General features: G+C 52.3%; 2 protein-coding genes and 1 pseudogene across 2 annotated transcripts; all 3 read right to left on the reverse strand.

Annotated features, from left to right (window-relative positions):
- Positions 1–5098: 5098 nt before the first annotated feature.
- KIF23 (kinesin family member 23) lies at positions 5099–43827 on the reverse strand. Its single transcript, XM_075714118.1, has 31 exons — positions 43817–43827; positions 43626–43695; positions 43361–43489; positions 41370–41475; positions 39959–40095; positions 39164–39273; positions 38399–38569; positions 37458–37499; positions 36916–37028; positions 36644–36765; positions 35971–36073; positions 35564–35643; positions 35355–35474; positions 34662–34821; positions 33941–34108; positions 33541–33698; positions 32985–33158; positions 32095–32274; positions 31414–31719; positions 29215–29445; positions 28068–28150; positions 27709–27790; positions 27520–27590; positions 27200–27220; positions 15585–15718; positions 13945–14001; positions 13590–13619; positions 12498–12556; positions 11091–11177; positions 5983–6039; positions 5099–5179 (listed from the first exon to the last, which is right to left on the reverse strand). Exons 1-31 carry the CDS (start codon positions 43825–43827, stop codon positions 5099–5101), a joined length of 3453 nt encoding a protein of 1150 aa, XP_075570233.1.
- Positions 20692–20865, reverse strand: LOC142594021 (U2 spliceosomal RNA; annotated as a pseudogene).
- Positions 43828–47747: 3920 nt separating the features above from the next.
- Positions 47748–55589, reverse strand: PAQR5 (progestin and adipoQ receptor family member 5). The gene is made up of 7 exons (XM_075714122.1): positions 55539–55589; positions 55139–55266; positions 54803–55008; positions 53978–54104; positions 49320–49416; positions 48653–48794; positions 47748–47995 (listed from the first exon to the last, which is right to left on the reverse strand). The coding sequence occupies exons 1-7, from the start codon at positions 55587–55589 to the stop codon at positions 47748–47750; spliced, it is 999 nt and encodes a 332-aa protein (XP_075570237.1).
- Positions 55590–69985: the final 14396 nt, after the last annotated feature.

Genomic DNA, 69985 nt, shown 5'->3' on the forward strand with positions numbered 1-69985 from the left:
TTTCTTGCTTATTGTTTCAAACGCACAGAAGGGAGGTGAGAGCATTCGAGCCCAGATTTTTGGGGGTGTGAAAGAAGCCCAATGGAGTCAGTAGGATGAAAGTGCCGAACGTGCAGAGGCAGGAGGAGAGACCTGGGCTGCTGGGCACATCTCGCGCCCATTTTAACACCGGAGGTGAGCGATCGTCCCTTCGTGGCACTGGATCAGCGTGGCAATTCACCTCTCCGCCAATGAAAAAATTAATGCTGTGAGCTGTAAATGAGCTGAAACTTGGTGGCGGTCCAGAAGATGGCTTTCCATCGTTTGCCTGTGATGGATTACTCCCACAACTAACAAACAAGCATCTAAACTCCTGTGCCACACTGACATCTTATGGAAAAACCATTTGTTACAATTGCGGCGCTGCAGGAGCTGGGGAGGCATTTAAAGGATGGGTTTTCAATATGAAGGCCCAAATTCTGTCGCCGACCTTGTCCTAACAAAACTGTTTCTGTCCGCTGTGGCATAAGCTGTACAAAAATCAATGGAATTTCTCTGTGATTAAAGCAATGTAAGTGGGACTGTGAGTCCCCTCGCTGCTTGGCACAACCTGAAGGAGGTCTTGTAGCTGCAAATCTAACACTTAACCTCCAGCCTCACTTGTTTCCAGTGATTTTATATAAAAAAAAAAAAAAAAAGTCTTTTGGTACACTGACCTCTACAGCAAGATACAAAACGAATCTGCTAGAAATTAATGAAGGAAGGAAGAGGGAATCTTGAGTTACCAGGCACAAGATAACAACGTGCGCATGGACGTTCAGCACACTCAAGCCCCGCTGGCAAACGGCTACTTTGTCCTTCACTCTGCAAAAAGAAGAATATGTGCAAGCAGCATCGCCAGCACAGGGGAGAGCTGAACACCACCGGGCTGCCAGTGCACCCGTCACATTTTATAGCCAGGAGATTTTTGCAGGGGAGCAGAAATAATCTCACCACAAGTCATTGGAAAGCTTCTCTGAACCTCTTGGATTGCTTTCGAGATCACCACTCGTGAGTAAACAGGAATAATTCACAGTATTTAGCAAAATTGCTTAAAATAAGCATCACAGAGAGCAGCCATCCTGTTCACAGATAAAACGAGGATGCATCACCCTCAGGGGAACCCTGCCATAGCCACTTAGCCAGCCCTCATTACTGCCAGACCCAAGTGCTCACAAGCTTTAATGCCTTTTACCTCCGAGCTCCGTACCAGCAGCCGGGCACGGAGGTCCCACGGGAGCAGGGACGAGCCTCCCACACACAGGCAGCAAACCCCAGAGGGCAGCGGCAGAGATGAAGGTGCCTGGGGGCGGTGATGGAGATGGGAACTGGAGGGGTCCCGAAATTATTTTTTTCCCTTCCTTCAAAAGGCTGAGGTTGCAGGCATCGTTTCTTTTTGCACAGGACAAGCAGACAGCTCTGGCTTTTCCCCCAAACCCCCCCCAGCTGCACAGCCGCTGGTGGGACTCCAGTGCCCTTGCACCCCGGCTCAGCACTGCCCGCACCCCCTTCACCATCACTGGCTGTTTCGGAGCGGGTGTCTGCAATCCTCCTCCCGGAGCAAGCCCGGCCTCTGCAGCCAACCCCAGATTCACAGGAATCATAGAATCATAGAATTGTTTAGGTTGGAAAAGACCTTTAAGACCATCCAGTCCAACCAGGAGATGGGTCCTGGGGTCTCCAGCACCCCCAGGCTGCCGCCCACCAGGCACCTGGGAGCCCTCCCTCGACAAACCCTCCTCCCAACAAAAGCTGACAATAAAAGCTTTGCTAAAATCATCAGCCGGCTCCAACACCACCTTTTTCTTTTTTTTTTTTTTTTTTTTTTTTGCAAATGACTGCTGGGAATTAATCCTCCCTGTTACCTGCTGTAGCCATGAACAACGCCATCACAAGTGGCCTTTAGACAAGGTTGCCGCCACTTAATTAGCTAATATTTGCGCAGCGGCAGGCAGAGGTAGACAGTTTCCTCTGCGCTAAGCATCGCTATTAGGCGGGAGGTGATCCGTCCCTGCACGGGCGGCGGCACTAGAGGAACCGTAGGCTGTCTGCTGGCAGCGGTATCGCCCAGGAAGGGTGCAGACCCAGCGGGCTTTCCCAGCGGAAAGTCACCTATGGAAATTATATACGTCCTCTCCAGTGGCTCTGCTCAGCTGCTTCCAGCCCCGGGGCAGCGGGGGCTCTTCTTTCAAAGAATAAAAGGGGCAAGACAGATGAAACACTTTGCTTACCGAGCCACCGAGCTTACCGAGCCACTTCCATCCGCTCAGCACCGCTGCTCAGGTACCTCTGCATTTCCAGAACACCTTTGGGCTCTGCCTTAGAGAAACAGAAGGTGCTGAGGAGGAGGATGCAGCTCAAAGGCAGGAGGATGCGGAGGGGGTTCATGTCTCATCAGCCCACCCCACCAGCGGGATGCCACATCCCGATGCTCACCAGCGCCGGCAGCGGGATGCCACATCCCGATGCTCTGTGGATGCAGGATCTCCTCGGGCGAGGAGAGCTGCGAACCCACCGCGCCTCCCGGCCCCATCGGCCACAGCAGCGCGTTCCCGGCGCAACGACGCTGGGTGCGGGGCAGCCACCGTCCCGGCACCTACGGCACAAATCCCACCAGCAGCACCGACCGGCGCCGGTACGCCGGTTAGTGCTTCATTTAGGGGCTGATCCTGCAAACGTGAGGAAGAAAGGAGCAGAGGGTGGGCAGCACCAGCCCTCTTGCGCACATGGACACACTCTCCTCCCACGGCACCGGCTCCCCACCAGCTTCCAGCGTCCATGGACTTAGTCCCCAAGGCACCTCTTGCCTTTCACTATTGCCATGATAACGTTGCAAGCCAAAACTTGAGGAGACTCTAAACACTTTGGAGAAAAGCTGCTTACGGTGAGGCGGTTATTAAAGATATCCATTGCATTACCCAAATTGCAGGGAGAGCAACAGAAAAAGAGACAAACGTGCAGAAACCCTGAGAACCAGCAGTGACACGACCAGAGCATGAAGCAGAGAAATCCGGGCTTTCCCCCTGTTTTGGCCCAAAAGGGAATATCTGGGACAAACTAACCGACTCTCAGTTTCCCACCTGTGTAAAGCTTTATTTTCCAGGGAGTCCCATTCGCAAAGGCTGCTCCCACCTCCCCCGGGGCTCATGCGAGCCACGGCTCAGGTCAGAGCGGAGCACCGAAGGAGCACAGAAACGCTGGTGCAAGAGCGTAATAAGGCGATAGTGTTTTTAATAAGAAATTTAAAGAGTTTTCTCATGGCTATGTGGGGTGGAAAGAGCTGTGCCAAACTCCACACCGTGGGTTTCTGCTGGGTCTCACCCTCGGTTCAGTAGGATCTTGTTCTCGCCGGGAATTTCAGTGCTGCGCAAACGGGTCTGGTTTTGGTTTTACGTAGCAGAGAGCCCTGGCACGGGGCTGCCTCCAGCAGATGCGAGCGCCGGGTTAGCGAAGCCTCGCTGTAATTTATGTGCTGCTTTGGGAACCCGCAGCCCTCGAGGGAGCATGTCAGATCCACATCATCTGCCAGCGTGCCAGATCTCGCTGCTGGATCCCTGCCGGGATCGCGCTCACTCGTTTTCCCCCTGCATCCTCCTGCCCAGCAGCTAACCCACCTCCTGGGCTACGATGGGGTGGTTTGAGGCCAATTCCTGACCATCGCTGGGGAATTTCCAGGTCCTGCATGAAACACATCGTAGGCTTTTCTTCTTTTGGGATGTCCTTTAAACGCAGTCAGCCCTTTACACGCCACTTTGCACCAGCGGCTGGAAAGAAGAGAGGTTCCGCATGTCCAGCTCGCCGGCTGGGAAGTGATGGAGCTCCCCAAAAAAACTCCCAGGGACCAGGGCAGCTCTCCTGCTGCCCTCCAGCCATGCGCGGCCAGCAGGACATCAGCTTGGCGCAGAATGCTGAGTTTTGGGGAGAAGCACCTCGTTCCTTGGGCTGTCATGCAAATGAGCTGCTGCTGTAACACCCAGAGCCCTGCAGCCCCTCCAGCAGTGACTCGATTCCCTTTCCCAAGTCACTGAGAGGGGAAATCCATGTTCATCCACACCTGGCAAGCCTCCTCGGGTCTCTGCTCCAGCCCTGGCAATGCGGGATGCAGTCACTCATCCATGCCGAAAGGTGGGAGAAAATAAAACACATCCAGGTTTCCACCCTGCCAGCGCGGATCCCTTTACAGTGACACTTTGCTGCCTCTGCGCCTCTTGGCAGATCCAGATGGGCTCAGTGTTGACACATCTGGATCCCTTTGAAGCACCTAGACAGGGATCCAAGGATAACAACAATAATTCCACATGGCATGGAGACGGGCGCTGGCAAACCCACCTTTACAGCTGCTCACGGCGGGGAAACAGGTCCGCAAGGAAGGTCCCACTGCCACGCTGCCGCGGGAGGAATGTCAACACCCCGATTAAACAGCAGCATCTCACACCTCAGCTGCATTGAAGGAGCGCTGGAAAATGCGCCCTTATTTACGAGCACCTCTCCAGCATCCCTCCCTTGCCAGAGTGCCCGGGTCCCTCCCGGGACAGGAGACACAAAGCGCGAGCGTCGGTGTTAATGTGCGGGCTGGGAGCGTGGTTCAGCAGGTGACAGGACGAGCAGTCCCTTCTCCCTGTTTGCTTTTTGCAGGTTTTGCTTGTGCAAGGCGCTGGATGAACAACGCCATGCTCTGCTCCCCCGAGGCCGGCGAGCATCAGTGACAAAGCGCTTACAGCCGCCGCGGTGCAGCCGTGCCGAGCCCGAGGGGCTGGGAGGCCAGGGCAGCTGCCCAAATCCTGCCTTGCCAGCCAGCACCTCCCAGCTGCCGACACCTGGCTGCGGGGGATTAGCAGAAACCGGCAGCCTTATTTCATGCATTTTAGCAAGACGCTGATGACTTGAGGTCACAACCCCTCGCTAACGAGAAGCTTTGTGTGCCTGATCGATGCCCCGAAGCAATTAGTCCCTCACAATGCTTATTATTTCTATATGAAATGGATGCTGCATGAGTTTTCTTACTTTTGGCAGAATTTCCTCCCTGTGAAGTAAATAAGCGTGCCAGTATTTATCAAAAGCGTTCCTGAGCGCTGTGTCCTCAGCGGGGCTGTGGCAGCGCCTTGACGGAGAGCCAGCACCGCTCCGTCATGGATGAGCCGGGACTCCCTGCCTCTCTTCCCTGAAAACCCCGGGAGAGGTTTTTAGGTCAAACCCCATGACCGTGAGCAGCGCTGGTATGGTCCGTTCAGCCACGGAGCCTGCAACCTCTCTGCCAGGGATCATAGAATCATCAAATCGTGGAATCGTTTAGGTTGGAAAAGACCTTTAAGGTCATCCAGTCCAACCATTAACCTACACTGCCAAGTCTACTCTAAACCAATCAAGGGTAGACCAGACTGAACCATGTCCCCAAGTGCCACCTCTGCCCATTTTTTGAATGCCTGGGGGAGAGTTATAACCCCAATGGCAACACAGACCCAAAGATTGATTGGTTATCTCCTTAGGTAGGCTGTGCTTTGCCAGCAGTTCTGACCGTCTCTAACCTTCCGCTAAACACTGCAATATCTATTTATAAGACCCAGGGACTGTAGAAACCTAAATTGAAGCCCTGGAGCAGCTCAGCCAAGCCAACCACCGAATGCATTAGCACCTCCCTCGCAGCCAGACCACACAACCCCAGGCCGGCAGCATCTCCCTGGCCCGTAACGTGCCAACTGCACGCACCGCCCAAAAGCCCACGCTGGCTGCCGGGCGCCCATCGCTGCCCTGTGCTGGAGAGGCAGCACCGTGAACCCAGGAGCAGCCCGAGGAGCCCCGCGCCCTCCGTAAGGGACCCGCCACCGAGGGCAGCTGCAGCCACGCGCCGCTCGACGGATGCAAACCAGCCCACGCAGCGAGGACACGGCCGCTGCTCCCATGCAGAGGTGTCCCTCCAAAGCACAGCTCCCTGCGGTATATTTTTTAGCACGGGGGCATACTTACCGGCTTGCAGTTAATATGAGAGCGTGCTCCTTCAATGTCCTTTAAAGCGTTCGCCTTCTGGTTCAGAAGGGAGACTTGAAATAAAAATTAAAAGGCAAACAAAACCAGTGTCTCCACTTAAAAGCCCTTTAAAGGCTTGGAAATGATTAATGTGTTTAAACTATAAACTGTAGCTGTTTTAAGAGGAGATAAATATGAGATCAAGACTTCTGACTACACAAACAGTGCGAAAGCATAAGTAAACAGCTGTGACAAGTTTAGCGCTCTCGTGGAGACGGAGTTCTGCAGAGGACGCGTGCGCTGCATGCCACGGCTGCAGGATTTGAAGAGGAAGCGTCAGGCTGACACCGAAAGGAGCGACGCGCAATTAAGTTCTTCCTCAGCCGGCTGCACCATGCAGGGTCAGAGCACCGTGCTGAAGGTGGTTTCTAGCAAGAGGCGAGCCAAGCAGCAACACCCCCTCGTTCGAAAGGCTGAGGAGCTATCGGCAGAGCAGGGCTGGCACGCAGCTTCCCCGTTCGCCTGACGGTCGGCGGACGAGGTGCGCTGCACCCGTGCACCTCGCTCAAGGCAGAACAGGTTCCTCTCCCAGCTCCCCAGGGAAAATGTTGCAACGCCAGGACTAGAGGAACTCCTGCCCAAAGAGTCATTGATGTCGACTGCCAGCTTCTCCTCGCAGATTCACCCAGGCGAACACCCTGCTCCAGATCCTGCTCAGCCGGGGATACAACCCGGAGCAGGGAGACAGAGGGGAGCCATCTCTGTCCTGTGCCACGGGCTGCGCCGAGCCTGGCACGGGGCTGGAGGGCAGGAGGCAACGCAGGTGGCCGGCAGCACGTCCCCTCTTGCGTGGGGGCACGATGGCAGAGCTGCAGCGTGCAGATGCATCGGCACATTTTGCAGAGCAGCTGCCGAGGCTGCTCATCGCCGTCGCGATCCAACAATGGCATGGCGAGGCAGGCAGGTCCGATGGAGGACGGATGGATGGGAGGAGATGCGGTGGGAGGGACGGGCAGAAGCCGCTGACCTGTGCCAGGAGCACAACCTCACGTCCCCAAGAACAAAACGCGTTCTCAGTGGCACTGGTCGGCCTGTTTTGTGTTAAACAAACAGGAACCTGAGGCAGAAAAACGTGCGCGTCTCCCACACGGTCCTGGTGGGATCCCACCGCTCACCTCCCCAGCCTGGCGAGCAAGAAATCTTCCCTCCAGCTTTGGCAGATGGCGAAATACTCTATAAGAGGAAGAAGGAAAAAAAGCCATAACAAAGCCATTTCTGCCACAGATGAGTAAAGATCCTTGAACTCCCTCCAGAAAGAGGCATTGCGTCCTCCAGGGCAGCTTGCAACGCTCCGCCTGGCAGCTGAACTCCGAGCCCGCTCCCAAATCATCCAAATCGCATTAGCACCAGCTCCCGTGCTGCCCGTCTCGTTTCGTAATCGAGAGCTGTGCCCTGGAAACTCTGGGATTTACGTTCCTGCCTCGCTCAGTATCCCGGCGCAGAGATGCCGCTTTGGCCCCGGAGCCACCGTGCTGAGCTGCTCGCCCTGCCGGGAGCACAGGGGCAGTCCTCGGGACCCTTCCCACCACCAGATTTCCCTTTAAGCCTTGAAATCAAGTTGTCCCTTCAACCTCTGAGGAACTCCTCACCCTCTTTTTCCCCCAGGAGAAGCACTAGAGCTGCCGCTTTTCGCACAACCTGGTCCCCATGCCCACCACCCAAGCCTCACCATCGGAGGTCCCGGTGTGCCGGGTTCACCACGAGCCGTATCCCGGTTCTCCGGTGTCGTGGTTTAGCCCCAGCTGAAACCAGGACATCCGGTTTGTTGTATTTTTCTTGGGGACCCAAGACAGAGCTGCAGGGAAGGCACAAAACATAAAGACCATCAGATCTGAGCACGGAGAAACTCCTTTATCAGCTTTATCCCAAAGAGCAGGATGCAAAAGGTGAAGGGAGAGCCCGCACTGGAAACCCCAGTATGCAACCCATAGCGACATCCCGAAACGAGCCCCGCGGGAATGTTTTTGGGAAGCAGTGAACGTGCGCGGATGCATGGATGCAGGGAAGGGGCTGACACTGCTGCCCCTTGCTGTGCAGCGGGAATAATTGCATGAGCGTGGTGGGAAGGAGGCGGCAGTTCCTTGGTGCGTGGAAGGAAAGGAAAGAAAAGCAAGCAAACATCAGAGAGCGCGGGAAGCAAAGTCGTGCATCGGACTTTCTGCTGAAAGATTCGTGTTGAGTTCAATGGGCCATTTAGCAGGTAACTGTCACTTCAAACAACACGGATTATTCAGACAACAGGAGACCAAGCCAGGGTAATGCTGCTCATAAGCCTGTGTATGTTCAAACACTTTGACGGCTAGATAAATAGACTATTTAATTAAACCAACAAGTCATCATTTATTTTCACATCACAATAGGTTAAATGACTTTTTATTCCCATTTTCCATATCAACAGAGCAGACTTTTTGGTAATAAAAGCTAAACTCTAATTAACAGCTGGTGTGGTTGTACTTGGCAGCATTGTGAGTAATTCAGTACAAAGCAAACACATTTACTATAAATGGCTTTTGATTGCAGAGACCAAGGTAATGGATGTTTTGCGAGCGGGTGCCAGCTACCGCCTGGTTATTGTTTCAGAGGCGTTGCGACAGGACCGAGGACGAGATGAGAGCAGGCGTCATCCTGGCCAGGACGATGGAAGTGGGAAAACATCTAAATGATTTATAAACACCCTGGGATGGGGGCAGCACCCACGGGCGCTGCTCAAATGCGTCTCGGGGAAGGCAGCCGGAGCCCCCTCCGACCGCAGCGGGGTTTCGGGAGGAGCCCCACGGCAGGAGGGTGCTGGTAAGACATGAAAACACCAGGGTGAACGATTGTCCCAACCTGCCCACGGACGCCCGGTGCTGTCTTACGCCAGCCCCACGCCCCGGGGCTGGGCCGGTGCTCGCCCGGCGGGCGATGCTCCCCATCGCCTCGCTGCAGCCGAGGAACAGCCACGCCTGCTGCTGCTGCCGCAAATCAACAAATGCCACTGAGGGATGCGATATAAAATCTGCCCGGCTCATCATTTCCTATCAAAACCTCTTTTTTTTTTTTTTTTTTTTCCTCCCCTTCCTTTTAAATCAGCGCTGCTTTAATAAGTGCCTTGCTGCTGGTAGTGCCAGCGAGGAAGGGGGCTGATGCTGTCAGCACAGGAAAATAAATGGCGCGTCAGCGGCTTCACCTGCCAGCAGCGTGATTTGCAGCGCTTCCCACACCTTGCAACCCCGCCAGCCCCGAGGTTTAGCTAGGCATGCTGTCGGTCACGTCTACCCCCTTTTAAGGTTTTTCATTATTTATGCAGAAATATCGACAACAGCTTGAAGTCCCTGGCCATAAAAATTATTTAAAATCAATCTCTCATGCTTCACTTACTGATTTCCCATTTAAACGGTCTCTCCGGTGATTTAAATACTGCGTCCTCATCCAGGCCTCCGTATTGATCCGCTGCTGGGATGGAGTGGTCCCCGCGCCAGGCAGAGCGTGCCCCGGCACACGCCGGGGAGGGAGAGGGACTGGGACCCCCCAATTTGTGCCCCCTCAGACTTTCCTATAAGATGTAAGCAGATTTTCTCAAATTAAAACAGAGGGAAAGTTTATTTGGAGATGTTGTAGCAGGGCTTTGACCTCCGAACCGAGGTGCCGGTGCGGAGGAGAGCTGGGTGCTCCCCAGGGAGCCACGCGTGCTCTGCGAAATGGGGCTTGGGTCACCTCCGGAGGAGCTGCTATGGATTTTGGGCTGGGAAAAAGGTTTGGGGGTGGCTTTACTACAGTGCTGGGGGGTCAGCGCCGGTGTTTTACCGTCCCTCTTACCCGAAAGCCCTTTCTCCGGTGCCGCCAGCGCACTTGGTCTGCTCCAGCTGGAAACTGGGAGCTGAGAAAACCAACACCAGCGACTGTGTGTGGCTGGATGTAAATTTATGACCCAATGGAAAGAACCAGCCTCTGCTTCCGACACCAGCACGAAAGCCGAGCGGCTGCTGGCCCCCCTCACTCGGGAGAGGGGGCACAGGGATGGGAAACCCCTCCAGAACAAGGCAGCAACCCCATGGGAATCTGCTCCCTGAGGGGATAAGATGGATGGGGAACCCAGGCGCAGCCCGGGAGCGCTTGCTCCCTGCCTCGAGCAACATTTAAGCATCGCCCGAGGAGCAGGAGGGCTCAGCCGGGAGCAGGGTCCCCTCCAGGCTCTGTGCCCGGGGCCGATCCCCGTCGCACAAAAGCACCGCGCTCGTGCCGCCGGCAGCAGCAGCCCGGCGCTTTCGACCGCAGCAGCGCCTGGACCCCCGCCACGTGCCCCGCAGCATCGCACCAGGACCCCCGGCGTTACAAGAGTGCCGCCGGGCCGCGATGCCTGGAAAGCACCCAGCGCGCAGGGACTCTGCTTATTAACCAAGGACTTCAGTTAGCGATAGGATGAGAGGAAATGGGCTCAAGCTGCGCCAGGGGAGGTTTAGGTTGGAAATTAGGAAAAATTTCTTTACGGAAAGGGTGGTCAAGCATTGGAACAGGCTGCCCAGAGAGGTGGGGGAGTCCCCATCCCTGGAGGGGTTCAAAAAACGGGCAGAGGTGGCACTTGGGGGCATGGTTCAGTCTGGTCTACCCTTGATTGGTTTAGTGTGGGCTTGGTAGTGTAGGTTAATGGTTGGACTGGATGATCTTAAAGGGCTTTTCCAACCTCAACGATTCGATGATTCTATGATTCTAACTTCTCAGGAGAATCCTCCAATCTTCAATGGCTGGTTGGTAAGTCGACAGTAAGAATTTTTGTTTGGTTGGTTTTTGCCAACCATTATCCCTTCCCTCCTTGGCAGTGTTAGGTTACTGGTTGGACTGGATGATCTTAAAGGTCTTTCCAACCTAAATGATTCGATGATTCTATGATTCTATGACTTCAGCGCGAGCAAATCCTTTCTTTGAAAGCAGGACAAACACGCCGTGTTTTCCCTTGTTTTTAGAGGGAATGCGCAATCTGATTATTTTGAGGCTGGTCACAGGAAGCACGTAGAGCAAAACCTACAGCCTCTAAACCCAAAAACGCTCACTCCTGCCGTTCTGCCTACCTGAGCCAAGCCAGGAGCCAGCAGCCCAGACGAACCCCCCTTTCCTACGCTGAGAGCCTCCAGCAGTTTTGACCAGCTCTGGTTTTCCTAGAGGAAACCGGAAAGCTGAGAAGACCTGCAGCAGCTGAAGGGCCGCATTCAGCTGGGACGCCACGGCGGAACCCGATGGAAACCCAGAGCCCGTTCCTGGCGGCAGCGGTGGGAACGCTTTCCGGCCCCGGCCGCTCCCTCCCGCTTTGCCGAGGGCTGGAGGAGCAACCAGGCAGGAGGGGAGCGACAAACCTCGCACTCCGGGAGCGCCACCGCGGACCCAGGCGTTGCCAGGGCTCGTTTGAGACCTCTCGTCTCTGCTCTCGAGTGCTTTCCCTCTGCTGCTGGTGCGTTAGGGACGTGTCCCACCTGCAGCCTTCACCGTGGGCATCTCCCACCCGCAGCTGGGTTGGCACGGCCACGGGGCCACCGCGCGTGCCACCCCGGGCTGGCCAGGGAGCCAAGCTGCTGGGCTTGCCAAGCTTGCTGACCAAGACGCAGGGCTTGGGCTTTAGGGCACCCAGCCTTGCAGAAATCCCTCCCGGAACGGGAGGCACCGAGGGCAGCTCCGGCTCCCAAGCGCTGCCCTCCCCGAGGCACTTGCTCCGCTCTCCCATCACCAACGCAATCCTCCCGGGAGGCCGCCGCGGCCAGACAGCCCTCGCCGGGGCTCGCCCAGGAGACACCTCCTCCCTGCAAACCACCGAAAAGTCACCTTGACATTAAATGGAAGCCCCGGGGGACCGCGGCACGGGGAAGCTGCTGCCTTGCATGCACGCAGAGCGCGCTGTCGGCACGGGAGCAGGTAACCTTCACATGGAAAAGGACAGAGGCGGCAAAACAAGCAAGTTTGGGAAGCCGGCGTTACTGGCCCATCCTCCACAGACAGCACAGAAATTGTGGCAGCCTCAGCTCAGTCTTCCTGGTCCGTTCGGATAAACCTATGCAGCTTCGTCTGGGTTATTTTAATTTCTAGCGTATATTTGAGGGGAGAATGGGGGACAGCTCCCCCGCCCGCACGATAATTAGGGATTTTTTTGAAGTCCCGGTACGGACTCGTTTTGCTTGTGCCACACGGGAGGCTGTTGCGGGGAGCATCCCTCGCCCAGCCGCCCGCTCCCCATCCTGGCAGAAGTGACTCTGGATGCCGTACTTCAACCCTTCGTGAACTTCTGCACACCTCCGATAGGCAAGGCGCTTTGGAACGGAGCATCTTCCTCCCCGTCCCCACCCCAGCAATAGGTTGGCTCGGTAAAATAACCATTTATTTTAATTTTGGGCCGTGCACGTGGGTTGGCAAGGCTGGCTCTGCAACGTTGAATAACCGCTGGGCTCCAGCGGGTTTGCAGAGGCACAGCTCTGCACGTGCACCCGTACTGACCGCATCTCCACGTCGGCCAGGCTGCTTTCTTTCGCCATCCCCGCCAAAACACGAGCTACAGGAGCACAGCACGATTCGGGACAATGAGGCACGGATTTTTGCAAAGCCCCGCGAGCTGCAAAATCAGACAAAACATTATTTGATCATAAAGCTCCAGTTTCCAGCGCTAATGTGGAAGCAGCTGGGTGCAGCGCTCACGGCACGGCTCGCTGGGTCGTACAGGATGGAGCTACTCCAGGGCGAGCGGATTCGAGGAGCCTCATTAGGGTATAATAGCAGCTTTGTGGGGAAATGGCTGGAAGGGCGTTCGGAGAGCCAGCCCCCACAGCCAAGCCGCTCGGGCTGCGCGCTTGCCAGAGGTAAGCGAGCCAAGAATGCAATGGGCTGCATTAGACTTGTCATCGGGGCTGGTGCTGGGGAGCAACGCGCTGTAAAGAGCTGTCGCTTTTGGAAACGCTCGCTCCAGGCAGCTCTTGGGGGAAGCGCTACCGGTCCTCTGCTCCGGCCCCGCTCCCGGTGCTTTCCCATGCGCGGGCATCCGCCTCCGCCGCCCTCCCGGACCCCGCGGTACCCGGCGTGCAGGGCACGGGGGATGTACAGCATCCCACCCCAGGATGCTTTTCCAGGGATGCAGCTATAATGGAGGCGAGTCCTCCAAATGCAGACCAGTCACCCAGAGGAGAAAGAGGCCGTGCTCCCGCTAGGATAACTCACCGGCCGCAGCCATCCTATAGCTGTACCTATATAATACCCGCTGCGCCTTACAGCGGCGGCTTGGGAGGCGCCGGGCTGCAGATGCACGGAGATTGCAGGGAGGCTTTGAGCGATGCAAGAATCCGACAGGCAGCAGCATCATCCCTCAGCTCCCCCGGGAAGAGATGCGGACCCGCAGAGGAGAGCTGCTGCCCTGGCATGGGGCAGGGGCAAACGGCCGCTCGGGTTTTTTTCTGGTTCCCTGTCCGGCCGCTCACAGCCAACTGGTCCAGTTTTTGCTGACCTTGGCGGCTGTGCAAAGGGGGAATCTGATTTCGTGTGGACGGTGTGGATTCCCCTCTGCCTGCTCGACAAGCCCTTATTTCTCTTCTCACCTTTTATTTGCTCCGCTGGGTTTTGAAAACCTGCCAGGAGAGAATAAGGAGCCGCATTCAGGGCAGATTACCCAACCTCAAAAAACAAGGCGATGCTTTTCGAGCCACATCCGCTCCGCTGACGGGGAAAGGCAAACTCAACGGTGAGAGTCAACGCAGGGAAAGGAGAAAAAAAAAAAAAAAAAAACCAACCACCCCACCACCTGCATTTACTTTGCGTGACCTCTAGCTCCGACTATCGCTCGCGTAGAATAAATACAGAGGGGAGAGAAAAACACCGTGTCCTAAAGCAAACAGCAAGGACAAGCTTGATGAGAGTATTTAAGCGGTTATTAGAGAGCGCTTGATTGCAAACCTTGTCGGAGCCCCACGGAGCATGTGATGTTTGTTTTACCAGCACTTAGCAGCTGTCCTGTTAAGGAAGAGAACAAAGTGTAGGTGTTATAAAGTCAATATTGTTACAAGGAGGTGTGTGACAACGGGCCACCGAGCTGCCGCTCAACGAAATCGCTCTCGTGTTGGGCTTACGCAGCTTAGCTCGAGTTTGTGTTCCCCCTGAATTACTTTTCCAGATGTGTACGACATAAAAGATTAAGATCATAGACCCAACGTGATTATTTCCACTGATGAGATTAATGTGTGGATTTGGGTTTTGGTTTGGGTTTTTTTTTTTTTTTTTATCTTCACTAGAAGATGGATTTTTGGATTGAATTAAAAGCGTATTTTCAAATGGTTTCACATCCCGCAGAGCAGCAGCCCCGCTTCAGGCAGGGAGCTGCCCTCCTCCTCCCATCCCATTTTTTCCCAATCCTAAGAAATTATCCTTTAAATTGAAATTTATCCTGTTTATTTTTGCCAAGAAGTGCATTGAAAAGAAAGGCCACAAATCCCACTGGCATCTCCCTGAATGGCTGGACTCTAAATAGCAACCTTCAGAAAAATTAAAAAAAAAAACCCAAAAAAAAACCCCCACCAAACTTTTTTTTGCACCTGGGTCATTAGAGCATTAAAGCTTCTAATTGCCCATATATCCATCCCTGGGGAAGAGCCCTCTGAGCTGCTAGCCTACAGAGAGTTTTATTTGAACACTTGCTTTTCGATTGCCAAATTTTTGGTGGCTTGTGCCAGAAACGTTGAATTGCAGTAAAAAAAAAAAAAAAAAAAAAAAAAGACATATTCGCTGAAACACCTATGCCAATAAAATGGATATTTTCCATTATGAAAATAATTCCTTCTAAAATTACCACCCAAATCATGTGGAAGAAACCTGCTCCCCCCGGCTCAGATGCGTCCCCCCCGGGCAGGGCTCTGCTCCGAAACCCCCCGTGTCACCTGGAACCATTGCACAACCCCCGAAATAAAAAAGCACGGCCCGTATTTCCTGCTGCCTTCGTGGGAACCGCCGGGGCAGAGCCCTTCGAGTTTGACGCGTTTCGATTCTGCTCCGATGCCGCGGTCCCAGATTTGCGCTTTCAGGAGGAAGGATTAACGTTATCCTCATTGCGGCTATTAACCTCCGCCTGTGAGGACGCTGGAGGTAAATGAGTAACTTCATGTCTTGGGTAACAAGAAAATATACAATACTGTCGCCAGTGGAGACGGAGAAGTGATTTTTTTTCCATATGTGAAAGTAAACACTTTTTTTTTTTTTTAAACACACTGAATTTTTTTTTTTTAAACACACTGATTTTTTTTTTTTTTTTTTTTTCTTAAAGAGTTTCCCAGTTTGCAAATTTTCACGTTTTATTAGGCATGTGCCTCCATCAGGGGCTTGGCCTCCGCTCCAGATCCAGAGCCACGTTTTCGAATCTGTAACTTATTTTTTCTCTTTATAAAACCGGAGGTGTCAAAGCCAGACCTTGAGAGGAAGGTGGAAATCCCGGCTTGAATCCTCATACCGCAGCCTGACCTCTTCGCCTGTATTTTACACCTCTGGAAATACCATCAGCTCAACCCTGCTTTTCCGCTCATGCGCCATTTAAAGGTGAAACTCACGATGAGCTTTGCTTCGAATAACACGGCGGCTTTTGCGATAGCCGTCCTGTCCAGGGGCGGGTGGAAGCGTCCCACCCCGACACCCTTCGGCCGTGCCGCAGCGGGTATCAGGGGCCGGCTTCGAGGTCTCCGGGCTGTCGGAAAGGCAGCGGATGTGTCCTGGTTTCGGCTGGGATAGAGTTAATTTTCTTCCTAGCAGCAGGCACAGTGCTGTGGTTTGGATTTAGGATGAGAAGAATGCTGATAACACGCTGATGGTGTAGTTGTTGCTGAGCAGTGCTTACGCTAAGTCAAGGACTTTTCAGCTTCCCCTGCTCTGCCAGGGGCACAAGGAGCTGGGAGGGGGCACAGCCAGGAGAGTTGATCCCAACTGCCCCAAGGGCCGTTCCATCCCATACGGCGTCATGGGCAGTATGGAAACTGGGGGGGTTGGCCGGGGAGCAGCGATCGCTGCTGGGAACTGGCTGGGCATCGGTCGGCGGGTGGTGAGCAATTGCACTGTGCATCACTTGCTTTGGATATTATTATTACTATTATTATTATACTGTTGTTATTATTATTTTACTTTATTTCCATTATTAAACTGTTCTTATCTCAGCCCAGGAGTGTTTCTCACTCTTACTCCTCCGATTCTCTCCCCCATCCCATCGGGGCAGGGGCAGTGAGCGATGGCTGCGTGGTGCTGAGCGGCTGGATGGGGCTGAACCCCGACAGGATGAGAAACCGCAGCCCAAGGAAAGGATCATTTGCTCTTGTCTGGGCTTTGCCGCGTTTTCCTGCCGAGCCGGTCTCCCCCCGGCTCCGCAAATAGCAGCTCTGCCTTGTTTATAAAGGCGACGTTGACATTTTGTTATAAACAGTAATGTCAATTTGATAAAGTTAATTACTTATTATTTGGAATCTAATTTGCATTGAAGGTTGAATTCATTAAAAAGCAGAACTTGTGTTTAAAGAAGAGGTGTCGGAAGCAGCCGGGGGGGCGCAGGAGGGGGCTGGCCCGGCGCCGGCAATGGGCAGCTCCCCGCTCGTGCCGGCGTCGGCGGGGCGTGCTCCAGCCCCGCTGTCAGAGGGTTTATTAACACAACAGATGAAAGTATTAATGTACCAGAGCTAAGAATTCCCAATGCAATAACGCATTCGGATAGTCCGAGCTCAAGTAAATATTTACTTTGTCTTATTTTTCAGCTGAATTTCTTCAAGCGGCTGAGGAATTGTGCTTTCCAACTCTGCTCCGGTTTCAAGTCCGCAGCAAAGCACCCTTCCTGCTCATACTAATTCTAATATCGCTATTATGTCTAAAATACTTTTATTATTGCAATTTTTTTTTTTTTTTTCGCATTGGTTCATTCCAACGGCATTTCTTCTAAGCCTCGGAAACCCAAACCCACCCTGCCAACTGCGCTCCTCGATTTTCAGCCACCTATCATCACTCCATCCAACAGCCCTGACAATATTCAAACCGGTTGATTTTAGCATATCACACGCAGAACAAGAAAACCCCAGTCCTGCCGGCCCCTAATCCGGAGCCAGAGCCACACACGCTCACCTTCCTCTCTCTCTTTAGAGACAAAAACACATTTCCTATCGAACAACATTTTCTTCCTAGCCCCCCTGTTCTGCTGATACCGTTACCAAAGCCCGCGGCGCATCCACCAAAACACTGCTTAACACCCATCTCTCCTTACATGGCTGGCTGGGAATAATTTGGGGGATTCCAGCTGGAGGATACAACACAAAACCGGAGCAGCAAAGCCCCAAACCCCACACCAAACAGCAGGCGCCTCTCCAAAACTCACCGGGCATCTTGGCAGGACTCAACCAAGCCACCCACGCCCTGCCGCGTCCCAAACGCTCTCATTCTCGTCACCGTGCAGGCTCCGAGTCACTGCTACGCCGCGTTTATTGCCAAAGCGATCGCCGCTGGCATTCAAACCAGCCTATTTTCCCTTTATCTCCTCACCCTTCTGCATGGCAGCTTTTAGTCCGTAACTCCGCGCCAAGATCCTTTCACCTCGTAGCATTTAGCCTGTAGCTCGCTAGAACAAACGCAGCCTGGCAGGTAAGAAGCGGGTGACGGTCATTTTAACGTGATAAATACTGCCCAACGCTACACACGCACAGGGCTTAACAGCCAATTAGTGCAAAACAACCACACCTAATGAGGCGTATTCCGGTCAGCGCGGAGCTTGAGGAAAGGTGCAACTGTACCGGGGAGAAGGTACGAGACGCTGCGCAGCATCACCCCCCTGCCAGAGCCTGGCCAGGGACCAAGAGGAGGAGGAGGAGGATGCTCGTCCGGGGACCCCCGGCTTCCCTCCCAGCTAGAGAGGTTTTCCCTTTTCCTTCTTTCTCTTCATTCTGTCCCCCCACCCCAAGGAACCTCAGACTTGATGGGTGCTGTCACCAAAGGATGTTGCGACTCACTGATGGCACGAGAGGACATGGCCTCAAGTTGCGTCAGGGGAGGTTTAGGTTGGATATTAGGAGAAATTTCTTCATGGAAAGAGTGGTCAAGCATTGGAACAGGCTGCCCAGAGAGGTGGGGGAGTCCCCATCCCTGGAAGTGTTCAAAAAACGGGCAGAGGTGGCACTTGGGGACATGGTTTAGTGGGCATGGGGGTGTTGGGTTGATGGTTGGGCTGATGATCTTAGAGGTCCGTTCCAACCTTAGTGATTCCTAGTTTTACTCTCATTTAAAAAAAAAAAAAAAAAAAAAAAAAAATCCAGCCCCCAAGCCAGGAAACATGAAATGAATTCTTCCTCTCCCCTGAACTGGTTTAGTGGTGGGCTTGGTAGTCCCCTCTGCAGTCCCCGTGCCGGGCAGAGGCTGCCGGCACTCGGATCAGCACGCGGGAAAGGCTCATCCAAGCCCGAGAAGCTAACAAATGGTTTCAAAACGTCTCCAAGCACAGCAGAAGGGCTAGTTCACTTCGAAACGCAGTAGGATACAAGATTTACTAGGCAAAGCTGATGTTACTTACTGCGTGCGTTCTCTGTAAAGGTTAAAGCGCTGCGAGCCCATACGGGTTTAGGGGCTTTGCCATGACCCGCTGCTCCACATGCTCATTTAATTTAATTTCTCTGGCTTTTGTCTGCAGAACACCTTCTACCCCTTTCAACAGTAAAGAGCCAAAAGCCCAAAGCTAATATTTATGCCTTAGATCTCCTTGATGATGCAATCTAGTAACAAATCACTACTTAAATAATCCAGCCATTTAATCATCCAGAAATGTGTAGAAATAAGAGGATTAGCCTTCTATCCTAGGGAATTGTATTTTACAGGCTGTAGGTTTTTTTTCCTAATAAAACAACAAGAGCAGCTCGTGGTATTTTAAAAATAAATCCAAGTATCCAAAGCTCCAGAACAACCGAGCTGTGGGGCAGCAGGAGGCTTCTCCACCACCAGCTAAAACTCCTTGCTCGCTAATTAAAGAGTTCTCATCCGAACCGCAGGTTAAACGATGCATTTAACTCTTGCACGCCCAGTCTCGGGGAGCTAACATGAATTCTTTGCAGGGGTGAGCTGGGAAATCAGCCTGCTGCCTTTCCCCGGGAGCTAACTCGGGGCGATCCAACCGTGCCGACGCTGTCCCTGTCCCCGGATGGTGGCTCTGGTCAAGGCAAAGGACAAACGTCTTTCCGACAGAAAACAACTTGTTGCTCCCCACCCCACCCCGAGCACCCTTTTACTCATCTTTTTACCGGTGCTTCGTCCACAAAGCTGATATAGTCAGAGACAGTATAATTCTAGCATGCGGGTGGGTTATTTTTAACAGCATCCAAACTCAGGAGAAGTGAAGGCAGACACTGGAGACAAATACTATTTCTGGGAAGCAGCTCGTTGGAAAAAATCATTACTTATATCTCATCGAGGCCGCCGGAGGAGGTCCTGCCCGAAGGAGGATGGCCAGGAGCTGTTTATAAGGAGGGATAAAGCCCCGTTTGCAAGGAGGGATAAAGCCCCATCCTCGGGACGCGGGTGCTGCTGAGTTGTCACAGACACCAGCCGTTTTTCCCATCAGCTGCCCTCCCCAGTGAGGTAAACACTTTGCCCTGAAATAGTAAGGTTCAAGGTGCTTCTCGTCACCCCGCGAGCCCTCGGAGGCTGCTCCCAGCGTCGTCCCCACGCAACACCACCCCGCTCTGCCAGCACGGGCCGCGCCGCGCGCCAGCGCTTCGCCTGCCGCCGTGATTTCGGGAGGGCTGCTCGCGCCTGCCAGGATTATTGCTTATAATTATTCACGCTGTGCCACGAACAGCGAGGCTCGCGGGAGCGTAGCAAACCATTTTTGATTACTTCGGGCAACCTAAAGGCTTATTCCTGCCAACGCTTAAAAGTCAGCTCTCGGCCTTCGTACCCAGCCCCTAAGCGCCGCTTGCAGACCATCAGCAGCAGGCTGGGTCCTGGATGGAGCCGGAGACCCCCCCACCACGGACCACCCCAGGCCAGCGAGTGCTGCCCGCACCGCACAGGACAGCACGGGCCCACAGGCGCTCTGCAACGATGGCTTGGACACGGGAGAGGAGACCACAAAAGGCAGCGGAAGATAGAAAATGGTTCACCGCGAGAAAGCGTATTAAAAGCAAAAAGAATCACTAAAAAGTGAGCGTATCGCAAGCATCCGGCAGTAGCCGTGCTCTAATCCCAGCCTCCAGCTGGGGGATGAGTTGTTCGGAGCCCGATGAATTCCCGCATCCCCGTTCGACGCGGAGCAGCAGCGTGATGGAGCTGGGGCAGCACCAGCAGCCCAGGTTCGTACGTCTCAGGTCAGGGCCGGCCCCTGCAGCCCCCTCTGCCTCCCCATCACGCAGCGAGGCCAACGCAGCAGCACCAAGCGCCCGACTGCCCGCGGCCAGCGTGGCTCCCATGCCTTCGGGCAGCAATACGTGGCAGACGCAGCCAAAGCATGGATAGAATCATCGAACTGTTTAGGTTGGAAAAGCCCTTCAAGATCATCCAGTCCAACTATTAACCTACACTACCAAGTCCACACTAAACCAGTCAAGGGTAGACCAGACTGAACCATGTCCCCAGGTGCCACCTCTGCCCGTTTTTTTAACCCCTCCAGGGATGGGGACTCCCCCACCTCTCTGGGCAGCCTGTTCCAATGCTTGACCACCCTTTCCATAAAGAAATTTTTCCTAATTTCCAACCTAAACCTCCCCTGGCGCAGCTTGAGCCCATTTCCTCTCGTCCTATTGCTAACCACATGGGAGAAGAAATAAAAACTGATAAGAACAGATACTACACTTGATCTTAGCCAAAAGGCCGAGAAGCGACGTTCTGCAACAACTCCGAAGCAAAAGCTGACTTGCACCCCGGACAGCCTCTGTTACCCCCTAGCTAGTGGGGTTTTTTGGCCATGCCTTTGATCCCTCTCTGCAAAAGGCTTCCACCAGGCAGCACGGGCGGATCGGGAGACTGCCGGTCCCAGATTGCGAGGCCGGGCTGAGAACAGCTGCGGCCATTGGGGTCAGGGTCGGAGCACGTCAGCGTGCCAGCGCGAAGCACGCGCGGGAGCTGCCAGGTCCAAAAGCAAACAGGCTCCTCCGTATCAGCTTTTTTCCTCCCCTGCTCTCTGGCAGCCTGCCTAGCGCACAGCCTGGGTTCAGCCAGAACGCTTTCACAGCAGCAGAGTGCAGGCACCTTTTTTTTTTTTTTTTTCCAAAGCACTTGGCAAGAAGCAGGCGGGCCAGCGAGGTAGGCAGTAAAACCCCGTTAACTTCACTGGGAAGAGTTCAGCTAATCCTACAGGCTTTGGTACTTATATCCTTAAGAGTGATTCACTGCCACAGACGCAGAGGGGCAGAACGCGACCTGGAAGAAGATCGGCGTCCTGAACTTTTGTGCTTTATCTTGACCCATTTTAGACGGCAGACTTTGGAACAGCCCCAGTTCAACAACAGCTCCACTTGCAGCTCGCTCTGTCTACAGTTTCAGGGTTGAGCCTGCATATTATTCTCCTGCTTTTCATTACTCAGCAGAGGCTGAAGCCAATTAATGCCAAAAACATCCAAGCCACACAGGCAACAGAGTCCAGAGCCCTCGCCTTTTGCCAGTAGGAAACTCTGACGACTCGGAACTGGCAGGAAGATTGGGCAGCGTTAGCTGCAGACTTGGGCCTGTTGTGGTAGGAATTTGTTACCTCAAAAGGTAAACATGACTTCAGTTGAGTATTCCTGACAAGTGCTGGCTTGCTAAGAAACTAAAGGCCAAGCAAACTGACCGAGATTCTTCTCTGACACCAGGCTTGCTCGCCCAGCAGGGCATCCGCTGCTCATCAGCTCTCTTCCAGAGAGAAGCAGCTGACTGGACGTGCTGAAATTCTCCAGGCTCCCAGCTACATGAAGGAGAAAACACAGAACCAAGCCTCAGAACAAAGGCACCGAAGAGCTGTTTTCAGCAGCGGGCTACGAGCCTTTGCAAAACAGCGTGATGCATCACGGCGGAGCGTGGTACGATGCTGCTGGTGAAGGAAGGACTGGCAGAAACAAGAAGGACCTGCCATGAACCCTGGTTTAAATGAAGAAAAGCACCAATCGCATAAATTATCGTGCCTTTGGTTGCTTTGTTTTCATGTATAACTGAGCTCTCCTCACCAACAGGTTCAAGCATCCTTGAGCGGGCAGCTGCCTCTTCCAAGCGCAGAGCAAACAGAGTCCCGGCCCTCCACCCCCTGGGCAAACATTCCTGCTGCCGACAGCGAGACCCCAAGATGCCCCTGGGTTTAGAGCCCCAGCTCTATAAATTGCTCTAGCCCAATAAATTTCTCTATTATTGGGCAATAACAAATTCAGGGCTAACCACCACCCCCCAAAAGCTTGCCCGCTGGAAACTTGAACTTTTTGTTACTCCATAAGGGCTACTTCCTTACCCGCTCTCGGGAAGCGTTAGCTGCAATCAGTGCAAAGCTCAAGGGAAAAATAAAGGCAGGCATACATGCACTGCAAAGGGAAAAAAAAAAAAGCTCAATTTCCAAAGACGAAAATTTTTCCCCAAAGCCCACTTGCTTCAAAAAGGCTTTTCCATCCTCACTGACAGCAGAGCGGTGGGAGCCGGCTCTGGCCAACATCAAGCCGGCGGCCTCCTTCAGCTATTTCACAGAAGAACGTTGGTACAGGCAATCCTCCTACTGCGTGCTGCTGTTTGTTTTAACGCTTCCCACCGAATGTCAGCGGAGACTCAAGAACGACAAGTACACGAAGATACCCACAATAAATGCCAGCCCTTGTTAGCTGAGTAAATTGTGTGCTTAGCTGAGTCTTAGAGGAATCTTTGCAGAGTAAACACCGCCAGTACCATGTGCGAGAGTAAATATGTGAAGAAGACGCAAAGACACGAAGAACGACTTCAGAGGAATGCGATTGCGCGGCACCGAACGCAGCTCTGCGGATGGAAAAGCGTTGCTAGACCTGGGCTAGGACACTGAGCTTGCTGAGCACGCTGAGCTCCTCCTGCCATGGCTGCCGCACGAGTCCCCGTGTCCTCTTCTCCCCCAAGCTAACAGGCTTCAGGAGAGGAGCCCGAGTCCTCGTGCACGTTCCGCGTCTTTCCAAACGTGCACCCGGGGCAGCTTGCAAAGCTCGTTCTCACTCATTAGGTTTCAGTCTTTAAAAGTTATCTACGGTGCCCATCACAGGAGGCAATAATAGCATTTGAGTAATTAAAGATGTAATTAATTAAGATAGGGAGGTGCAGTATGGTTGTGTTGGCCGGAGAGGCGCGATGACTAGTCAAGACTTCAAGCCGGGAAGAGCCGCCCAGCCTTCACCCTACCCTTAAATTCTGCTCCGAGGCGCGAGGCAGCGCGGTTAGCGCAGCGGCAGAGCTCGAGGGCAGCCGAGGCACGCGAAGAGCAAGTCACGGACCCGAGACAAGCTGTTACCACAGTGCCACCTTCCTCACAGCACCCGCAAGGACAGGTATCCTCAGCGAGGCCTCATATTTGTGCTTTTGATTAACCTTTTTAATAGGACAAAGCGGCCGCAGCAACTGTTTTCTTTGCGCTTCACAGCTTTCTCCTTCAAAACAAGACATTTCTGAGCAAAGCTCTTGCAAAACGTTGTGCGTCAAAATACAGACCTTGGCAAGGACCGAGAAATAAACACTTTGGCCACGCATCCTTTGCCGCCAGTGATATAAAAACCAGCGTTTTGAGAGCTAATTCAGAACGCCTCACGTCATTTCTGAAGCAGCCCAAACGAAGCCATATTCCGTAGCTAAATATTTTCCTTCACGAAGTTCTGAACACCAGTTTCTCAGGTCCCCCTCCCAGGTTCCCCCAGTAACACTTTCAACACGACTTACGCTGATGACGGGATGACTGGATTCAAATCAAAGCGATAACACGTTTGACAGCTTGCTCGGCATTAATAGTAGATTAATTATTTTAGTGCATGTGAAGGAGTTCATTCAAATGCCAGAAATTGGAGCCCGGGCCTTATTTAAGTTTCTTGCATCGGTATTTCTGTTGGCTGCCCTTCCTATCCTTATCCTCCCCCAGGGTAGCAGCAAAGGCAGGAAGGTGGGTGGCAGCGGGGAACCCCCGTCGCAGGGTAGGGATATCCCAAGGCTCCGCAGCGGCGAGGAAAGGAGGAATTCCCTGCCCCATGGCCAGGGCAAAGCCAACCTCCGCGCAGGGCAGAGGAATGGGGCTCCAGCCCGGCCCCTGACGGTAATTTCACACCATCTAGCGGCATCTGCTCACCGTGCAGCTGCGGCGCTGCCGCTTCCCTCTACTCCATCAGCAGGCAGCGTGGGCTTTGCCCGTCGAGCTCAAGTTCACAGAAGCCGCTTTTAAACCCACACATTCCTTCAGGCCGGTTTTTCCCCTCGTTGGGTTTTCTTCCCTTTGCCACTTACGAGCTACATTCTAAGACGCCGCGTTTAACTAATCAGTCGGGCGGTAAATAAAAGCAAACCTGTACGTCGGTCAGCATCCTGAACACGCGTTTAACAAACGCACGCCTGCCGCGCGGAGCTTGCAGCTTTTTGAAGTCTTGTTTCCCAGCCCAAGGCGGAAAGCCTCTGAAACCATTAAGCGGCACTGCCTGCTGGAGACAAAAGAATAACAACGCGCGTTCTCGGTGATAACCATCAAGCCTGCTCCTAGCTAGGTGACCGCTAAGACTACCGCAGAGGACGGTGGTAGCGCTAGCCATTGCTGCTGCTCTGCGGCTTTCTGCTCCAGCTGCGGGCCTACGAGACCTGTGGAAAAGATGGTGTTTCTTTAGAAAATAAGCCTTTTCATGCACCACCTGAAAAGAGATTTGTTTATACCAGCTGTGAACAGGCACTCAGATTGGTCACTTTTTTCCCTTAAAAAATATGTTAAAAAATGTTTAAAAAATCCCCTAGGCTTTACGAAAAATGTTTTTTAAACTACTTAGTAAGAAAAACTTTTTCTTATGCTGGAAAAAGCTCAAAGCTTCAGCTTATTTTAACGAGGCAGCCACTCACTCAAGATGGAACCAACTGCCCATGAAAGTAATTTGCAGACATGAAGATAATGCTGCCCAAAACAAATCGTGGGATCCAAGCAGATCCCTTGGTTTAAACTTCACAAGCATCCCAAAAGGCGCATTCGTTCACAGCTCTTCGCACAAGACACGGTCAAGACGCTGCGGCGCTTACCTTGGTTTCTGTAACTTAGCATACCCCTAAGTAACAAGAACACAGTCTGTAAGAGCCACTGAATAAAAGTTTTATTTTAACATGTTTGCAGAGCCACACATACAAAGTTCTCACCATATCTGTGAGCAAATCACCCTTTTACCCCATATCTACAGATGTAAAACATGTAATTACTCGCACTAGAAAATAAAGTAGGTCTGATGTCAAGTCACCATTATTCATATCAATATTCTTGCTTCATCGCTATGAAGGTTTGAATATTGAAATGTTTTCACGGGCTGATTTGCATATTAAATAGTCAAAGGTAATTCTTCAAGAAGAAATCCAGATTACTAAGCTGTTACTAGTTATAATAAAATATGAAATGGCATAGAAACACTCTTAAAGTGCGTTACTGCATCTAAATAAATAGCAGCATTTATGCCTCTTCAAAACAGAGGATCTGACAAGGAAGGGAGAGTGACCAGAAGTATTTTGCACTATAAAAAGAAAAAGCTGAAAAAAAATGCAAGGCAAAAGCCTTGTGTCATTAGTCTATAAAGATACAGCTTAATAACAAGGGCTTCATACATACAAGACAGAAAGTGTTCTTCAAAAGTCCAGAGGACACAATGGCAGAACCCCCCTACATCTACTGAAAATATACACACCTACACACACGCTTCTTTGGGATCGCAAGAATTACCTCCCATTTAACCATTGCCTAGCACAGGCCATTATAAAAATATAGGCCTGTAGTGATAACAAAGCAGTTTTTATCAAGTTTATCATTGGCAGCAGATATATTACATCAGTCTGATAAAATCAAGAGGATTCCAGCACAGCGGTACGTTAAGTTCATGGCTTTCTTCGCCTAAAAAAAAAGGAAAGAAAAAAGCCAAAACAACTTTCAGATTTTACACAGCAGCAGTTCTCCTTAACAGCAGGCAACAGCCTATTTACCTATTCTGCTGTACAGGTGAGTCTCACATCCCTCTTACGCTAAGAAATGCGACAATTAACACAAGGAAACTAAAGAGCTTATTTATCAAGGAACACTTGTATTTTGCTTCCTTTTTTAGGCAGCTGGAAGCATAAAGCAAAGTTTTATTTAAATTATTTAATAAGTCAAAAATAATACAAGCTCCAACTCAATACACAGGCAAAGTAAAGGATTTACTACAACATTACAAGGCTGTAGCAAGTAGCTGTAGCCACCCTGCGCAGGTCCCAGTTTCCAGTAAGAGATGTAATAAAGCATGTGCTAACCCGATGAGAGGCACCTATTTGTCACCTTATCTGACAGAGGGCTTACTGATTTCAGACACTCTCCAAAATACCCTTCCACCGTAGTTCTAAACTTTTGGGATTCCAGTAAGTTTAACCCATCTTGGCTTCATACAAACCTCTTTACCTCTCCCGCCCTCTCTCCTGCCTGTAAACCCGTCTTGCAAAACTGCAAGTTTTCTTCCCCTGAGCTGAAGGGGTGACTCCAGCACCTAGCTGCAAGAGGCCAAGTCTGGATATTGAATTCCGTTCTGCAACACCTCATTTAACAAAACTATCTTATCTGAAGCATTTGTCAGTGAAGTGTTTTAAGACGTGGGGCTCAGATGTCGGGCACTAGCCTTACAAACTGCAGGACCGTTTGGACTTTTTGCTAGAAATTGGGACTTCTGACTTGGTAAGCTTGCATGTATGCGTGCAACTGCCACTGATCCCACCGCGTTAAAGAATGGTAAGACAGGCCTGAAGAATTCAGACTGTTACCTGTGCATTTGGAAAAGAGGAAAGTTTCCTCTAGCACGACTAGAGCCCATGCTTCCTTAGTAGGTGCCTTGACAATTACACAGCAGGTAGCAGCTGGAATATTAGCTATATTCAAGTGTACCATTAGGTAAATCCTACAGTCGCGTCACCTCAGTTCTCCCTACACCATCCTGAAATTGTAACCTTGTTTAATTTAAATTTACCTAAAGATACAAAAATGACAATTCTTTACCACATCAGCATCTGATGAAGGCTAGGGGGACAGAAGGCGGATACAGCTTAGTACTTTGTCACTGCCATCCCTAACCCTATTCCACTCTGGACCTGCCAGGCATCCTACAGTTCCCAGCTTTTTACAGTCAAGACAGTGCAAGATCAAACTTGACATACTGCTCGCTGCACTGCATGCCAGAGTTTTACCCAGAAGACACATGAATAATTCTGCTTAGAGTCTCCTACAGACCTATCCTGTCACCAGTTTCCAAGCCTGCTTACCTTATGGTATGGAGGAGGTATGCACCCCAAACCTGAAGCAGGGAGAGCTGCACTTACTTGGGCTGAGCATGATGCTGATATCCAGGTCCAAGAGCTGATCCTGCCCTCATCTCCACCGCCACGGAACACTGAGAAGACACAGAAAATCGATTTCTATTGCTACCCCCCGCACCCAGCTATCAGCACTACCCCAAACTCTCATCCAGATCAAGCATGAGATGTCCCCCTCTTCTCTTTATAGCTTACTCTGGTTTCTACATCAGTCCATTCCGAGTCCGCAGCATCTGCGGGTGCGTCAGGATTGGCAGGTGATGATCTTCGCTTTCGACTGGAAGAAGAGTACATGGAAAAAAAAGTTACAAGTGTCACGTATTTTGGCAGATTCTCATACACAAGAGAATACATTTTATACTTTCTAAATAAATACTTTGCTCTAGGCAGCAGACCAGCCTTAAAAGCAGCTACAGTGTCTATAAGCCTCTCCAAGTTACTTTTATATGATTTCAAGTTAGATGCAACAACATTTTCTTCAATCTTTTGGACCAGAACCAGCTACTATTGGAGTTGCGTATCACCAACAGTTGTCTAAAATTAAGACAACTCACCCAGTTGGAGATTCTTGCTTCAGAGTCTCTATCTCTGTGAACTGCACAGCCTGTCCGCCACCCCTGGTTTTGAAAACGTCACCCTGGAAACCAAAAGCAGTTAACAAGGTACAGTCACTAGGTCAGTATGATGGCTACGGTGCCAGTTTTCACATGAAAAAACCACATTTCCTTGCAGGTCAGTAGCCAGCAAGGATACGCACACAAATACGCTCTCCTCCATTATATAGTTTTTCTTATTATACAGAGGACACTAAAGAGTGAACGCCATCTACCCTGATGATGATGCAAGATGCCCATAGTGCAGTCACTACCACAACAAAGATTTCTGTATGATAATGATGACCAAGTAACGCTACAGAAATCATGTCATAGGCTTAGTTTCAATAGTTCCATTCCACAGCACGAACAGGTATGTTGTCAGCTATGCAAGACTTTGCTTTTGAAAACATCGCCGGAACCTACAAGGTCACCTTACAGGAGTGAGAGCTTTTATAAAGCTCAAAAAGAAAAAAGACAATATTGGAAGGCCTGTGACGGTAGGAAAAAAAACCGAACCACAAGCTTCTTGCTACAAATTACAAAGAGGTCTCAGTTTGCCTTAGGTAAGTACAGTCAGCGTTTTGGGACACAAACATTGCAAGCGTTCAAAGCCTAGGCTGTCTCACCAATTTGTTTGTCAGTTGACTACTAGAAATTATGTCCTGGAGCACTTGAGCATCCACCACTACAGCAAGCTTACTCATACCGCTAGTGGAAATCCAATAACATCACTCCAACAAGACTGACTCCACAAGATTAGCTGCAGCCACAAGTCTAAGAAACTTTCACTACAAATGGATTATTGCATTTTACTAGAGGAAAAAAAAAAAAAAAAACCCAAACTTAATTACTTCCAAAGAAAACAAGACCGAGATAACCGAGCTTGTAATGGTTCATATGAAGTAATGACAAAGTTCAAGAAAAGTATTTTCAGACTCTAAAAGCTCCCTTGAATCCAACGGCACAAAACTTTCAAATCAAACCTCTTCTCAGATTGAGTCAAACGCGCCCTTTCGCAAGCCAGTAAGCCTGTAGCACAAATGCATTGCCAAAAATAGGTTTCATCGGGGTTATCACAAGTTTACGACGAAGGCGTTTGCTTTACCTTAATTAGTTTCGTTTCAATCTCGCCGTCAGAGGCTAGCTCCTGGTGCGTCAGCATATACTTGTCACACTTAGCTAGTGCCTTTTCACTTGCAGCCGCTACTGTGATGGCATGAGGGACATGCGGCTGCATGACCGTGTCAGTGGGCAGATTAGAAGGTGGCTTATGATCTACCCATCTCTCCCCAGCTGAGCGTGACCGTCTGTGTCTGAGACGAACTGGAGGTGCATTCTGATCAGAGTGGAAGAGAATCAGAAGAAATCAGCATGCGGTAAATCTCTCGGAGGATATCATTAGCAGAAGTGAACTTTGCAGGTCTGGTTAAGATGCGTTTGTATGAAGATCAAAGCTTTGTTCCTAAAGTGCTTTCAGACTGCATCCTGAAAGGCACCATTACCAAGAGCCTTGCATAAAACTATTAATGGATTATTTCTGTGCCAATTCCTATTTTTTTGTAAATTTTAGCTAAGCGTTATCCGATCTGTTGCATTCCATACCTAGTAAAATTTCCTCAGGGAGGACATCTTTATGTTTGGTAATGCTCCTCCTGAGTTTCCAAATCAAAACGGATTGCCATGAACACATTAACCAACCAGAAAAGAGAAACGTATGTTTCCATGGACACATTCATGGATCAAAATGTATTTCTGAGGTAGCAAAGCAAGCAGACCGAGTATGGATTTCCAACATCTCTAAAGGATCAAAGTCCTCATGACACTTCTGAGCAAACAGAGCAGAGGAAGCGTGCCCTGTCCTAGTGCTGTCGCTTCTGGACTCAGCTGTTGGAAACCCATGAGAAGCGATTGAAGTTCATATATTTTTATTTTATGAACATGAACGTTATTGACAGTTGCTCAGGGAAATCAGAAAATATCTAGAAACTTGTTTAAAAAAACCTGGGTGCCTTCAAGATCTTTGAATGGGCTTTTGAAGGAGTATTTACAGACTCTCTCCGTTCCATTCACACAATCATTTTAGAGAACTCTGAATCATGGTGAGGTTACACAACCCAAACCTATGAATGCAAACAGTATCCACTGTATTTTCAGGTGATGAGCATCAGTTAGGATTTCTTTGACTAATAGACACGAGATCGGCTGTACCCCTTACAGATAAACCTCTTACAAGTCTAAAGCAGCTCTTAAAAATTAAAATTATATAGGGAAATGTGGCTTTTGGCAAAAACCTTCCATTAAAATTAAAAAAAGAAAAAAGGAAAGAAAAAAGAGAATTTCAAGACTTCCCCTCCCCTTTTAGTGTGCAAGTACTTATTCCCATTGATGTGGTTTTTTTAAACAATTCTGCCAAGGTGCCTTCGAAGTTATGTTCCAAGGAGAGGGTACACTACTACTGGTCACGTTCTACTGCGGCAGAGACCACATCCCTTACTCTGCTGGCAGTGGTTCGTGTATTAATTGGAATAGCACTTGCTTAAAAGCATGCCCCTGACTTCAAAGAGCCAGCAAGGAACAGAAATTTTGAGAACGCCATCAAAAATGAATCACACCACGCTAAACTTTCCTCCTCTCGAGAAGCTCTCTCAAGAAGCTGGGTTTGTACAATTCTCTTTGATTTACCTGAGCCACTGAGGCAGTGCTATAGCGCAACAGAGACCCCACCGACACAAACATTTGCATGCAGCAGTTTAATGAGGAGGAAAAAAACCCCAAGTCTCCCACCTGTAAGCAAAGCCCCCAGTTTTAATGCAGATGTGCAAATTAGGGAAGACTATTCTAAGAGAGTTGAAGTTAACAGTCACACAAGCGAGATGTTTGTCCGAGCACTATTTCCAGTAGACATTTGCGGATACGTCTTGTAAGACCACCTTTTAAGCTGCCCAAACAGACTATGGTAAATTGCAGGCTGCAAGATAGATTTGAGGAGACAGACACAAGTTAAAACACAAGGACATTCACAGCTAGAGAAAAGGTCTAGCTAGTTAGGAGCTCCTTACAAGAGCTATCTATGCGCTAGCAAGAGATACACAGGCTTTTAAGGAGTTTTTAAACGTCAAGTTAAGAAGTCAAACAGGAGGAGTAGTGAGACTCAACTCGGAAACAGTACTGTTCTACGAGAAACACGTTTAGGGGAAAACTCCAGTCTGTGTTAGGTGTGCTCAGGGTAAGAGAGCGGTTGTAATGAGCTTTTGAGCCAGACTAAGCAACACTACGTTTAGCTTTTGACAGGAGCAGCACTAACCCTGCAGCATTGATCCTCTTCTATTTCTAGCTCATCTCTACGGCTGGGAACCTCAATGACTCCAGTCCAGCACATCCCTCGCCTTCTGCCTGGGGTGTTACAGTCTCTACTTTGTTCTGGTTCTTGTTTTCTACTCCTTGCATTAGAAGTGCCACTGGTATGCTTGTGCGAAGGGGTTTTCTGCTCCCATTCCATAACACAGGATGCCACAGAAATGCTGCTACAAGAATTAGAACGTCTGTGCACCTGCGGGTTGCTCACGAGCCGCTGGCTGTTAGGGACCTGAGCGATACAGTTACTAGAAGGCTAGAGAGAATGGGAAAGAAGTTAGTGAACATACAGAACCGTCAACTTATCAGGCAATAAAACAATCAATACTGACAACGTGCAGCGTGATAAATCAGCTAGTCAAGCTTATGGTTTTGGATAGGTATTGTACTGCAGTGACAGCATTAAGCATCAGGTATTCTTCCAATACCAGCAGCATAAGAAGGTAGGAGCACAAATAAAGAGCGCTGATAAATACAACAGGAGACGAAGAATTCGAAGCAAGTTTAAGTTATCCAAGTTCTGTGCTTGGGAACTGTTTTCTAGCCACTAAAGAGAACTGGCCTGCACTTTAGTTCATTCTTATAAATATGCTTTTCCCCTATATCAAGAAGTGTGTTAAAGGCAACTTACAGGTACTGGTGGAGGAGACACTGATCTCTGAACAGGCTTCTCTCTGTCTCTCTCCCGCGAAGGCCTCTCTGGCTTTTCATTTTTTGGTTCAGTAACAATGGCCTTCAGTTGCTTCAGTTTTTCATCTTTGACCCAAAGTTTGTTCTGCATTTCCAGCTGCTTTGCCGCTACACGGCGCTCCTATGAAGACAAGTGAGGAAAAGCGTGAAATACCTTACACAGAAGCACAAGTAATCGTGCTGAAAGTTTGAAGGGAATTGCATATTCCACATGGAATGAAGCTCTTCCTCACTGAGATACAAGCTATTGGAAATAATGACATATCAAGCTAAAGAAAGGCTTTCCAGATTTTAAAACAGTACCATGTTTACTGCTGTAATAATCTTGCTTCCTAAATTATGACAAATGGGAGCATGTCTAACCATAGTTCTATCAATGGTCCTGAAGTAATAAACAGTCCTCCAGTAGTAAAAATTAATCCCTTGGATTTCCTTTCCTTATTGCTTGTCAAGTGCATATCTGAGCAAAAGTTTACATGAGGAGAAAGGGAAAACCCCGACATTAGGCTTTTACGGACAACCGTCAGGACAAGAAAATCACTCAGAGTGCCACAAACCCAAAAGAACAAATTCTAGGTATTGAAATGAAGTGACACAGTGCTCAAGAGAGCTGCTCTAGCTGCATCAGAAGTCCTCGAGGAATTTATTATATCGTACTACATTTATAAAAGTTAAGTTCCAAATGTCTGTCCAAGTCCATAATTAAAAGCCAAACACATCTCCATTCTTACTGCTACACCGCTATATAAAACACCCCACAAAAACAAGCCGCCCAGCTCCCCCCAGCGTCGCTCTATTACATATTTCTAACAGATACAGTAGTGGACTTACACACTCTTTCTCCCATTTCATGGTTGTTTCTGCCACCATGCCTTGCAGTCGTGCCTCCAACCTACGCTTGTCGGAAGCCTGACGTTGCAATTTCTGGCTCTTGCTCTCTAGTTCTTGCTGAAGATTACGCTTGTCTTCTTCATAAATCGTCGCAGTTTTCTCCAAAATCTCAATCTGGAGGAAGGGAGGAAGGACTTGGCTATGCTTCTTAGAAGGGCAACCGTTTAAGCCCAGAATTGCTAGTTCTATTTGACTGTTAACATATACTAGAATATATTAGCTGTTGTACAAATATAGCCAGGTAAACACTCCACATTCCAAAAAGTTTCAGAGATTTTACAACTTTCTTATAACTTGCCCATCTTAACGTATTGAGAAAAGCCTCACCTCATAAGAAAGCCACAAAGCTAAGAATGTTCAGTAAAGTTCCCCACAAAATACTTTAAATCTTGTTTCTAATATCCATCTTGCAAGCAACTTCTGATGTCAAGAAGCTCGCCAAATGGTACAGAGAAAATGCGTTTTGTGCTTAGCTTTAGAGAATGAAAGAACTGACCTTGTATTCCAAAGTTTTAATTTTCTTCTCCAGGCGTTCTAGCTCCATTTTCTGTCCTGCTATTGTTTTCTCTTTTTCAGACAGTTTTCCTTGAATATAGTTTTCTTTGGATACAACACTGGAGTCAAATTCTTGCAGCATTGTTTTAAATGCAAGCACTGCAAGAGAATCAATACTTTTCATCTTCTCACCATATCACCATAATATCAAAAGCAGTTCCGTTTTTCTCCTACTTATTTAATGCTACCAGCTATTTCCTTACCTCAAAAGAGTTTTTTTTTTTTAAATTATCAGTCTAGACAAAATACTTATTTCCTGTTGGTACAGAAGAGATCCCTTGAGCAGTAATAAGGGCGCCAAAAAAAAAAATCTAACTCCACACTGACGTTCAAATTCTTACCGTTTTTGGCAAACTCCTCTGACAACATTTGTCGTAGTTTTTGGCGGTTTTCCAGGACTTCAATAAGTTTTGGAAGTGTTTGATCATCATTAACGTCCAATAGCTCACATGAAGGCAATGGAGGAAAGTTCTGCAAAAACATTTCTGAAACAGATTGCTCTTCTGTTTCTGTAAGATATAAAGCCAAGACAGTCTGTCAGCAAGCTACAGAACAGAAAAATTCCATTTGACAATGCACAGCCACAGATCATTCATTCCACAGTACGATGAAGCAGACAGAACTTAGAATAATTAATGAGAACTAGAAGTTTTCAGAAGAGATGACAGTGTTGAGAAAACATTAAATGTGACATTCTCGATTCATTGCTTTATAATACCTCCAGGCAACTCTTGATTTCTAAAGTAGGCCCCAAGCATACAAAACCATCGAGAGTCATCCTCAGCACAATTTCCTTTCAGGAGCTGCAATAACGGGACCATGAACTCAACTCCTCGCCAATAACAAAGAATTACTTTGAGACTTACACAGTAACTGGGTTTGTACTACAAGGAGCACTGCAGTGTGAAAAGAGCAGCCCCTTTTGCAGAGAAGGTTCGGAACTAACAGTTAAGTGAAGTTCCTTTTGCACTTTCAAGGCTCAAATAACTTGTTTTAAAATAGCCTTCGACTCCTAACAGAAAAAAACACTGTGCTGGAACCACCTAGCATTCTAGTATTTACCTCCATTTATCGGGCCACCTCGCATCTCCAATTTCCGTGAGAGTTCCTCTCTGAAGGCTTGATTCCTAAAACGCCGTCCTGGCGTTAAGCCACAGAGCGGTCTATCAACAGGTCTCGCAACTTCAACTTCCTGGGTCATTTCTGCAAAGCGCATGACTTGCTACAAAAGAACAAAAGGAAGCTTAACAACAAAACTAACCACCAGCAGTCCAAAGGAAGTTTGAAAGTGATACCTTAGGTCAATAAAAGCATTAGAGGAGACATTATCAAGCTACGATCTCAAGTGCTTGCCAGCTAGATAGCTTGCGATTCTGAAGCGGAGCATCCAGAACCCTTCCTACTAACACCTCCCCGACCTCAGCCCCCACGGAACCATGAAACCAGCTGTGGAGATAGCTGAATTTTTTGCAAGTATTGTCATAGTACAATCAAGCACCTAAATACAGCAGAGTATTTGGACTTCTGTAAATAAGAGAAACTTTTCCTATTTTACGGGCAAGTAGCAGTTGTCGTTTTTAAGAGGAAAAAATAAGACTTGGAGGGCACGTTTGCCTTACAGTATTATATTTGATTACGAGTGCCCAAGCAACAAAATATATCATTCCTGTCACCTACTAAACAAGTACAGTAATTCAGTGATAAACACGAAAAAAAGAGTAGGGGGGAATGAGGCAAGATCTGCAAGGAAGTTACCAAGCTTTCCTCGTAGTCCTCAGCTTTAGGATTAACACACACAATCATGCGCACTTTTCCTTCACCATCAAAATAGTTCTTGAAGAGATGAGTCAGTTTGGAATCTCTGTACGGGACCATCTTAAAGTAAAGTACGAGAAAGATTTAGTAAGCTTTCATTACACCGGATCTTCATCAAATCAAAGATAATTAGATAACGGGTTGCATACCTTATTTGTTCCATACATCTGGTTTTCCCGTAGAACTTCAATACATGTTCTTAATGTCATTAGTGATTGATTAATATTACCTTAAAAAAAAAAAATACAAACAAGCCTCTGTAAGCAGCCATTTGGATCATATTCCCAAATTATTTAGCAGTTTACTTAAGAATAAATTGCCTGGACTTAAGTTATATTTGTTACAGATAACTGCTCTAATTAACTGAAGTATCAGAATATGTGCTACTAAAAATTTCTGGCTTCCAAACTGGAGGATTTCAGGTCATCAAATCAGACAACTGAACATCATAACAGAACACTTCAATTCTTCCTATGATTTCTCTCCTAGGAGACAAGACTAATACGAGCATATATTAGCACATAAAATTACCAGGCTGTCTAAAGGTGATACGTACCTGCTTCTCGCAATCTGTTCCCTTCAGCTTTCGTTCTGTTAGTTCTTTCACTTCCAGCCAGATCAACTAAAGACAGCTGGCTTAAAGTGATCTGTTCTTTCTCCTATTACAGAAAACAAAGTACGTTAGGCTAATGATTAGCTCTATATTCCTTCTGATGGGGTGGGGGCAACACCCCCCCACCCCCAAATCAGCATGCATACTTAAACAATATGCGTTGCACCTTTAAATAAAGTCCGGGGGTGTTTTTATAGCCCTTAATGCAAGAAGCTGTGCACCGCTAGCTTTTTTTGTGAATATGTTTAGCAGATCCCTTCTGTCTTGGGCCACAAGACAGATAAAACAACCGAGCTCATTCAAATCCTCCAAGTTTTAGATTCTGAACAGTTTTTGCTCAAAAGCAGCAGAGGTAAAGAACAAAGGAATAAGCAGCTTCGCACTCCGTTTTAATGCTCTACTTCCATCACAAAAAGCAGACTAACTCTGTCAAAGACTAAAAGTTTAATAATCTTGATTTCCTTCAAAATGAAATTGCTAACGAGCAAGCCGTGCATGCCCGAGACACGGTAACTGTGTCAGCCGGCCACGCTGCAAGGGTCACCACCCTTCCCAACCTACACACGCGCGCGTACGCGTGCACAGTTCTCCTTTAACAGCCTGCCCCGGAACTCACCTGCAGCACATTATCTCCATCTGCATCCAGCGGTGCCTGAGCCAACTTTATTATAAACACACTGTGAGAGCGGCTAGATTCTCGATTCAGCTGCGTGTTTGCAATACGCCTCTTCTTTTGACCTGTTTAGAAGAAGAACAAAACCAATCCCTCCGAAAACGTGTTTTATTTAACAGACTTGCCACCTGGCAAAGCCAATTCCGTCTTCAGCACCATAGTGAAAAGGATTACACATCTGTACTGAATTTAAGAAGCGATATTCTAAGATTTACCTCTCCAAAACACTTCAAAAGCTTCTTCTGTAGATTTCACCTCTACTTCTGTGCATCCTGTGACATACATGTTGTGGTTCTGGTCCTCACGAAGGATTTTGGATTGTGGAGGTCTTAAGAACATGGAGGAAATAAACCAAAAAACCCCACTAAAATTGAGTGGCTTTTTCTGAACAACAATACATTGTGTCATGCAAATTTTCTTTTAAGTACAAAATTCAGACTGAATATGTCAATCATCCATACAGCAGATGGAAGAGGAAGTACAAGTACATGGACACACATTCAGCCAAGATTAGTTACACTTCAGCTACTGCTTTAATTTAGAAGCTACACTTAATTGCAATTCTTACTGGAAATCATGGGTTTGGGTGACAGCTATTGTTTTTCTACATGCATACAGAAGCAAGATGGCTTCAACAGTGTTCTATATTCGCTAGTGAAGCAAGAAGAGATAGGGAGTCAGTGTGAACTCATTTTCTGCTTCTACCGAAAGAAAAAGTCACTTTTCAATATTCAGAATAATATGCTTATTCACATACATAAAGTCACCATTTCGCACAGGAGTGTTGCAATTGTTCCACCTACCAAAAAAACAGGGTTAAAAAAAATATTAAGTCATTCAGCTTGCGTCTAAAATCTTTTTATATATAATATACTGTAGCTTCCATAAATAGAAATAATCCAGGATTCTTCATAGGCTGATTTTTGGACATAGGCATAATACTAAACCAATAATTTTATTCTTCTTTAAAAAGCATTCACAGGCATTCAAAGTTATCGTTAGTCTTTGTAAATCAGCCATCTCTTTAATTAATACATGCACCGATGGATATGCATAGGGATTTCTTTAATGGATTTAGAATTTTAAAAATATATTTAAAGTTTAATTTGCAGACTGTTTTTCTGGCAGTCTCAAGATTTACTGATTTTAGACATCAGCCAGGGACACACCCTTCCAAAAAATACCCAGAATTTCATTTATGAGACAACTCATTTCTGGCTTTATGGAGATTACTGACATCAAGTGAAATAACATGCAAACTTGCATTAACTGTAAAGCAACAACAAAATAGCAACTTTTGCCCAATGCACTGTTTCCAGGAGAAAAATGTCAGCTATGGAATGGCTTACTCTTCAAGTTGCAGTCACCTGCTAGGAATAGCACAAGCAGAATAGCATGAATAGACTTCGAACCTCAGTGGGATACAACATGCTGCCTAACAAATTAAATATTTGCTTATTAATCTCCCATTATAACAAGGAAGAGAGCACTAAGTCTTAGCGGCAACAGGACAACTATCAGTACTTGGCACACTTAAACGCTATTGTCTGGACTCCTTGGGCATCCCCTTTTCCATGTGATTTTTGCAGCGATTTCTACAAATTGAGCCAGACTCGCCAATACTACAGCCACAAAGACATACTACAGTTACCACAAAAGCGTAACTGAAGCAGGAGTAATGGTATTCATAAAACTAACTTTGGTTTTATGGGATCAAAGGGAGCTTCCTCCAAAAGGTCATAGATGTAGTTGTTGTAGATCTCAATATAGGAGACAAAGACACTGTAGACATTATCTTCATCAACTTCTTCCACTTTGCAGTGATCTTGCACATTGATCATATCAGCAAATTCTGGATCTATCTGTCGCCTGTTGAACACACACAAGAAGCGATTTAGTGGAGCATCCCCAGCCAACTAACATGTCAGGCAGTGACTACACAATTAAAAAGCAGGTCTACCGACAGACAGCATAATTCGAGTATGGAAGCGCTCACACTAGCAACTAATGACAACGCATCCAGTCACATTAGACTAAAAAAAGCACTCTGAAAAAGCTTAAGTAGATGAACTTCCATCTGACACTGCTGTACTCGGCTGCAGTAAGAAACGCCTTGCAAAACTCCTGGATAGTCAACATGTCTGTCCTCCATTCAGCAATCTCATTATTTCACAAAATATCCCCAAGTTTAACTTCACAGTATTCCTACTTGAAGTCGCAGCATTTTACTCATGAGTCAACAGGTACAAAATACAGACTTCTGTTGCCTGATTCTAAGTCTTCTAATCTAAATACTTAATCATGCAATTGCTCAGACCACATGAAATACACTAGCTTTCCATTAATATTTTCCTTTCCTTTTTTCAAGGGAAGGACAAAGAGACCCAGGGCAGTTAAAACCACAACTTCAGAATAACATTTACATTAACTAAATTCATTCTGCATGTTACAATAGTTACTTACTTGCCAGATGGAGTTTTTGGAACAGGCATGGCATCTCTTTTCTGGCGCTCTAATAGAGCATCTACTTCACACTGAACATCCACACCATTCTTGTCATCGAGCTTAAAAACCTGAGCCGCGAGTATAGTATGTTTAGACAATATAACGACAAACACTACAGAACATAAGGTGTTGGCCAGCAAAACAAATTATTTGATCAAGCTGTCTGGCAACCAGCAAATACCATGCCCCTCACTAACACTCAATCTGCTGGCTAATGCGAAGCAGATCGGACAGAAAACAGGTATTTCCAAGATAACAATATTTCATAAAAGCTCCCAAGCTAGCATGCTACCAAAGAAAAGACTTCCAGTATTATTTCAAACATATTTAGATACCAAAACTCCAGAGATGTTTGGCCACAAGAAAAGCTGCACATCTTGTCCTATATTATTTTAGATATGGCTTCCTGTGGCTTTTGTATCTTGTGGCTGGATTGCAATTCCAAAAAAATTGGGAGGCTTCCTCTTTCCTTTTCTATTGTTTCTAAAAAGTTAAAGAACGAGCAACAATTGTAAGGATAGCCAGACCATACATCTTCACGAAACGTCCGTCCTAGCTACTATGCCTGCCTCCTTGGCCCCGCTCTTCAAATCTCAAGGGGGTGGGATCTTTTCGGTTGGTTTCCTTTTTGAAGTGTTCCAGTCACATGACTAGACAGGAGATAAACACTTTGAACAGAACCTTTTTTTTTTCCCCAGTGTTTTTAGGCTGGTACAAGCAACAGCGCCGAGAACTCGGTGCAAAACTACTCACAAATCTCTTGGCCTGGAACGGTCCTATGCTGTTGAAGATCATATCCAAACACCGCGGGAGAAGTCCTCCATCACCAGGAGATCCTGTCATGGTGTGTGTTTTCCCACTGCCTGTCACACCATATGTGAAAAGAAGACCTAGGGGGGACAGGAAAGTTACGCAGTCATGCTTGTTGTCTCAAAAAAAAGCTCAGTTACAATCACACGCCTTGTCTTTCTCGGGTCAAATGGATTTGGAAGAAACAATGACTCCTTTTCATAGAATCATAGAATCGTTTAGGTTGGAAAAGACCTTTAACATCATCCAGTCCAACCATTAACCTACACTACCAAGTCCACACTAAACCAGTCAAGGGTAGACTAGACTAAACCATGTCCCAAAGTGCCACATCTGCCCGTTTTTTTAACGCTTCCAGGGATGGGGACTCCCCCACCTCTCTGGGCAGCCTGTTCCAATGCTTGACCACCCTTTCCATAAAGAAATTTCTCCTAATATCCAACCTAAACCTCCCCTGGCGCAGCTTGAGCCCATTTCCTCTCGTCCTATCACTAACTACATGGGAGAAGAGACCAACACCCACCTCCCTACACCCTCCTTTCAGGGAGTTGCAGAGAGCGATCAGGTCTCCCCTCAGCCTCCTCTTCTCCAGGCTGAACACCCCCAGCTCCCTCAGCCGCTCCCCACCAGCCCTGTGCTCCAGACCCTGCCCCAGCTCCGCTGCCCTTCTCTGGACACGCTCCAGCACCCCAATGTCCTTCTTGTGCTGAGGGACCCAAAACTGGACACAATATTCCAGGTGCAGCAGTTAACAGTAACTATTCCAGGCCATCAAAAGCCACAAAAGTGTTTGCATCTCCCATCGATAGCCACTTCAACTACAACTAACAGCACCTATCACTTTCTCTGGGAAGAGTGCATTTGGAAGCCAAAAATTGAAGCAAGCAACTAAACCCCAGGTGTGGAGGGCTGATTTCTTATGACTGTTACTGAGGAGTCTGACGTAAGCCAGATTGGTTCTCAAACCTACACCGTGATCTCAAACCATGCCCAGGAGATCAAGCCCTACAAATTGATTTATTTCTGTAGGCATTCTTTAGGTAGATAAGGCATCCCTTTCTGCAGAAAAAAAAAAAAAAAAACACCAAAACTTCTCCAGTTAATGGTGTACAAAAAGATTAGACCTTGACACAATCAACACATACGTCATAACTGCGGTAAATAGGTTTACAAGTAATGAAAGGCGAGAAGAGCTTCCAAGGATGATGTATAGGGGAGCTATTCTCATTGCAAACAAGGTATTACATCTTTTTACCTAGACAAGCCAAGAAACCTTGAGACATCTGAAATCACAGCAATATAAAAAAACCTGCATGGTAGACATACAGAGAAGCGGTAGGGAACGAGTACTCACCATTTTTCCCACGAATGAGATCTTCCACTAGAGGTTTAGCCACCACGTCAAAAAGCTGCTTCTGAACAACAAGGGTGCCAAACACTTCTTTAAATGAATACTGCGTCTGAAGAAGAGGAGAGACACCGTCCTAAATCTTAAAGCTTGCCTGTCCAGAAGTCCCTTGCTTCAAAACGCTACCTTACAAACCTTACCAAAACAGACCTTACAACCACTTTCCATCAGCTTACCAGAATGACAAAGGTTCTACTTTAGGATTATACCAGTGTTTGAACACGTTGCTCCAATGTAACTATTTGGAGAATAAGATGTGCATAATGAAGAACAGCAACTGCCTCATTTTCACAGAACTTAAGTCTAGAAATAATCAGAACGATCGCAAAGCCCGACCTCCCAGCAACCGGAGAACCTCAGCATTCACAGCTTCAAGCTCAAATTTCTGTTTGAGCTCCAACCGTCATCCACGCAAGGAAAGGAACACCCACAACAGCCAAAGTCAAGTAGTTCCAGCATTTAATCATTTTGTTTTAAGCCTGTGTCTTTTTCCAGTCTAGCCTCAGTTTCCAGTCATAGAGTCAAGTAGTTCCAGCATTTAATCATTTTGTTTTAAGCCTGTGTCTTTTTCCAGTCTAGCCTCAGTTTCCAGTCATAGAGTCAAGTAGTTCCAGCATTTAATCATTTTGTTTTAAGCCTGTGTCTTTTTCCAGTCTAGCCTCAGTTTCCAGTCATAGGTTTTCAATATATATTTTTTTTTTAATTAATCTGGTCACTTTTCAATCAAAACACCCGCTTATGTAAACATTTGGCTTTTAAGTTTTTGTGCAGAGGTTTGTTTACCAAACTTTTCATTAATCTTTGCCTATTTTATTTAAGCCTTTGAAGATCCCTTTATGTACTTCCTACAAGAATTTCCCATACCGAAATTGGAAACAAAGTATTCTACATGCCAACTAAGGTTCTTTGTTTTTTTTTTCTCTTCCTTAGAAACATTATGACCTTGTATTATTTAGAGTTACAGCACTGTGGTGGGAATCTGCAGTTAACTGTTTCACTACCAAAGCATGTTGGGTGCAACAGTACTCTGGCTCCTCATTCTGTACGCGCGACCTAAACCCTCCCGTGGTAGGAAACCTTTGCGTTGCTCGAGCTGACGACACGAACCACTTTGTGACCTGGTACCTGCTTTTCTACGCTTCGTGACACTTCACTGCTTTGTATACATAACCTACAGATCTCCCCCCATACGTGCTAGATAAATAGGGAAACGTTGCTTTTTTTACCTGAATTAAGTTTGGGATAACTCAACCGTGAATGCATTTGTGACTGGCTTAGCTCAGAGCTACTGTCTTTCAATTAGTCCTACGTGAAAAAGTCCTTCATGCAGTCTAAATATTTTCCAGCTTTGCTTTTGTTCCTTTTACCCTCCTCCTCCACCCTGCAGACGCCTTTTTGTACATGGACAATGCGTTTGATGGCTAAGGGCACATTTTCGCTCTAGGTAGTTTTCTAGTTTTGAAAATTCTCTTTTCTAAAAGCACAAACAGCCGATTTGCACGCCGCAAGAGACACCGCAAGCCAACGGAAGAGATCGACAGCGGGGCAAAGGACCTCCATCCCTAATTCCAGGCTGGAAGGCAGCCCCGACAGCGGGGCAAAGGACCTCCATCCCTAATTCCAGGCTGGAAGGCAGCCCCGACAGCGGGGCAAAGGACCTCCATCCCTAATTCCAGGCTGGAAGGCAGCCCCGACAGCGGGGCAAAGGACCTCCATCCCTAATTCCAGGCTGGAAGGCAGCCCCGACAGCGGGGCAAAGGACCTCCATCCCTAATTCCAGGCTGGAAGGCAGCCCCGACAGCGGGGCAAAGGACCTCCATCCCTAATTCCAGGCTGGAAGGCAGCCCCGACAGCGGGGCAAAGGACCTCCATCCCTAATTCCAGGCTGGAAGGCAGCCCCTTCCGCACAGGTTTCCCCGGGCCCCCCAGGCCGTTACCTCCCGGTACTCCCCGTTGCGGAATATCCTGTATCCGTCGGGCGGGTGGATCTGCACCGTGGTCTCGTTGATCACCTCGATGCAGCACTCCTGCTCCGGGCGGCTGAGCGGCCGGACCCTGCAGTACACCTGAGGGCGGAGGGGGGACACACACACAGGGCCCGTCGTCCCTCAGAGCGGCCCCGGGGGGCGGCAGCAGCCCGAGCCCCGGGACCCCCTCACCGCGGGGCCACGGCCCCTGCCCGCCCGGCGCCCCCGCACTCACCCCCACGGGGTCCTTCAGGCTGGGGTTGGACGGCTTCTTCAGCGCCGGCCTCCGCGGCGTCCTGGCCCTACTGGGAGAAGAGGGAGGCGTCAGGGCCGGCCCGGCGGCACCACCGCTCCGGGCCGGGCCGCGCCAAGGGGGCCCCGCCCGCCACGGCGGCCGGGCAGGGGGTGTGGAGGGGAGCGACTTACGCCGCTTTCATGTCGCGATCGAGGGCGGGCGGAGCCGTGAGTCGCGATCAAAGCGGGCCGCTACCGCCCGAGCTCGGCGCTGCCTCCCGACCGGCGGCCCGCGCGCTCGCTGCGATTCAAATCCGACCAATCAGCGCGCAACCGCCCCGCCAGCGTCACCGCGCGGCGCGCCGCGACGTAACGGTAGGCGCCGCCGACCGTCGGCGTTGCCACGGCGACGGCAACGCGGGGCGCGGCCCGCAGCGCGGGCGCCCCCTGTTGGGCCCGGCGGACCCGCGGCGGCGGCGACCGAGTCCCGGCACGGCGGGAGCGGGCAGCGGGAGACCTGAGGCCTTTTCGGCGACCCCCGGGGCCTTTTGGCCATTCCTGGGGCCTTTTGGCGATCCCTGGGGCATTTTGGCCATCCCCGGGGCCTTTTTGGCAATGCCCAAGGCCTTTTGGTGATGCCCGAGGCCTTTTGGCAATCCCTGGGGCCTTTTGGCGATGCCCGAGGCCTTTTGGCTCTCCCTGGGGCCTTTTTGGCGATCCCCGAGGCCTTTTGGCGATCTCTTGGGCCTTTTGGCCATCCCTGGGGCCTTCTGGCCATCCCCGGGGCCTTTTGGCGATGCCCGAGGACTTTTGGCGATGCCCGGGAGCCCCGAGGCCTGGTGGCCATCCCGGGGGCCTAGGCCGGAGCAGGGCCGGAGGCAAGCCATGGCTGCCGTTCAGGGCCCCGGCCGCAGGCCCGGCCGTGGGAGCCGCTCCCCTTGTCCCGTATCTGCCCGCTTTGTCTCCTTCGGGTACATGGAGGGAAGAGAGGGGTGATCGGGCAGGTGCTCTGGGCCAGGGCCTCCCCCCGCCTGAGGCGCTTAGCTGCCCGGAGGTGAATTAGTTAGGAAGTGCTTAATGGTGGAAAACAAAGCCCAAAATCGTAGAATCATAGAATCGTGTAGGTTGGAAAAGACCTTTAAGATCACCCAGTCCAACCATTAACCCAACGCTACCAAGCCCACCACTAAACCAATTCAGGGGAGAGGAAGAATTTCATGTTTCCTGCCTTGGGGGCTGGATTATTTCTTAATGAAAGTAAAACTAGGAATCATTAAGGTTGGAAAGGATCTCTAAGATCATCAGCCCAACCATCAACCCAACACCCCCATGCCCACTAAACCATGTCCCCAAAGTGCCACCTCTGCCCGTTTTTTGAACACTTCCAGGGATATTAAACCCAGCCTGCTGATATCCACCTGGAAAACGATACACGCAGGATGGGTGGGAGCACGATTCGGCATCGCCACAGGAGGGAAGGTGGTTTAACGAACGAGCGAACGCATCGCATGCCGGGCGCCCTTCCCACCACTGAAGGTACAGAGCCTGACAACAACGCCCGCCTCGCCCGGGGAGGTGTTCCAGAAGACAGCCCGAACTCCTGCCGCAATCGCATTCATACCCTCACTCCAGCTCATTTAAATCCGCGTTGTGCGTTATACTCTTCTGGAAAAAGGCATGCGTCTTTTGGATTAAGCGTTCTTCAGGAATACTCAGAGTCACCTTTTGCAGGGAACTCAAGAGACCTAAAAATCTGCTGTATCTGCACAGTTCATCAGCGCAGTAAAATCCGCTTGGCAGAAGAGCAGATGAGCGTTGTTCTCTGGGATTTGGTCATAAAGGCAATAGTTTTGTTTGGGATTTGCTCTGGACTGGGCGCAGACACACAATGAAACAACATGTTCCAACAAATAAATATCCTGTATTATTTCCTCGTAACAACTTGACGCAGAGCTTTTATTTATTTATGTGAATAAAATTTAGGACATTGAATAGCTTTTTGAAGGCCTGTCTCCAGCTGAACAAGAAATCTGGCTGACCTGTGCTGCTTCAAGATCAAACATTCACCCGTTTAGTATGTAAAGTATGCGCCAAACAAAGGGTCCGTGCAAAGCGCTGCAGGATCCGGAGGGATTATGGTAATGTATAATACGGTGTTATATTTTTTAATGTAGTTTTCCTACACTGGAAGAGGACGAGAGGGCTTCCCAAATTCGAAAGTTAAACAACCAAGAAAAAAGTTATAATTACGATTCATGTAAATTTTACAGACTCTTAAATCACGTCTTGCACGCAGAGCCAGATTCCTTTCCAGTCACACGAGTACGCAAGGTAAATAAGCTTAGCAATTATCAGCAATTATCTCTGAAGTGATTAATTTTCACAGACGGCATTTTTATGAAACTATACAAATCAGGTTAGCATATATCAGTGTGATAGTTATATTAGTTTTCTCTTTTAATGAAATAAAACTGTTGAATAAACAATTATGTTCCAGTGCTTATAAATATTAATATAAATCTCGGTCAGCTTTCAAAAGAAAGCTATTTTTCAAAAGACTTACTTGTCCCATAATACATTTAACGAGCCATTGTATTGTCACTCAAAAGTGCATCAATGATACCTTGATAGAGGTAATTATACACAAAACAAATTATACACCCGTATGATTATCAAGAAGCTTGACAATATTACCTAGCAGTAATCTTTGCATCGCATGTTCCTGTACCTCCTGCGCGGTGTCGGGCAAATCCAGCGTGACAACCTCTGTCGCTGGAGCCGCCAGCCGAGCTGCCTCCCCCTCGCCCCGGACCGGGCTGAGACCCCCGGGCTCTCTGCAGCGCGTTCTGCTTCTGCCTGCAAAATCCAGATGCAGCAGCAAAGGAAAGCAAGGAGCGACAGCCACTTCTTGCTCAGCGGATGTTTTATTCTCCCCAGCCACCCCTGTACTAATCACTCAGGAAAAGGAAAACATTTTTCTGTGTGTGTGGGACCAGAAACTAGAGAGGTTCAGAGGTGATGGCCCTACCATCAGTCACACCCGCAGACCAAGGGTCCGTCAAGCCCGGCGCCCTGCCTCCAGAAACACCCGGGAGAGGATGCCCCGACACGGCACTCATGCATTTCCCAGCCGATGCCCTCAACAAGGTGTCAAACACCTTTTCTGAAGAGCGCAGCTTCACACACGTGTTAAACACTCGGCACGAACCAGCGCTTGTAAAGAAGTCCCCGCCGTCGCCTCGCGGGTGTAGGTGTTTCTTCCTCCGTTTGCATTCCATGCCACAAATGAGGTTAGAGAAGGAGCCCGGCTGTGAGTACAGGACAGAGGTCCCCGGTGCAAGGAGGGAGGGACGGTGCCTCCCGTGCTCCGCGCTTGGGGCTGCGTCAGCTGCTGGGCAGTCGCATCGCCCACGCAGGCGGGAGCTCAGCTCTCCCATGGGAATGAATTTCCCAGGACTTACCTATGCACCGGAATTGGACCCCAAAAAAAGCTATTCTGGAGGAACGCCCCATGGAGAGCTCTTCTAGAATAACTCTTTCCGGGTAATGATTAAAAATAGCTGAATTTAAAACACAGGCAAACTCCCATCTCTCTCAATCCCAGGCACTTGGGTTTACTGTAAGGCTGTGTAACATGGATATCTGAGGTTTTAGTCTCCAAAATAATGCCACTTTCAAGGTAAAAACCTTAGTTAGGGAGCCCCTGGGAGAGCCCTTGCCCATGCCTTCACCAAGGACTCTTGGCTATTGGTCTAAACTGATGACAAGGACATCTGTGCCACCAGATGACCAGCGTTACCCACCTTTGCTTGCCTCCCTGATCCCTCTGTAAGGCAGATCTGGTGAATGCCTATTGCTTTGGAAAGTATTAGCCCTTATCTCCCTTTATTTTAAGTATTTCTTGTGGTGAAATAGCAACTTGATTAAAAGCATTTCGTGAGCCCTTCCCAGCTTTAAAGCTATATGTACAAAAACCAGTGCAATGTGTCTCGCTCTTGAGAAAACTTTAAATAAACATTTTCTCAGAGAGCGTAGGCGAATGAACTCCTCCTCATCCATACCATACACGTATTGTTTAGGGTCTGTCCCGCGGAGCAGCATAAATACAATCTGGACCCGAAGCCTAACGCCCGTGTGGTTTTTCTCTCTGCAGAGGCTCTGGTGTGAAGCGCAGGGACATCGAGCAGAGCCCGATGACGGCCAGGCTCACGGCCATGCAGACGCCCATCGACCCGAGCGTCTGCAGGGAGGAGGGAAGCAGCGAGGTGGGCCGGAGCCGGTCGCGGCGCTCGGCCATGTCCATCATGATGGCTTCCATCTGGAAGTGCGTGCTGATGATCCCGCACACGTGGAAAACTTGGTGGCTGTGCCCTGCAACAAAGCCAAAAGCGCTCACCAAGAAACTCCTTGGGCTTCGTTAAAACACCGCCGTGAGGGTTCCACAGACCTTCTGCATAGCATCCATTGCCTCTGAGCATCACGTTCTTTAAATATTTATTCTACAAATTGCTGTGGCTTTTATCGTTGCGCCACCAGAGCACAGAGGTCTTCCTTTCCAAAATGCGGCCGGCTGTAATGGAAGCGAGGGACGCGCAGCTCGCCGCTGCGATCCTGGCGCACGCGACGTGCTAAGGAGCCCCGCGCTTCTGCACGGCGCGGCGGGGGGAACGGGGAAAACCCCGGTGCGGCCAGGACTGCCGTCCAGTCTCCTTGGTGGCTGCTCCTGCAGTGCCCTGACGCGGCACTGTGAAGCACCGCTGTGCCACGGGTGAGGTTTTTCTTTTTTTTTTGCATGAGAAAGGAGTGCTTTGTGGTCATGAAACCCTCTGTGAAACGTTTTGGAAACAGCACGCTTCTGGAGCTGTTCCCACTTTGCCTAGAAAGGACTGCTGTATCTTGTATGTAAAACTACATTTCAAATTTCCAGCAGGGAATATATTATAACCTCCGGGAGTCACTCATGCATTAATGTGCTTTCTTCCTGGAAATAATGAGAAAACAATGCCAACTCACCCTTTCAGCACTTACCGATATAGTCAAAGTGTCCCGGCGCGAGTCTCTCTGGCAGATGGCTAGCGAAGATGAAGCAAGTGAGGAAGGCGAAGACGGTGTGCTTGTAGTGGACCAGGATCGCAGCCTCTGTGCAGCTCTCCACCGCGCACAGGTAGAACTGCAGCAGCAGAGACGCGTCCGCGCAGGGGTACCGAGCAAGGGAAAGAGGGGAACGACACGTTTCTAAAGCAGGCAGTGCCGTTCCCCGAGCCCCTGTCGTCTCTGGCTGCCCGTCACCCAACGCCAGGACACGTGCTGCGGGAGCCAGGGCTCAATACAAGAGCTGTCGCCTGCATTTCGTGCGAATCCCAGCCCCGCACCTCCTGTCCCGGCACCTCCCTGCAGCAAAATTCCCACCCCGCTCCAGTTTAGGAACTGGCAAACTAGTAGCGTTCAAAGGCAGCAACTTTCCAGCAAGGGCAAAGTTTGAGCGCGGCGCTTTGAAGTGGAAGGAATCTGCCTGTCAGTAGGTGCAGGAAAAAATAACCAAATCTCTTTTCCTGCGGGAGTTTGTTTTCATTTTTTTTAAAAAAAAGAAGGCTGGCATATTTCCCCAAGTATGTTCAGATGAAGCAGCTGATATTTCCAACCCTGCAGCAAGCAAACGGCTCGGTGCCGTGAATGTGGGCGGTGGGAGCCGTACCCTGTAGAAGAGAGGGATGCTGTCGAAGAGGTACGGGTACACGAAGGCCAGCGTGCGGGAAGCCTTGCTGAACCTGGGCCGCTCCACCTCCAGAAACCTAGAAGAAAACAGAGAAGGAATTTCGCGTGGCACGGCACGGCACGTAAGCGCCGGATTCTCTTTGTCAGCCGTTTGCTGGGGACCGTGCCCTGCAGTATATAGACTGCACGTACATTTCCCCATGGGTGGTGGCTGGGAATTCAGGCACAGCGACGCGATTTTTCTACGCTGAGAGTATTAAAGCTGCGACCACCCTCAGCTCGCGTGGCTGGACCTTCCCTGGCTGAACCCTGAGCTGGGGGAGGAAGGATTTAGGGGCCACCCTCCCCTGTTGCATGCTCTGGCTGCGTAGGTGCATCTCTGGAGCTCTGAAAACAACCTTTTTTACACCATCCCGGCGTGGCTGATTTTCCTTCTTTCACCGTTGCTCATTAACCATTACCCGTTAGCAGCTAGGAACAAAGCTGGTCTTTAAACAGCTGCTGCCCCTGCAGTGGTTTTTAACTGAGTTTTCACTCTCAGTTTTGAATCCAAGCTTTCTGAGCACAGCAATCAAGGGGAATACATCTGCCTTGGTTTGGAAGGCTTTGTGGGTGATGCAGCACTCAGGCTGTGATTGTCACCGTTCGTTAATTAAGCTGTATTGCAGCTTATGTCTGAAATGCATGAAACGTCGCAGCATCTTTTCCAGAGCTCCAGAAAACCCTTCTCTCCGATGCCTCCCTGCTGGGAAAGCCAGGCTTTTACAGGGTTTTAGCCCAATGTGGAAATTGAGAGATTAACTTGAGCGGAACTACAGGAGACCTGCCTGCAAAGCAGAAGGACTCTATCGATATGACCCAAAATATGGGTTGAAACGCCAACGATTCAGCTGATGCTCAAGAGCCACGAACTGCGTAAGGGCTTTTGCTTCGCTCCTCCTCAGTTTGGCCTTCCACCATGGCTTGTGGCTTGCTCAGAAGACATCACGATGATGCTGAAGGTGCCTCCTGCTCTATTTTCTCCTGTATTTCTGCATGAGTCCTGCTGTATTTTCCTCCCGTGGTTTCACCTGCCCGGTCCTGCACTCCCATCCTGCTCACCCGCTGCTGCACAGTGCTGCGCTCACCCTTGCCACGCATCTTCCCGCTCCTTCGGCCACGATCCAACCTGCGCTCTTCTGTTGCCACAGCAGAGCCACCGTATCGCAGCCGGGGCACGCGGCCAGGCGCACGGTAACCCCGGGGACAGTGCCCTATTCACACAGGACAGCGTGAGATGTAGCAGAGTTCAAGCGTACTCTGTTCTCCCCGTGAAAAGCCCATACAGGTTTTTCTGCTTTCATGGGGATGTCCGCAGAGAGATGCCAAATCCTCCAGCATGAAAGAAACCTTTTATGCGGCTGCTCATCCTGCAGTGGGGGGGACGCAGTCGGACGCTCGCTATTTCAGTGTGACGGGGGTATCCAGCGTCACGTAAAGGATAAACACGCTTATTTCACTCCATCTGCACACGTTTCCCTGTTTGGCAATCCAGTATTCCTAGGGCACAGGATGCAAAAACCAACCAAACAAAAATTCTTACTGTCGACTCATCAACCAGCCATCGAAGATTGGAGGATTCTCCTGAGAATTATAGAATCATAGAATCATCGAATCATTTAGGTTGGAAAAGACCTTTAAGATCATCCAGTCCAACCATTAACCTACACTACCAAGTCCACACTAAACCAGTCAAGGGTAGACCAGACTAAACCATGTCCCCCAGTGCCACCTCTGCCCGTTTTTTGAACCCCTCCAGGGATGGGGACTCCCCCACCTCTCTGGGCAGCCTGTTCCAATGCTTGACCACCCTTTCCGTAAAGAAATTCTTCCTAATATCCAACCTAAACCTCCCCTGGCGCAGCTTGAGCCCATTTCCTCTTGTTGATGAAATTTCGTGCAGCAGCTTAGCCAATGCCTTTCTTCAGATGCCCCGCTGCCAGTCCCTGCCTTCATCACGTCGCTGCATCCTCCTCTGCATTAACCCACACTCCCGTTGACCTCCCCGCGGTGCATGCAAGAGGCTGAGCGTACTCTGCCGCTGTGTTCGGCCACGGTGCAGAAGCTCAGCCGGGATCAGGAGCCCTGCCCTTGTCTGAACCTCTCCGAAACGGGCAGGCGTGCTGCTCGCCTTGCTCTCCTCGAGTGACCCCAGTCCGTGGCAGTGCCACGTGCGCTGGGGGCTGACAGCATCCGTGGACCCTCCCGGCTCCTCGAAACAGCCCTGCCCAGGGTGCGGTTGGCGGAGCAGCCCCGACAGCATTGCTGTGCTGCTGCTGAGCCCTCAGCGAGCCGGGCAGGAGCCGGAGTGCCCGGACAGGTCCCCTCGGAACACGCCTGGCTCGGTAGCATCACCACCCATTGTGCAATTTGGTTTGGGGTCCGCTCCTGTCCATCCACCCCCTGCCTCGGAGGGACGTTTTGGCTGGCGTGACTCAGCCGAGGGTGACACTGAAGCGAATGCAATCGGTGAGCAGTGCCCTGCGGTGGGAAACAGGGTGGCCCAGGCGCCGGCGGTCTCGCGGGGGTCTTGGAGGGGGCCAGCGCTGCCGCCTCCCCGTCCCCAACCCACCGGCTCTGGCTCAGGCACCCCAGGATGCAAACTCAGCTCAAGCCGCTTACGCAAACCGTGAGAGCACGGTGGCAGAGGCGGGCGCAAAACTGTGCACCCTCGTCCTCTGCAGCCCCGCCAGCCTCGACCTGCGAGAGGAGAGAAAGGAGAGAGGCGGGGGGACGGCCGGGGGTCGTGCACGCAGCTGAGCCGCCCACACGCGTGGGGCGTGCAGAGGGGCACGGGGTGAGAGCGGCTGCCACGGGGGTGCCGGGAGCCCTGCGGTTAATGCGGTCCCCAGACGGGACCCAGCGTGCACGGGGCGCGGTGATGAATTACGGGGGCTCCGCTGACCGCCATGGGGGTAAACCAGCAGGCCCACGCTGGTGTGGGGTATTCAGTATTCCTGCTCATCCAGGGATCTTTTGTTGATTTTTTTATTTTTAAGCTGATGTTTGATGGATTTAGTACTTCCCTAATGGAAATGACTGAGACAATAGGAATTGCTATTCTACCACGTAGTGATAGTTGCATGTTTTTTCACATAACTCTACTTAGTTTTGTAGTAGAGAGATGCTGACAATTAAATTTGCACATCAAGAATTTTTTTAAGCGATCCAAATTAATCTGGAACTCGGGTTCCTGATGTTTCCTAAGTGTTATCTTCAAGTGGTACTAGGATTAGCACGTGGTCAGTGAGCTTCATTTGCTAAGCCATCTAAGGAGACCATAGAGACGCGCAAGACAAAAGAGGGGGAAAAGAGGCAAAAAGAAAGAAGTGAGGAATATAAGGAAAAAATACCAAGCCCCAACTGGCATCATCCACTGAGTGATCCAAGAGAGATCCCTGATTTTGCAGTACTGCTCAGTAATAACAAGGATAAGTCCAAATCTTCCACCCCAGGGAGTTACTCCAGTGAGTAACCCACAGACCAAAAGGCGAGTAAATCCTCCCATACTCAACAGACGCAAACGAGCCAAATCCGCAGGAGCCGTAAGGAATATCGAGAGCTTGGCACTCTCCCTCGCGGGAAGACACGGCGATGCTCAGCTGCATCCCACCCTGCAGCAGAGCCAGCCGGGCAGCGTGATTCCTTCCTGCCGTGTTTGCCAGGGCGTGGGAGCATCGAAACACAGCCCCGTGCTTGGGGGGGGGGGGGGGGGGGGGGTCTTGGGGGGGCTGCCCGGGTCACGGCAGCCAGGGAGGAAAGGCCCCCCGGGGCTACATGATGCTGCGAGAGGCGACCGCGTGTCAAAGACACCCCGAAATACAAGGAAGGAATAATGGCAGACGGTTCGCACCACTCGTGAGAACAGGAATTGTACATTTTGCACAGCAAACTGCTTGTTGTCGCAATGACAGACACGAGTGCTTTACAAACACAGCCTTCAGGGAGGTATCTACCATGAATTAAATAAAAACGAAACCAGCTAGAGATCTAGCACGGCATGTATCACTGGAAATCAGCCGAGTAGTTTAGACATCTGGGTTATTGCAAACAAATTGTCTAATGCCAGTCAGGAACAAAATACCGTGCACGCAATGCTGCTCGTGCTTTAAAAACAACGCAATCGGCTGCGACAACGCTGAGGTTCCTCCTCTGCAAATCTGGTGCACGCACATATAAACACACGCGCGCGGCGCTTAGGCTGACACGTGCCTTCGGCAGGGCCACGCTCGCGTTTAACCTAAACGCAATGCTCAAATGTTGGGCGCGCAGGAGCTCGCCCCTTTCTGCAGGTTGCGTTAGGAAAACAGCAGCCCAAACAAGGCGCTGGAGGTGGGTGTCTTCCTGCCAGGCATGCAACCGTACGGAATTACCTTCTGAACTTTCAAAAATTAAAGCCACTTCAATTGTTTTGCATTTTTGACCATCAAACTCCCCTAGCGCCAACACGCAACACGTTTCCCAAACAGAAAGTCCCCTTCTTCCCCTTCCTGAGCTTAAGGCTCACATTATTACAATACAGCCTGTAATTGAAAACCTTTATTAGTAATACTAATTAATGATTATGCTCTAGCAATCACGGCAGATAAAGCAGCTTACCTGGAATAGCAGGACAGACTGGTGCTAACGACAGTGTTAAACACCGCAATGGGGACGTAGCAGCGGTGGAAAGTGCTGTTGACCCATTCTGCTGGGAAAATGTACGCCGAGTATGCCAGCGCGGACCCTGGAAATACAGGAGGTGCCCGGTTAGTGCCGGGTCCCGCCGGGACCCTCAGCATCCTCCTGGGCACGGCTGTGAACCTTCGGATCGGCACTTGGCACTGGGCGCTCTGGGGAAAGGGAGAGATGAATTACAGTAGGTGAGCAGCTCCACAGCCAAGGGGAGCATCAGGCAGACGTCTGATAGCCAGCTCCTGCAAACACCTTGCCACGAGGAGCCGGAGAAGACCCTGGCTGCTGCTGCTGCTGCTGCTGCTGCTGCTGCTGCTGCTGCTGCTGCTGCTGCTGCTTACCCTGGGCTTGCCCCGCAGCAAGGTGCCACCGACTTCACTGGCAGCATTTGTCTTTAACGTGGGGTTTTTTTTCTTATTCTGTTTACTACAAATACCAAAGAGCGTCGCACTGCCAGACTTCCATCCCAGGGCTGGCCGGTACAAAAACCCAGCCCCAAATTAGTATTTGTGTTGATATCAGAGATGCTTCATGGCCCCTCCCAAGCACCAGGCTGCAGGGAGGAGGAGGAGGAGGAGAAACTACACACCAGCAGCCGCCGTTTCTGCTTGTCCCACGGACACGAGCCGTCCAAGCATGCGGGGTGCAGCCCTGTCCCTGACACCTCCCCATGCTTCAGCTCCTGCTGCCCCGGGGGAGCGCTGGCGACTGGCACCCCACCGAAACCGCTGCAGACTTGCCCGTCCTTACCCAAGCTGTACATGCTGAGCGCCGCATAATCGAAGAAGTAGCAGATGTGCCGGGCGCGGGTGGACATGGTGCTGAAGGTGTGGGCGCAGCTGGAGGCGAGGGGGTAGATGCAGCAGGTCAGCAGGTAGGCGAGGAGGGGCCAGGCGTGGGGGTCCTCCCGGTTCCCCGGCCCCCGCAGCCGCCCCACCAGGGTCCACACGAAGTACCTGTGGGGCGGAGGAAGGTGAGCACGGCACCCTTGGGTGCCCCCCGTCCCTGCTCCCCCAGCCTTGCTCCCACCGCCAAGACCCACCACCTCCTCCCACGGACGCTGAAGAGCCAGGGCATGGTACCTACCAGGTAGGCACAAAATGCGTCCAGATATTGAGGGTCTCGTTCGTCATTTGGAAGACGCTGAGGAGGCAGTCTGCGGCCGAGCTTCTCGGAGGGCGATACCCGAAGAGGATCCCCTGCTCCTGGTACCCCTGCAAGGCAAGGACTGGCACCGGGGGCAGTCGGAGGAGAAGGAAGGACAAATCGGAGAAGGAAGGAAGGTTGCCAAAAGGAGGGTGCCCATGTTTCAGGACCCAGGACCCTTCTGCAAGGACAGAGCCGTGTCCCCCCGTGGGAGGTGGTCCCGGGGAGGGGCTGAGCACTGCCCCAGGGGAAAATGGCCACCCCAGCACGCTGCTCCCGCCCGTCACCCCCCAAAATCCCACCCAGCCTCGGGCTTAGGGAAGAGAAGCTCCTCGCTGACCTTAGGCACTTGGTTGATGCTGAGCAGCCGGGGTAACTTGAGGCTCAGCATGGCGCGGGTCGGGGCTCCGGCTCCGAGGGATGTTTTCGGCTCCACTTCCCTGGGGACGAGCCCCGGCACTGCCTCACACCCCACCTGGCCGCATCTCCCTCCTCGCCGGGGAAGCGATGGGACAGGGATGGGGCTGCCCTGTGACGGGTGAAGCGATGCTCCCCAGGCTCAGGACGGGTGGCCTGGGGGTGACGAGCATTCGTGGGGATGCCGCACGGTGTCCCCATGCGGGGTCCCAAACCTGCACGTGGCAAACGCTTCCCGGGGGGTTCCCGTGGCACGGGGAGGGGAGACAGCATCCATCGCTGCGGGGGATGTTGGGATCCCTCCCAACCACCCGTACCCGAAAGGGGCAGGGGGAGAAGGACGGCATGTCCCTGTGCCCACCACCCAGAGCGACTGAAACCCCGTTATCACCCCGAGAGAGCAAGGGGTGGTGCGGGAACAGCACCCACGTCCCCCAAGCACCTCGAGGTCACACAGAAAGCCCTGGGCATGGGCTGGGGGGCCGCAGGGTGCCGGCAGGTCCCCTCGGGGAAGCGGGGAGGACGCAGGGTCCCAGGCAGCGTCCGGGCCGGTTCCTCTCTGCCCACTCCCCATCGAACACCCCAGTGCCACAGGGCAGCCCCTCCGGCCCCGACGTCTCCATCTCTTACCCACTGATGGCTTCGGCAGCGCCGCCTCTCCCTCCTCCGCCTCCGGGCTGTGAAATAAAGGTGAAAAAATAAATTATCTCCTGCACGGGACTGCCTGGCCTGGGGGAAGCTGGGCAAGAAGGGAGCCCGAGGCTCGGCGTGCTGGTTCAGCTTGGTCGCACGGGCGTATCGCATGCAAACCAACGCGCCGGGCCCCCCAGGTTTCCGAGACAGATCTCTGCGACCCTCTGGCCCACGGAGCCATGAGCAGGAGCCTCTGCAGCTTCCCGAGAGAGGCTCCTGGGACGGCATTTCGGCTGCCTCAGCCATCCCATAACTTCACACCAGGACGCACCGAGCTGCAGCCATCAACACATGTTGCTGGTGCTGCACAGAGACCCGCCAGTCCCAAATAAACCCCTCTGCCTCCCTTTCCCGGCCCCTGGCATTACCTTTCGTCTTCCCCGGCTCTTCCTCCCCACCCATACTCTACCTCTCCGCACGGCCAAGTGGCTCCGGTGCAAACTAGCACGGGCAAAACCCCGTGGGACACGGTGCATGGGGAGTGCCCGGAGAGAGGGCGGTGGCAGGGAGGCGATTAACAGGAGGGAAAAAATTAACGAGGCAAGAGCGCAAAAAAATAAAACTGGAAATGCCTTTAGTTAAAGAGTAGACTTAAATCAGGAGCTTTTTTTTTTTTTGGCTGTTGTGCTACAGGCGTGCTGCCTCAAAGCTACGCGGAGCCTGCAGCCCTTCCGTGACCCCCTCGGTGCTCCGGCACCTCTCCATGGTGGAATGGGGACCTTATCCCTGCGGTGGCCTCCGGAGCCTCAGCACCCGGCTGGAGGGCAGGGAGCGAGGGCAGGGAGCGAGGGCTGCCGTGGGTTATTTGCATGCTCCACAAAGAAAGGGCAGCCTGGCACGGAGCTCTGCTTTTTCCTATCCCCGCCGCACGTCTGATCTAAACAAATGAGGGCGATGATGGGATGGGACAAAAATAATGCCTCTTATCTCGGCGAAGCCGCACGAGCTCTTCACAAAGGCACGCCGCGGGGCGCGGGAGCCCCGATTTGCAAAGAGCCCTTGGATGGGAGCGCCGAGCTGGGTGCGCTCGGGTGCAACCCGGGCAAACCACGTCGAAAGCAGGGAGCCGGTCCCCGCAGACGGACGTGGGAAGCACTGGGCCCGGGCTTAACGAAGAACTTGTATTATTAAGAGCAAAATGAATCACTGGAGCTGCGGGGCGCAGCAGCAGCGCGGGCACGCCCTGCAGCCCTGTGTTTCCTCCTCCTTCGGCTGACTTTTCCCACCTGGGGAGCGGTGCTGCCGTGGCAGCGGCGTGGGACGAGGGACGGGCGCCCATGGCAGCCGTGACCTCTGCGAACAGCTCCTTTGCCAACAGCAGGTTACAAACTCTGCAGGCTCACCTAGCTGGCTGCAAACACACCTCTTCTTCCTTCTCCTCCTCCTCCTCTTCCTCCTCCTCCTCCTCCTCCTCATCTCCCCATGGCCACGCACGAAGCCCCACGGGCACATCAAGCACCGCAGGCTGCAGATCCAGCCCGGGAGCCTTTGGTTTGTGCCGAGCTCACCCGGGGAAGGTTCCTGCCTGGCACCGGCTTTCACACTGAAAGGCTGCGGTTTGTCTCTGGCGAGAGGAGCCCTGCCACGTCCCCTGTCACCGTCCCCCTGCCACGTGCCCGGATTCGGCTCCAGCGCGCGCGGAGCGTGGCTGCCGCAGCTCTCCCACGGCGCAGCTCTCCCCGCCAGCCCCAGCCGGCAGCCGGTGTCTTTCAGCGGAGGGCAAAATATTTTAGCTGTTAATTATTAACTTCTATGACTTTCTTACAGTGGCACAAGGAGAGAGACGAGTTGAACTGCGAAAGTGGCGGCTGGGCTCCTTTGAGTGCTCGGCACCGGCGTCAGCAGCATGGGCCATGCCAAGACCTTCTCCAGCAGAACAGCAGAGGCTTTGTAGGAGGTTGTTATTGCTGCGGGTGGCTGCTGGTATCTGCTCGGGATCCGAGACGAGCAGGCAGCTCCGAGCATACGCATAAGCTTAAGGCTTTCCAAAATCAGTGCGTTTCAGGCACGTGCTCGAGCTCTTTGCCAGACCCAGCGCTTTCATCCGGCCTCCTCGGGGGCCGGCCGCATCTCAGCGCCCCGTCCCGCTCCTAAAACGCTGCCGAGTGAAACTTCCATAAATTCTGCAAACGATCGGCGCAGCCACGAGCTGCCGGCGCCGTAGGAGGGCAGAGAAAAAGCAACTTAACTGCCGGCCCCGCCACACCATCCCCATCACGCACGGCTTTTTCCCACCTTCATCTTTTCATGACGCGTCCGAAAAACTCCCAGCCTCCCGGCGCGGGACCCGCAGGCGAGCTGACGCCGCGCAAAGCCTCGGGCAGCGTGAAAAGCAGCGAGCTGAAATGATTCAGCGGGGGGAAAAAAGCAGAGCGGCCGGTACTTACGGCGCTGCTCCCGGGAATGGGGCTGGGTCGGATGCTGCGTTATCGCCGGCGCTGGCTCCGGGCGAGCGTATTACTCATCTGTGTACAAACACAGCCCACATGGCCGAGCCGCGCTGGAAGCCTGGCTGGGGCGTAGGCAGCCAAGCGAGCGGGCTGGGGCAGGTTTGGCAAAGGCGGCAGGAAGGGCAGGGAGGTTCTGCCGAAAGCCCAGCTTGCTGCCGGCACCCGGCGGGACGCGCACCGCACCCCGGCTGGGCTCGGAGGGGAAGGGCACAGCGGGGGTCAGCCCCGCCGGCTGCTTTCCCAGATTAGGAGCAAATTAATTCTGGCTCGTCTTTGAGTGGAACAGGAAAAAGGCAACAAAATAAAACCGGAAATAACTGTGGCCAAAACGCTCTCAGATCGTGCTCTGGATTAGCTTCAGCCCGGCTGCAAGGAAGTGGAATAAGGGCAGGAAAAAATATTAACTCACAGACCTCCCAGTGCATCTTCAGCTCCCAGGCCCCTCTGCTTTAGCACCGGAAACCACCCGAACCTTGCTTGACTGTCTCCAGGGAGGCTGTAAAGTTAAAACCCTCCCAGAGATGACACGGGAGGTGTTCCCAAACTGGCCGGAGTTCTTACACCATTCCCGGCTGGACGGAGGAGCAGAGCCGGCCGGCGAGCGGGGTCCCCTTGGGCACCGCAGAGCGGGAGCCCCTGGCTCTCCCCACGCCTGCGCCGGCTGCAGAACCCAGCGCGTTTCCCCTTCTCCTCCCCGCCGAAGCCTCTATTTTTACTGCAGCCGTTGGTAACGTGTTTCACAACATTTGAACAGAGCGGTAGATTGAGGAGGGCGAGTCGCTGCAGAGCGGCGCAGGGGCATCGCTCCTGAATTAAATAGTTGGAAGAACCAGCGCCGGGCGTAACGCACCGCTCGCGGGGCGCGGGGAGAAGCAGCAAGGGTCGTCTGAAATCAGGGCTGGTGACTGTGCAGCACTAGCCGGCATTTTAATCACAAGGGAAAGTCTCTGGACATCAATTTTGGGTGTAAGCGCATTAACCATCCCCTGCCGCCACTGCAGCGCGGCTTCCGCTCCGACGACGGCTTCCCAGGGCTCTGCCCTCGCCTTTTGGGTGCTGTTCCCCCCGGGAGGGACGCCCGGGGCTGAGATCGTGCCCGTTTCCCAACGTCGGAGCCTTCCTGGCTCTGACCCACCGACAAGGGACCGCTGCAGGGCGGGCACGGGGGATTTGCACCGATGGCTCCAGTAACGGGTTCCTTAACGAAGCGACCCCCATGCAGAGGGCCAGATCCTGCCAGCAAAACCCAAATGCCGCGGCCGTGACCTCTGCTACCACGAAACTCATCCCTGGCAGCAAACAGGAGCTCGGGGGTGATCTCAGCGGGGCAGGGATGAGCCAGGGACGCGGGGACGGACACGTGCCAGCGGAAGCCGATGCTCGCGCTCCGGCGTGAAGCCCACGCAGGGCTGGGTTTACAAACAGCCCTTTTATTCGGGTGAAGAAAGTAAAGCCGTCCCCGGGCGGTACAAGGAAGAGGGTTTCATCACCGCGCTGCTGGGAGGAGGAGCTGTGTCGCGGTTAACCAGGCGCCTCTGGATCCCCCGCAGCTCCTGCAGCTTTTTCCCCGCTTGCTGGCAAATTGGCACAAAACGGAGATTTGCTTTGCGGGCATGGGGCGGGAGAGGCCACGGCCGGGCCGGGCACGCTCACGTCTGCATCCAGCTGCGGGGCAGGGGACGGCTCAGCTCCCCGGCGAGGTTGGCACCGACTTCATCCCCCCGGCCCCGCAGGGCCACGGGCCAGGAGAGCAGCGAGCGGCAGGGAAACGCTGCCTCTCTGCACCACCCCAAGCTTTTAGCGCTGAGCATGTGTTTTAAACCACCTCCCAGGCTCTTTTTTCCTCCAAACCATTGCCCACAGAGACCAAGCTGTGGATTTACTCTACTTACCCCCTCGCCTGCCCGGGGTTTACAAGCCGTAGCCGGTCAAATGAGCTGGAAAGGATGAAGTCTGCTGCTGCGCTGCAATAAACCCATGAAATACTTTTAAATGACTCCTGGTTGTTTTTACAGGATCATTGACACAAACCCATCAAATAATTCATCCGCATTTATTTGTGCTGGCAGCTCTTAGCAGCGGAGGAGAGATTGATACCCGAGTACTTCGACCCCGCTTTGGGCGCGATCCCCAGCCCGAGGCAGGACCTTCTTCCCAGCGCCGTGCCCGTGTACAAGCAGCCTGGGAAACCTCGTGTTTCTGACCCGGCGTTTTCAGCGCTTGCAAAGGCTGTGCCAGCCCCCCCGGTGCCTCCCAAGCTACTGGTGCGACGAGTTTCAAACCGGTGGAAACTTCCCAGCACCGGTGGAAACTTCCCAGCACTGAAGGGCTGAACCCGAGCCATGGTTTTTGCAGCAAAATAGGAACCGGGCTGAAATAAAACCGTGTGAGCAGGACATCCTGGGGGTCTGGAAACCAGCAGCGAGCACAAACCAGCCGAGAGCTTCCGCTGGCTCTTGTTCCTGGGGGCAAAGCGCCGGGAAAAGGCATTTGCAGTGGGAAAGCTCCCGGCTGCACGGCCCAGCTGCCTCTCAGGATGCTGTGCTCCGGGTAAAGGCCTTGCCGGCACCAAGCCGGAGCGAGACGGGGCACTGCCAGAGCACCCGCGCCTTCGGTGAAGACCCGTGCAGCCCCAAATCCCGTGGGGATAACGAGCGAGTGGCACATCCAGCCCCGCATCCGTGCAAATGCCCGGGAGGCTCTAACGGGGGAGCCGGAGCCGCGGGGCTCAGCATCCCGACCGCCGTCCCCGAGCCTCGCCGCCGGCACGCGTTTGCCGAGGGCTGGCCAGGATCCACCCAGCAGCACCCAGCTCGGCTCCAGCCTCCGGCGAGGTTCACCTCACGCTCTTACCGAGCGTTAAAAGCTGGAGAAGATGAAAAATGAGAAAAAATGGGTGTTTGATTGCTGGCCGGATGGTGCTGCCCTGCTCTGTCGTCAACGGGGAGCTGGGTGAGCTGAGCGTGGCCGGGTGCGGGGAGCACCGCTCATCCCACCCACGGGCACAGCTCACGGGTCCAGCGCGCTCTGGTTTTAATCACCCTCTGGATTTTATTTGACTTAGAACTGGGCAGCGGGAGCATAAAGGTGACTTTTCCCAGCTGGCCATACCCCAGCGCACGGTGTCTGTTTGCTGAACTGCGGACAAACATCCGCCCTTAAAAAACAAAAATGACTCCCTGGGAGCTGCCGAGGTTCAGCGGCGCACCCGGAGCTGCCCAAAAAGCCCCGCCAGCCTCGGGGAGAGCCACGGCGGGCTGCCCGGCCACCGCACCCGCACAGCACCGGCCCTGGAAGCTGCAGCCTGAGCCCTCATTTCAGGCTAAGCCCCCATTTCAGGCTAAGCCCAGGTTTTAGGCTAAGCCCGGGTTTTAGGCTGAGCCTGGGTTTTAGGCTGAGCCCAGCTTTCCGGCCGGCTCACAGCACCCGGGGCGGGCAGAGTCCGGCCCTTGCAAGGCTGTGCATGGGCTGCACTCCCGCCACCCGGTTCCGCCTTGGTCTGACAGCAACATGCTCCGAGCAAATATTTCTTCTGCTTTTTTTATTCTTTACATTAACTGGAGAGTCTGGGTGCAGACTTCCCCAAAATTTCTGTTGAGGGGTGAAGACCAAGCGTGGGAAGGGCTCCTCCCACCCCAGAAACATCCAAGCACGTGAAAACCATCGCACGGGAGGACCGAGGAGCATCCCTGGCCCCACGGCTGGGGGCCGGGCTTGGCACATGGTTCCCCCCAGAGCCGGGAACCAGCGCGGGCAGAGGCAACCCTCCGGGAGCTCTCGCCCTTCCCCTGCCCAAAGCCCGGTGCATGGCCCCTTGGGTCCCCCACCACCCTTGGGCGACGGGGCCAAGGGTGCCCAGCACAGCAGCGGGTCCCACTGGCCGGTGCTGAGCCCCTGTGCCGGCTCCTGGGGGGGTCACGGTGGCCAGAGGGAGCCTGGTCTCCCATCCTCCTCCGAAAGGGGACCTCATCGAGGCAGCCCAGCTCATCGTAGAATCATAGAACCATAGAACCATGGAATGCTTTGGGCTGGAAGGGACCCTTGGAGCCCACCCAGCCCAGCCCCTGCAGTGACAGGGACAGCTTTAACCAGAGCAGGGTGCTCAGAGCCCCGTCCAGCCTGGCCTGGGATGTTTCCAGGGATGGAGCATCTCCCACCTCCCTAGGCAACCTGTGCCAGTGCCTCACCACCCTCAGTGTAAACAATTTTTTCTTTATATCCAGTCTAAATCTGTTCTTAGAATCATAGAATCATAGAATCATTTAGGTTGGAAAAGCCCTTTAAGATCACCCAGTCCAACCATTAACCTACACTACCAAGTCTACTCTAAGCCAATCAAGGGTAGACCAGACTGAACCATGTCCCCAAGTGCCACCTCTGCCCGTTTTTTGAACACTTCCAGGGATGGGGACTCCCCCACCTCTCTGGGCAGCCTGTTCCAATGCTTGACCACCCTTTCCGTAAAGAAATTTTTCCTAATTTCCAGCCTAAACCTCCCCTGGCACAGCTTGAGCCCATTTCCTCTCGTCCTGTCACTAACTACATGGGAGAAGAGCCCAACACCCACCTCCCTACACCCTCCTTTCAGGGAGTTGCAGAGAGCGATCAGGTCTCCCCTCAGCCTCCTCTTCTCCAGGCTGAACACCCCCAGCTCCCTCAGCCGCTCCCCACCAGCCCTGTGCTCCAGACCCTGCCCCAGCTCCGCTGCCCTTCTCTGGACACGCTCCAGCACCCCAATGTCCTTCTTGTGCCGAGGGGCCCACAACTGGACACAGCATTCCAGGTGCGGCCTCACCAGCGCCGAGCACAGGGGCCGATCCCTGCCCTGCTCCTGCTGGCCACGCTATCCCTGACACAAGCCAGGATGCTGTTGGCCTTCTTGGCCACCTGGGCACACTGCTGGCTCATGTTCAGCCGCTGTCGACCAACACCCCCAGCTCCTTTTCGGCCAGGCAGCTTTCCAGCCACTCTTCCCCCAGCCTGCAGCGCTGCATGGGGTTGTTGTGACCCAAGTGCAGGACCCGGCACTTGCCCTTGTTGAACCTCACACAGCTGGCCTCGGCCCATCGGTCCAGCCTGGCCAGGTCCCTGTGCAGGGCCATCCTACCCTCCAGCAGATCGACACTCCCACCCAGCCTGGTGTCATCTGCAAACTTACTGAGGGTGCACTTCTTCTTTAGTTTAAAACCATTACTCCTTGTCCTGTCACAACAGCCCTTGCTAAAAAGCTTGTCCCCACCCTTCCTATCGGCCCCTTTCAGCACTGAAAGGCCACATCAAGGTCTCCCCACAGCCCCCTCCTCTCCAGGCTGAGCACCCCCAGCTCCCTCATAGAATCGTGTAGGTTGGAGAAGACCTTTCAGATCACCCAGCCCAACCGTTATCCCTTCCCTCCTTGGCAGTGCTAGGTGAATGGTTGGACTGGGTGATCTGAAAGGTCTTTTCCAACCGACACAATTCCGTGATTCTCCTGGGCAGCTTCCGCAGGGAGGAGCCGCCACCACCTCCCCTCCGCAGCTCCAGCCATGGGACTCCGAACCCCGCAGCACCGTGGCGGAGCCGCTAAGGGGAGATGCAGGGGGACAGCCGGTTAATATTTAATTTAGCCCTAAGCCTGTGTGTTTAATTCCGCACATTTAATTCTTCACCGCGTTATTCACGGTCTACCGCAAGCGCCGCCTCTTCGGTGCAAACCCCACCGGGGGCCGAGCCGGCACGTCCAGCTCCCGCAGCCCAGCGGGGCCCGATCCTGCTCTGCCCGAGCGGCACACGGAGCAGCTCAGCCCGCGCCGGTGCCCACGGCGGGCTCGGGCTCCCGCTGGGAGCTCTGCCTGTGCTGCCTGCGCTCCGGCAGCAGCGTCTTCGCAGCAGGTGTTGCTGCAGCCCCGGCCGGCGCTGCTGGGCACGGCCGCAGCGCAAATACCGACACGGAGCAATTCACAAGGTGACAACCGCGGGGTACGAATGCAATGGTTTGTTCTGCTGGTTTGAGCTGGTTTTTCCCCGTAAAAGGGAGTTAGCCGTCTGTGAAGTTAGTTGTTGTGAGCTGGAGCTATTCGAAACAAAGCCAACCGGTTGTTCCGGACCTTGGGCTAGTTAAAAGCGAAGCGGAGCCGAGCTCATGATGCGCCTGACTCGCAGAACGCCGAAACATCCGCAACGCATCCCACGGCTTCGGTGGGCGTTAATGCCACGTGCTGCCGGTGGGACCGGCACGCGAGAGCGGCCCCCCGAGCCCCGCTGGCAGCGGCACCGGCACCGGCACCGGCAGAGCTCTGGCTTTACAAAAATCGTTGCAAGTAAGAGGGCAGGACGGGTAAAAGCAGGCGGCACTCGCAAGCCGAGCGGGATCCCTGCCTTACCCGCTCCTGCCACGGGCAGGGGCTTTGCTATGGGATGGGGTTGCTGCACCAGCGCCCAGAAAAAAAAGAAAAAAAAAAACCAAACCCCCAAATTTAGAAAATTTTCAATTCATCCAAAAAAAAAAGAAAAAAATTAACATCAACAGCAGCTCTGTCATCACTGTTAGCGCCAGTTGCGTGAGCAGCGAAGCCCCGCTGCAGCCCCTTAACGCCTTTGGAGACCACCACCCTCTGCCTGCGTTCCGGGACCCTCCGTCCCCCAGCCTGCTCTGCCCCGAGGAGCCGGGGGCTCGTTGTAAAAAATTTCTTCCTTATATCCAGCGCAGTGGCCTCTGCCCCCCCGGGTCACCCCCGAGCCTGGGAGGTGCCTGCGGAGCTGCTCGGGCTTTGCCCCGGCGTTTCCCCCCCTCCTCCTGCGTCCCGGCGGAGACCCCCGCGCCCGGAAAGCCCCGGGGGGAGCACCGAGCCTGCATGGAAAACAGGGAGGCCCGGCCAAAATCACTACCCCGGCACATCCCAGGCGGCGAGCGGGACCCCTCGGCCCCGGCCGCTGGCACAGCCCAGCTCATGCAATGCATTTCTGGCTCCGGCCTGCCTTAATTAATATTTTTAATTACAGAATTAATATGCTGACGCATTCTGGTTGCAGGGCATGCGAGACGGAGGAATGCGCCGGTGCTGACATTGCTGTTAAATTCTTGGAGGACGCGGGGGTACGGCAGCCCCGGCCGGGAGCGGCTCCGGAAAACCATCAGGGAGGGAAGCGGGTGCCGAGGAGGAGCCGCGTGGTGGGACAGGAGCCAAACCCTCGCTGGAGCACGAGGAAAAAACCCCCCCCGGCCCTTCCTCGCCATCCCTGGCACCCTCCTCATCGTCGCTTCCCCGAAGCTTCACGCGGGCACAGCTGGGTACGGCCCCGCGCCGCGCAAGCCGGGCCCAGTGCATTGAGCGCAGCAATACGCCGTATTAATATTTAATTCTCTCTAAGCAGCTCAGCTCTCCATTAAGCACCCAGCCGCCGGGCGCGCGGGCCCCGGGCAGAGGGAAATGGCATTTACCACCAGCTGCTTCGGCTGACATTTGATCGTTCAAACAAGGCCCAGGGAAAACAAAAAGCTACAGTGAAATATCGGAGCATTTAATAAGAGCCGGCCAAGCCCTGCAAGCACTTGGGATAAAGAGAGGATTTTAATAAAAAGGCTTCTTTATGATCAAATTAATGGGTTAGCATTCCCCACCCAAGCGATGCCATTTGGATTTTCTTTTTTTTTTTTCTTTTCCCCCTCCCAGTAACGAGCTTTGCAAAAAACAAATCTTTGTGGATGCTTCCGCGCACGCGTGGCTGGGGGAGCCAGGAGGTGCTGGGTGCCCGGGGGCGCGGGCTGATTCGGTACCTTGGAGGGCACCGTGCAAAGAGGGGTTCCATATCCCACCTGGAAAAGCGTGGGGAAGGGAGGAAACGGCCGGCCCGGGGCCAGCACCCGCAGGGTCCCTCCGGGTGGGCTGGGGAGCGGAGCTGGGTGCTGGGGGGGGAGCAGAGTTGGGTGCTGGGGGGAGCAGAGCTGGGTGCAGGGGGGAGCGGAGCTGGGTGCTGGGGGGGGGAGCAGAGCCGGGTGCTGGGGGGGAGCAGAGCTGGGTGCTGGGGGGGAGCGGAGTTGGGTGCAGGGGGGGAGCGGAGCTGGGTGCTGGGGGGAGCAGAGCTGGGTGCTGGGGGGGAGCAGAGCCGGGTGCTGGGGGGGAGCGGAGCTGGGTGCTGGGGGGGAGCAGAGTTGGGTGCTGGGGGGAGCGGAGCTGGGTGCTGGGGGAGCAGAGCTGGGTGCTGGGGGGGAGCAGAGTTGGGTGCAGGGGGGGAGCAGAGCTGGGTGCTGGGGGGGAGCGGAGCTGGGTGCTGGGGGGGAGCAGAGTTGGGTGCTGGGGGGAGCGGAGCTGGGTGCTGGGGGAGCAGAGCTGGGTGCTGGGGGGGAGCAGAGTTGGGTGCAGGGGGGGAGCAGAGCTGGGTGCTGGGGGGGAGCGGAGCTGGGTGCTGGGGGGGAGCAGAGTTGGGTGCTGGGGGGAGCGGAGCTGGGTGCTGGGGGGGGGAGCAGAGCCGGGTGCTGGGGGGGAGCAGAGCTGGGTGCAGGGGGGGAGCAGAGCTGGGTGCTGGGGGAGCAGAGCCGGGTGCTGGGGGGGAGCAGAGCTGGGTGCAGGGGGGGAGCAGAGCTGGGTGCTGGGGGAGCAGAGCCGGGTGCTGGGGGGGAGCAGAGCTGGGTGCAGGGGGGGAGCAGAGCTGGGTGCTGGGGGAGCAGAGCCGGGTGCTGGGGGGGAGCGGAGCTGGGTGCAGGGGGGGAAGCAGAGCCGGGTGCTGGGGGGGAGCAGAGCTGGGTGCAGGGGGGAGCGGAGCTGGGTGCTGGGGGAGCAGAACCGGGTGCTGGGGGGAGCGGAGCTGGGTGCTGGGGGAGCAGAACCGGGTGCTGGGGGGGAGCAGAGCTGGGTGCTGGGGAAGCAGAGTTGGGTGCAGGGGGGAGTGGAGCTGGGTGCAGGGGGAGCAGAGCTGGGTGCTGGGGGGGAGCGGAGCTGGGTGCTGGGGGGAGCAGAGTTGGGTGCAGGGGGGAGCGGAGCTGGGTGCAGGGGGGAGCGGAGCTGGGTGCTGGGGGGGGGAGCAGAGCTGGGTGCTGGGGGAGCAGAGCCGGGTGCAGGGGGGGAGCAGAGCCGGGTGCAGGGGGGGAGCAGAGCGGGGTCCCGCACGGCCCCGCCGTGGGACGCAGCCAGCCCTGGGCACACAGGTGCCCGCCGCGCCCAGGCAGCCCCGAGCCCTCGCAGCATCCTCAGCGGGCGCCGAAAGCCGGCGCCTGCGCCACGAGGCTCTTCCCGAGCATCCCCAAAGCCTCTTTTTACATCCAGAAAGGTTCGGCCAAGATTTCGCTCGCAAACGAGCGCCTGGGCCCGGGAACCGTTGCCTGTGCACCATTTGCGTCTCCCGGCACGGGTAGGGAAGCTGCCGCCTCCGTGCATCAGTGCCGTCCCTCGCGTTTCCTCGTCGGGGTGACGGAAAGCCACTAAAGCAGGATTAATCCATTCCGAAGGGAGCGCCGTCAGACGGCGGCATCGCTTGAGCTCAGGGAGGCAATCAGCCTGGGCTTATAGAGAGGGAGAACTCTTCAGAGCAGCGTTTCTGCTGGCAGAGGGGGGCCAGGAGGCACGGGGCATGAGGGACGGAGCCCCAGCGGGATGGCGCAGAAGGGAGGCTGTACGCGGAGCATTTTCCCACCAGCCAATAATCTAGAAAAAAACAAAAAAAAAACCCAGCAGAGAGACACCCCACCTTCACCACCACCAAGAGCACGACCTGGCAGCAGCATCTGCACACGCCAAGGGCAAGAGCAGACCCTCAAGCGCCGGAGGCCGGGCCAATTCTCCCGTTTCAGCCCGCACTTGGCAGCAGCAGCCCGACCTTGCTGTAATGAGCCGTCAAATATTTTTACGCCGCCTCCTTCGGGACAGCAACAGCGAGCCCCCAGCAGCAGGTGGCCTGCGGCCACCCACGTACGCCCAGCAATGAAGTGCTGTTGGCGCACTCGCGGCACGAGGGTCCACCAACTCCCCGCTCCAAAGGCTTGGTGACGCCTCGAAGGGAGCAGTAGCTCCTCTGCCCCGGGGATGAACGGCCTTTCGTGGCAGTGGCAAGGACATGCGTAGGATCTATCTGTCCTGGGGGTGCAGACGGACAGACTCCCCTCGCCTGCACCGATTCCGGAGCGTGTGCCGCTCATGGGACGGCTGCTCCGCTCGAGGCCAGCGGTGCGGCGAGGTTTGAGCCCTTCCAGCCCAAGGCGGGCGCGTGTTTTCTTCTTCTCCGAGACGGGAAACGCATGAGCAGCCATGAGAGCAGCAGCAGAACCCCTCTGGCTCGTTAGCGGTTGTTACCGCGGCACAAGGCGCTCCGTCCCGTTGCTCTTCGGTTCAACCCAACGAGAGCTACTCGGCGAGTTGCTTAGAGATACAAATTCAACAAGATGAGCTCTTAAAATATTTACTGTCCTGGAGATTCAAGCCGGTGAGTGCCAGGATGGCTTTCAACATTTGCGCTTCACCGTTGCAACACTCCACCTTGTTTAATAGGCTGAAACGCCGAGCGCTTGGCATTTAAATAGCTCCTGCCATTTTGGGAAGAGATTAGTCAAGTATAGAAGCAGCTATTTGACATTCAGGAAGTGCAACGCATACATGGCAGTTATCAGTCACTGCAGGCAGATGGTAAATGTATCTCCTTTCACCACAAACCGAGCAGCAAACATTCAAATTCATCACCAAGACAACATATTTAAATCCACTTCTGTTTTCAATTCCGACGTTTTTAACAAACTGCTAAGTCATGAAAATCAATATTTTCACCCACGCAGTTGGGAGACACTCGTGAAGCTCTGCCCGGCTGCGGAAGGTTTGCTCTGCGCGTTTCGGTCACGCAAAATTATTCACGACCAAGTCCAACGTGGCATCCTGGGTGCAGGTCACGTTTCCAGCCAAGGAGGCAGCGACTCTCCATCGACCAGGGAAAGTTAGCTGCGATTTAACAGCACTTCTGCATCAAGGGGGGAAGTGTCACACCAGGCATGGAGTGGCTGAGGCAAAGGTGAACCTCAGCCCCTGTTTTGGGGGGGCAATTTTGCTCGGACTTGCGCATTTTTAGCTGAAAACAGGAGTTAAGGGACTGGTGCATGTCTTGCCCCTTACAAGCAGCCTCAGCAGACCACTGTCATCTGCGTTAGGGTATTTTTTAGTGACCAGTTAGTTAAAATTGTTACTTAACAAAAATCGTAAGAACTCAAAATGAGAGGTATTTAGCAGAAATAACTCACGTTGGCAATATTCTGCGTGAACTTTACTTG

Source organism: Pelecanus crispus, chromosome 7 (assembly GCF_030463565.1).
Source record: "Pelecanus crispus isolate bPelCri1 chromosome 7, bPelCri1.pri, whole genome shotgun sequence".
NCBI classification, from domain to species: Eukaryota; Metazoa; Chordata; class Aves; order Pelecaniformes; family Pelecanidae; genus Pelecanus; species Pelecanus crispus.

Coding starts and splice junctions, on each gene's coding strand:
- PAQR5 (XM_075714122.1), bottom strand. CDS start 55,589: ATGCTGAGCCTCAAGTTACCCCGGCTGCTCAGCATCAACCAAGTGCCT. Junction 55,267..55,538: donor GCATCAACCAAGTGCCTAAG/GTCAGCGAGGAG, acceptor CTTGCCTTGCAG/GGGTACCAGGAGCAGGGGAT. Junction 49,417..53,977: donor AGTCTGTCCTGCTATTCCAG/GTAAGCTGCTTT, acceptor GTTTTCTTCTAG/GTTTCTGGAGGTGGAGCGGC.
- KIF23 (XM_075714118.1), bottom strand. Junction 33,699..33,940: donor AGAGGAGTTTGCCAAAAACG/GTAAGAATTTGA, acceptor ATTCTCTTGCAG/TGCTTGCATTTAAAACAATG. Junction 14,002..15,584: donor TATTCGAAGCAAAGCTCATC/GTGAGTTTCACC, acceptor CTTCCTTAACAG/GACAGCTGCTAAGTGCTGGT.